The 72089-nt window shown below is 44.1% G+C and overlaps 1 protein-coding gene across 1 annotated transcript; it reads right to left on the reverse strand.

The window, feature by feature from the left end:
- Positions 1 to 584: 584 nt before the first annotated feature.
- On the reverse strand, positions 585 to 48116 carry LOC124616268 (craniofacial development protein 2-like). Its single transcript, XM_047144571.1, has 2 exons — positions 46796 to 48116; positions 585 to 640 (listed from the first exon to the last, which is right to left on the reverse strand). The coding sequence occupies exons 1-2, from the start codon at positions 48114 to 48116 to the stop codon at positions 585 to 587; spliced, it is 1377 nt and encodes a 458-aa protein (XP_047000527.1).
- Positions 48117 to 72089: the final 23973 nt, after the last annotated feature.

The following is a 72089-nucleotide window of genomic DNA, read 5'->3' on the forward strand; positions in this document are numbered from 1 at the left end:
GCTATCACCAAATGTGCACTGCTATAATTGTGGCAAAGCACTGTGTGTTTTTATGGACTGTGTTAAGACGGACTATTATGAAAACTGTATATATTCTACACTTACGTGGCTCATATAAGACGGAAATGTATGGTTGATCCTTTGATGTACAATGTGGAAGTATCGTGTTTGGAAAAAAAAAAAATGGTTCAAATGGCTCTGAGCACTATGGGACTCAACTGCTGAGGTCATTAGTCCCCTAGAACTTAGAACTAGTTAAACCTAACTAACCTAAGGACATCACAAATATCCATGCCCGAGGCAGGATTCGAACCTGCGACCGGAGCGGTCTTGCGGTTCCAGACTGCAGCGCCTTTAACCGCACGGCCACTTCGGCCGGCTGTTTGGAAAATGACCCTTATTAATTTCTCTATTTGCCATGATGCTTGCGTATATTCCATAGTCTTTTCCTTGTATCTTATAGTTTTCTCTCTACACTTACATCGCTCATATAAGACGGACATGAATGGTTGATCCGTTGATGTACAATGTGCAAGTACAATCTTTAGAAAATGACTCATTAATTTCTCCATTTGCCACGATGCTTATGTATATTCTAGAGTCTTTTCCTTGTATCTTGCAGTTTTCTCCTTGAAGATCGCTGCAACATGTGGAGAATAGACATAAAATTATACAGCTGATGGCAAAAATACGCTTTTTCCAAATTATCTGACAGCTGTTGACAATCACCTACGAAAAGCTCTAGCATGATTAGTGTTTTCCAAAATAGAACATTCAAAGTGATTAAAATCTAGTGTGCTAAAAGAGCCTTCAAAAGCTTTGTGTCTCCATTAGTTGTAGTAGCAATAAAAACGTTCCATTAAATTTTCCCAACAGTGTTGACGTCCTGATCTACTTTGCTGTTTCTGATAAGTGCTCGTTAAGTTGCGTAAGTGCGGCTGCGGATTTAGATCTTGTTTAGATAATATAAAGAAAGGGGCAAACAGTCTTACTCGGGAGACGTTGGCTGCGACGATGACGATAGCTGACTATGCGTGAGGTGAGTAGTAAGGACGTAGTCGGGGTTGAATAAGCACGCTTCAGGACTCCACCTTTGACCGTACAAGGAGAAACATCTGTGCAACGGAAATTCCGTCTGTGACAGCCGCAATGAGCGTGGAATCCTTAAGCAAAAACCTGACCCTCCCAGCTGGCTCTTCTACATGAAACGACGCAGCCACGTCTCCGATATTTACGTGATGCGGCGAACTGGCGGAACCCGCCGGGCCGTCAGTACGTGACGAGACAATGGAACGTGAGGTGGGCGGTAGCCGGCTGCCCGCCTGACGCGGCCGTGATTTATGTGTACGGCGGCGGTCCGCTACCGTGCACGCAGTCCAGCGTCAGTCAAGGTTAACGTTCGGACGGCGGCGTGGAGGGGCGTCTGCTGCAAAGTGGAATGCGAACCAAACTAGCGACAATTCGTCGCCGTTCCTGCCTCCGCCTCTGCATCCAGTAGGTACGTACTACTACATCTACTGGGTGATCAAAACGTCAGTATAAATTTGAAAACTTAATAAACCACGGAATAATGTAGATCGAGAGGTAAAAACTGACACACATGCTTGCAATGACATGGTGTTTTATTAGAACAAAAAAAAACAACGTTCACCAAATGTCCGACAGATGGCGCTGGACAGCAAAACGTCAGTGACTGCGCATGACAATCTTGTATGAAAGGAGCTGTAGTGAGAGAGAGAATCAGATGCACCAGCAATAGCAGCATGTTGACGTTACCTGAGAAGGCGCTTTTAGTGAAGCTGTATCAACAGAATGGGGAATGTGCTAGTTCAGCGTTACGATCCTATGGCCATAGGAAGGGGATTCGAACGGGTAAAGATCCGTTGACAAATGCAGCTGCGGCGAGAATGATTTCGAAGTTAGAAGCCACGGGTTGTTTAGACGATAGACCCGAGCACAAGGCGTAATACTGCTGAGACAGTTCAGGAAGAAATGGAGACCGTAGCGGGTTCGTCTATGCACGGGGAAGTCAGCGCTCATGCAGTCACAAGTCGCACCGGCATTCCATACACTAGTGTTTGGTTGGCACTTAGGCGTACCGTCCGACGCTATCCGTACAAAATCCATCGGCATCATGAACTGTTACCTGGCGATTTAGTGAAGCGGAGGGTATTTGCGGTGTGGGCGTTTCAAAAGATGTCGGAAGATGACGATTGGTTGAGTAACGTGTTGTGGACCGACGAAGCTCATTTCACGCTCGGAGGGTCTGTCAACGCCCACAACTGCAGAATTTGGGCTACCGAAAATCCTAGAACTGTCGTGGAAACTCCACTGTACGACGAGAAAGTCACGGTGTATGTTGGATTTACCACATCTACCGTTATCGGGCCTTTTTTTCTACGAGGAAATGCGTGATTCTGGTTTTGTAACTGCTACCGTGACGGGTGAGAGGTACGCGGATGTTACAGCATCGCATAATCCCCAGGCACGAAGTTTATGCAGGATGGCGCCCCACCCCATATTGCTAGACGCGTGAAAGATCTCTTGCGCGCGGCGTTTGGTGATGATCGTGTGCTTAGCCGTCACTTTCGTCATGCTTGGCCTCCCAGGTCACCAGACCTCAGTCCGTGCGATTATTGGCTTTGGGGTTACCTGAAGTCGCAAGTGTATCGTGATCGACCGACATCTCTAGGGATGATGAAAGACAACATCCGACGCCAATGCCTCACCACAACTCCGGAGATGCTTTACAGTGCTGTTCACAACATTATTCCTCGACTACAGCTATTATTGAGGAATGATGGTGGACATATAGAGCATTTCCTGTAAAGAACATCGTCTTTGCTTTGTCTTACTTTGTTATGCTAATTATTGCTACTCTGATCAAATGAAACGCCATTTGTCGGACATTTCCTGAATTTTTGTATTTTTTTGGTTGTAATAAAACCCCATGTCATTCCAAGCATGCGTGTCGATTTGTACCCCTCTAACTACATTATTCCGTGATTTATTCAGTTTTCAAATTTATACTGACGGTTTGATCACCCGGTACATCTACATAGATACTCCACAAGCCATAGCACGGCGCGTGGCGGAGAGTACTCACTACCACCATTAGTCATTTCCTTTCCTGTTCCACTCGCAAACAGAGCGAGGGGAAAACGACTGTCTGTATGCCTCCGTATGAGCCTTAATTTCTCCTATTTTAGCTTCGTGGCCCTTGCGCGCAATGTATGCTGGTGGCAGCAGAATCTTTCGGTAATCAGCTTCAAATGCCGGCTCTCTAAATTTTCTCAACAGTGTTTCTCGAAAACAACGTTGCCTTCCCTCCACGGATCCCCACTGAGTTTCCGAAGCATGTCCGTAACGCTACGTGTTGTTCGAAACTATCGGTAACAAATCAAGCAGCCCCTGTCTTACTTAACTGCTTCGATCTCTTCCTTCAATCGAACCTGGTGTGGATACCAAATACTAGAGCAGTACTCAAGAATCGGTCCCACCAGCGTCCTACACGCAGTCTCCTATGCAAGTGAACCACTCTTTCTTAAAATTCTCCAAATAAACCGAAGTCGACCATTCCCCTTCCCTACGGCAGTTATCACATGCTCGCTTCACCTCTTATCTCTTTGCAACGTTACTCCCAGATATTTAAACGACGTGACTGTGTCTTGCAGGACACTAATAATTCTGTATCCGAACATTACAGGTTCATATTCCTACTCACACATATCAAATTATGTTTTTCCACTTTTAGGGCTAGCTGACATTCATCAAACTAATTGGAAATTTTGTCTAAGTCGTCTCGTATCTTCCTACAGTCACTCAGCTTTGACACCTTACCATACACCACGGCAGCTTTGTCCGCCAAATCATTTTTGTATATAGAGAACAACAGTGGTCCTATCACGCTTCCCTGGGGCATTCCTGACGATACCCTCGTCTCTGATGAAGAATCGCCGTCGAGGACAACATAGCTTTCAGTCCGCGTACTTTTTGGTTTATGGATGTGTAGGTCACGGCATCCAGTGTTAAGGAACACAGTGAGTGTTAATTCTTTTACCATTAATTTAACCGTGTTATGATAGTTGCGATCTGTGGCTATAGACAGGCTACCTTTAAAAATAAATTACAACAACAAACCACTTCCTATGACAACAGTCGTTTCGTATTTTCACCCGTCTTCAATTAGCGTTCTGCAGTCACGCATTCATAATCATAGTACTTAGTACGACTGTTATAAATGCTACAGCTCCCGTGTGCAAAATAACAATTACTTTACTTATCATCTCTTTCGCCAATGGTCCTGCCACAAACACCGTTTTACATCAGATCACCGCAGTTCACTGCTTAGGTTAAAATCAACAGTCGAGATCAGAATCGCATTTGTTTATTGACCGGTTTCCAGCCATCCTCAGAATGTTTGGGACCCCTATGGCTGGTGCTGTTGTCTGCTCGGTTTTTCACGTGATACCACGATCCTACACTGTCCACTGCTGGCGCAGATGTGAGCGGCGGGTGTACTCTGCCGTTGTGAGGCCAGTTAAGGAGCTACTTGATCCATAAGTAGTGGATCCGGTCACGAAAACTGACCACGGCCGGGAGCGGTGAACTGACCACTTGCCCCTCCATATCCGCATCAAGTGACGGCGGTCGGTCGGAACCGTTGGGCCTTCCGATGTCTGTTCGGGCAGACATGTTACATTTTTCGACTTCGGTTTTGCATACATTAGCACATACGCACACATACACGCACTTTCATATATGTAAATAGGTTCTCGTCGAGGCCGTGAATGCACAAGGGATGTCGAACGGCCGCCGTGTCATTCTCTGCCTTGCTGCGTCATGCGGATGGGGTATGGACAGTCATGTGGTCAGCGCACGGCTCTCCCGGCCGTTTTGCCCGCTTTCCAAGGCGTGGAGCCACAACTACTCGGTCAAGTAGCTCCTCAGTGGACATCACGAGGCTGAGTGCAGCAGTGCCAGTGCTCATACAGAAGAAAAATCCCTATTTGTGCCGGGAATAGAAGCCGGAACTTCAGCATGGCAGCCATCTTCGCTGGCCGCGCTGCAGCATTCAAAATGCGGTCGGCCTAAGCATAATAATAATGAATTCAGAAATTTATGACGCCAATTGAAGATGGGTGAAAATAAAGCTAGTTGCTGTATTTTTTTCACGTTATTAACTGTTGTACTCTATGCGGAGTAATTGCTGCGATGTGAAAAGCAACAGACATCGAATCATTTACGCATAATTTGCAGCGCTCAGTCTGCGAAGGCAAGGATCTAGGTGAATCTGTAAAAGGACCTTCGCCAATATTTTTCTTTTCAGTCGTTCACCGCCCCCTTTCCCGCGGAACAACATTGTACAAATATGGGTCAGACACGATGCAACTCTCTTATTATTGTTAAACAATATCGGAATTCCTTCATAATCTTGCACGGAAAATCCAGGACTGGAAAAACTCAGGACATGGTATACAATTTGGCTCATTCATTGGTACTATATTATCCTGTCAAATTCTCGCATAACACAATTCTTAACTATTTATGGTTAAGAAAAAGATTACAAATCTGTTACAGTTTAACGTCTTGTGGGAAGTTTATATTTTTAAAAGAAGCAAACATTTTAATAACATTTTTGCTTCCAAACTTTTAAGTCTTGTTTATTGACATCTTATGTTTTTATCGTATTGGGTCCTTGAGTGGTATGATTTGTGGTTTCCTATTGTCAGTTGCAGAGTTACATGTGTCTTTAGTTATTTTAAGTTGCCGCGTAGGGGAGGAAATTTTCTGTCCTAAGCAATAATGTTGTTTTGTTAGCAATATGGTAGTATTTACAGAAAAAGACTGTTGCAGATACTGCAATACCAGAACACCCGAACATGTCGCCACGGAATTCGAAATGTATTTACCCATACTTTAGAATAAAACTGAATACTTCGTGAATATGAAACCATACGAGACGCTAAACTCTGATTTCCTGTATTTCGTGAGCAATCCTTAAAAATTACGCTATCCGAGTGCGTACAGAACCGACTCATTGATTGATATTGTTTCTTCTCAAATTACTTCCGAAGAAACATATGGACTGGAGGTGAACTCAGAGAGCATAATGAGTGGTAAGGCAACTGCTCTCGATAATGTGATATCACGGTTTCATTTCCAGTCTGCCCAAGTTTTCATTAGGCAGTCATGACATAATGATTGCATGGAGTTCAGCATATCTGAACGTAATTTCATTGGTATCACTTTTCGGCACAGAATCTTCAGTACTTCAATCCTTATTACCTTCAATCATTTCATGTTGGTGACTCCATTAAAACAGAGATATTTTTGCGAATAAAGGCCGAATGTGTTCTTAGATTCATTTGAAGCACAACACTCACGATTATTTGAAACACTATGGATAATATTCAATGTTTTGGTCACGTTCGGTAAAATGATTTTTAATTTGATCATGAAGCGTCTTTCAGCTTCTTAAGCCATCGTCGGACGCCAAATAATTATTAATATAATAAGAAATCAAATAAACAATATTTTGCTGAACATCATGTGTTTCCTGTTTAGTATTTCAGTCATGTTCAGCCGAGCACCGACGGAAATTTGAGTTAACATACTAATGGATAAGATCTAAAGAATTTGAAAAACCCAGTGCCGTTCGATACTTTGAAGCCTCCAATGCGTTGCCAGCAGGTTAATGATTATCTCACGATGCACGTGTCTGCCGAGCGAAACCGGTTACAAGGAACCGAACTATGTGCGCCTGAGGCTGTTAAATATGATTATTAAAGAAACTTGATTCAAACGGACTGCTGCTGCCAACCCAATGTTCCTACATTCCTGACTGTTTTAGAACTGTTTTTCTAGTTTATGGAAACTACTTCATAGTCTCAGTATACAGGGTAGTCCATTGATAGTGAACGGGCCAAATATCTCACGAAATAAGCGTCAAACTAAAAAACTACAAAGAACGCAACTTGACTAGCTTGAAGGGGGAAACCAGATGGCGCTATGGTTGGATCGCTAGATGGCGCTACCATAGGTCGAACGGATATCAACTGCGTTTTTTTTAATAGGAAACCCCATTTTTTATTGCATATTCGTGTAGTACGTAAAGAAATATGAATGTTTTAGTCGGACCACTTTCTTCGCTTTGTGATAGATGGCGCTGTAATAGTCGCAAACATATGGCTCACAATTTTAGACGAGCAGTTGGTAACAGGTAGGTTTTTTAAATTAAAATACAGAACGTAGGTACGTTTGAACATTTTATTTCGATTGTTCCAATGTGATACATGTACCTTACTGAACTTATCATTTCTGAGAACGCATGCTGTTACAGCGTAATTACCTGTAAATACCACATTAATGCAATAAATGCTCAAAATGATGTCCGTCAACCTCAATGCATTCGGCAATACGAGTAACGATATTCCTCTCAACAGCGAGTAGTTCGCCTTCCGTAATATTCGCACATGCATTGACAATGCGCTGACGCATGTTGTCGGGCGTTGTACGTTACCACTGTTGGTGAATGATACTTCGTCGCTAAATAGAACGCGTGCAAAATGTCTGTCATAGTACCGTAATTTCTCCAGTGCCCAGTGGCAGAACCGTACACGACGTTCAAAGTCGTCGCCATGCAATTCCTGGTGCATAGAAATACGGTACGGGTGCAATCGATGTTTCATGTAGCATTCTCAACACCGACGTTTTTGAGATTCCCGATTCTCGCGCAATGCGGATTAGCCGCGACAGCGGCTAAAACACCTACTTTGGCATCATCATTTGTTGCAGGTCATGGTTGACGTCTCACATGTGGCTGAACACTTCCTGTTCCCTTAAATAACGCACCTATCCGGAGAACGGTCCGGACACTTGGATGATGTTGTCCAGGATACCGTGCAGCATACATAGCACACCCCCGTTGGGCATTTTGATCACAATAGCCATACATCAACACGATGTCGACCTTTTCCGCAATTGGTAAACGGTCCATTTTAACGCGGGTTATGTATCACGAAGCAAATACCGTCCGCACTGGCAGAATGTTACGTGATACCACGTACTTACACGTTTGTGACTATTATAGCGCCATCTATCACAAAGCGAAAAAAAGTGGTCCAACCAAAACGTTCATATTTCTTTACGTACTACACGAATATGTAATAAAAATGGGGGTTCCTATTTATAAAAAAAAACGCAGTTGATATTCGTTTGAGCAATGGCAGCGCCATCTGGTTTACCCCTTCAACCTAGACGAGTTTCGTTCTTCGTAGTTTCTTCGTTTGATGCTTGTTTCGTGAGATATTTGGCCCGCTCACTATCAATGGACCACCCCGTATACCATACTCCAAAAAATTTCAAAATGTTGGTCGGCGGTCTGCGTCTTGTACGGAAGGTGACGTATTCTGGAAAATATTCACTGATGCGAGTGGCAGCATTTATAATAGTGCTGGACAAGGCCCGGGTAATTTACAAAACTGTTGCTGATAGGCGGTATCCTGGACTTAATGAGGCGCTATCCCGCGTCGAAGCACGCCGCAACCAAAGCGCGAAACCACGGGTGGCCCGCGGGTCAGCGTCCGTGACGGCAAATACGGAGCGACGGCCCTTTAACGGCGAATTAACAGCGCCGACGGCTAGAGGAGTGCCTGGCCGGAACGGATGGTGCAATTAGGTAGGCGAGCCGCGGCCGGAGTTCCGCGTATGTCCGGTCAGGGGTCAGCAGGGGGGGGGGGGGGCAGAGCAACGCAGGCTGACCCCGGCAAGAAGTGTGCCGACGCCGCCGCCGGCGTCTGTCACCGCGGGAAACTGGAGGCTGGAAGCGGCGCTTCCACCTGCAGCCTGACCTACTGCCGGGGCAGGACGGCGCACGCGTCGCGTTAATAGCGGGAGAGGAGAAAACGCGATTATAAACACGCGAGGCGGCGCGAGACGAGGCGAGGCGGCTTTCACTCTTCCTGCCCTCGCAGCGATTAGCTGGACTCCGTGCCATCCGGTCCATCGATGGCGAGCGACAAAGCGCTCCATTTGGGGCAGGCGGTTTCCCGTCGGTCAGTGTCGGCCGGCTCAATTACGGGATAAAGGCTTTCACTAGCGAACGACTACTGGTTCCCTTCTAAAATGGAAGCTCCCTCTGCAGTTTTAAGCACTTTTAGGTGATAGCTGCGTGAAATTACTTCAGACCATTGTGCTGCCACCGAGGCATTTCTCGCGTAGCGATCGTGAGAACAAGATCACAAAGATTTTGGCACTAACAGAGAGCCATTTTTCCCACGCTCTATACCCGAACAGAGTTGCAAAGCAATAAACTACACTGCAGCGCGGGAGAATCCGGCACTGCGCTTGGGCTCGCCTGCCAAGACAAGTTATAAGTAGGCTGTTTAGGTTTTTATGTTGGTAACGCCACGTTGCGCTCGATATTAAAATCGCTAACTGAGCTGTGTGCAGTCTGTGGCTGGTTGGACTCATTCATGGAAGTTATTCGCTAGTGTAGTGTTGGGCAGCTGGAAGTGAACAGCCCATAGCGTTGAGCGGACTATCTGGACGTGTGTCCGTCAGAATAAGGGAATTTGTTAAACTGGATCAAAAAGGTACGGCCAAACTTTCAGGAAACATTCCTGGAAACATTCCTCACCCACAAATAAAGAAAAGATGTTATGTGGACATGTGTCCGGAAACGCTTAATTTCCATGTTAAAGCTCATTTTAGTTTCGTCCACCTACGCTCAATGGAGCACGTTATCATGATTTCATACGGGATACTCTACCTGTGCTGCTAGAACATGTGCCTTTACAAGTACGACACAACATGTGGTTCATGCACGATGGAGCTCCTGCACATTTCAGTCGAAGTGTTCTTACGCTTCTCAATAACAGATTCGGTGACCGATGGATTGGTAGAGGCGGACCAATTCCATGGTCTCCACGCTCTCCTGACCTCAACCCTCTTGACTTTCATTTATGGGGGCATTTGAAAGTTCTTGTCTACGCAACCCCGGTACCAAATGTAGAGACTCTTCGTGCTCGTATTGTGGACGGCTGTGATACAATACGCCATTCTCCAGGGCTGCATCAGCGCATCAGGGATTCCATGCGACGGAGGGTGGATGCATCTATCCTCGCCAACGGAGGACACTTTGAACATTTCCTGTAACAAAGTGTGTGAAGTCACGCTGGTACTTTCTGTTGCTGTGTGTTTCCATTCCATGATTAATGTGATTTGAAGAGAAGTAATAAAATGAGCTCTAACATGGAAAGTAAGCGTTTCCGGACACAAGTCCACATAACATATTTTCTTTCTTTGTGTGTGAGGAATGTTTCCCGAAAGTTTGGCCGTACCTTTTTATGTAACACTATATATATATATATATATATATATATATATATATATATATATATATATATATAATGACTTTTGAACACTGTTAAGGTAAATACATTGTTCTTTATCAAAATCTTTCATTTGCTAACTGTATGCCTATCAGTAGTTAGTGCCTTCACTAGTTAGAATCTTTCATTTAGCTGGCAGTATTGGCGCTCGCTGTATTGCAGTAGTTCGTGTAAAGAAGATTTTTGTGAGGTAAGTGATTCATGAAGGGCATAGGTTATTCTTAGTCAGGTCCATTCTTTCGTAGGGATGATTGAAACACAGATAGCGTTGTGCTAAAATATTGTGTGTCAGTTTAATAATGATCAGAATAAGTAAAGTTTCACTTTGGAGTTTGAAAATCAAGTAACGTAGAAGTTTTACCAGCACAGTCATTGTTTACATTCAAAAGGGGGAGTTTCAAAGTGTCTTCCGCAGTTGCTAGATGTTTTACTGCCGCTACAATGGTAGAATATCAAGGGAGTTTAATCGTAATGTTTGAACGAGATAGGACACAGCGTTCCCGAGGTAGCGATGAAGTGGAGAGTTTCCTGTACGACCATTTCAAGAGTGTACCACGAATATCACGAAACCGGTAAAACATCAAATCTCCGACATTGCTGCGGCCGGAAAAAAATCCTACAGGAATGGGACCAACAACGACTAAAGAGAATCGTTCAGCGTGACAGAGGTGCAACCCTTCCGCAAATTGCTGCAAATTTCAATGCTGGTCCATCAATAAGTGTCAGCGGGCGTACCATTCAACGCAACATCATCGATATGGGTTTTCGCAGCCGAAGGCCCACTCGTGTACCCTTGAAGACTGCATGGCGCAGAGCCTTACGCCTCGTCTGGGCCTGTCAACAACGTCGGACTGTTGATGACTGGAAAATGTTGCCTGGTCGGGCGAGTCCCGTTTCAAATTGTATCGAGCGGACGGAAGTGTACGGTTATGGAGACAAACTCATAAATCAATGGACCCTGCATGTCAGCTGGCACTGGTGGAGGCTCTGTAATAGTATGAGCGTGTGCTGTTGGAGCGATATGGGACCCCTGCTACGTCTAGATACGACTGTGACAGATAACGCACATGTAAGCATAGTGTCTGATCGCCTGCATCCATTCATGTCCATTGTGGATTCCGACAGACTTGGGCAATTCCAGCAGGACAATGCGACACTCCACACGTCCAGAATTGCTACAGAGTGGCTCGAGGAACACTCGTCTGTGTTTACAGACTTCCGCTGTCCACCAAACTCCCCAGACATGAACATTACTGAGCATATCTCGAATGCCTTGCGACGTGCTGTTCAGAAGAGATCTCCACCCCTCGTACTCTTACGGATTTATGGACAGCCCTGCAGGATTCATGGGGTCAGTTCCGTACTTCAGACGTTTGCAAGTCTATCCCACGTCGTGTCGCGGCACTTCTGAATGCTCACGGGGTCCCTATACGATTTTAGGCAGGTGTGCCAGTTTTCTTGCCACTTCAGTGTTGATTATGCTGCTTCGAATCATCCTGCACTGCGCGCTGTAAACGACAACTGTTTACAACGTACCAGAGTGGTGTATTGGAACAGGACATTTGCGGTCTTTAAAACCGGGTAACAATCCGAAACTGACCTACTAAACTCGCCCGAGCTACGGTGCGTATGCGCGCGGTGACATTTGATATCTTCTCGTCCTCTTATGTCGCCAGTTTTCACCCACATTAACAAGTGAGGGTAAAGAGAGGGAACTATTTTTAACATGTTATATAAAAACTAATTACCTTTCCAATTTGATCTAATCGTAACCGTTACAAGCACGATCGTCTCTTGGTAAGCACCCAATACGAAACAGTCTCGTTGCTCATCGAACGTTTTCAAACTGCATTAAATTGTCGGGTATAACTCACACAAAAGTCTGTCTTACGATTTGTACGTGCACGACCAAGTCGGTGAGGTAAGAGGGTGAGACGATATTCCAAAATCTCGCAAGGCGCTTAAGCAGTATTGTTTAGATGGCTTTTGTCGGCCAATCTGACGTCTTTTCACGGTTTGATCGACTACAAATGTCCTATATCAAACTGTTCGTCTCAGCTTACACCACTGTGGTGCGTTGTAAAACAGTTATCGTTTACAAGCGGTTTGGTCGAAAAGCTGTAACATCTAGGATGAAAATTCCTGCATCCGGCCGGAGTGGCCGAGCGGTTCTAGGCGCTACAGCCTGGAACCGCGCGACCGCTACGGTCGCAGGTTCGAATCCTGCCTCGGACATTGACGTGTGTGATGTCCGTAGGTTAATTAGGTTGAAGTAGTTCTAAGTTCTAGGGGACTGATGACCTCAGAAGTCAAGTCCCATAGTGGTTGGTTGGTTGTTTTGGGGAAGGAGACCAGACAGCGAGGTCATCGGTCTCATCGAATTAGGGGAGGACGGGGAAGGAAGTCGGCCGTGCCCTTTGAAAGGAACCATCCCGGCATTTGCCTGGAGCGATTTAGGGATATCACGGAAAACCTAAATCAGGATGGCCGGACGCGGGATTGAACCGTCGTCCTCCCGAATGCGAGTCCAGTGTCTAACCACTGCGCCACCTCGCTCGGTCAAGTCCCATAGTGCTCAGAGCCATTTGAACCATTTTGAAAATTCCTGCTGATTAAATCTGTGTGCCGGGCTAGGACTCGAGTATGCGATATCCGCCTTTCGCGGGCAAGTGCTCTATCAACTGAGATACCCAAGCAGTTCAGTGATGTTTAGAAGGTAGGAGATGAGGTACTGGCGGAAGTAAAGCTGTGAGGACCGGTCATGACCCGTGCTTGGGTAGCTCACTTAGTACGCTGACACGGTAGCTCAGCGAGTTCGGTCGGAGGGTTATATGCTCTCTGTAGTAAAAAAAAAAGAAAACTGTGTGAATGGGTCAGCGATGAAGTTAAACGGGTGTTACAGGACGTCTACCCCGAACAAATGCAACGAACAACAACGAACAAAATTAGATTCAAAGAAAAGTTCGTAAAGAACTTGCCCACGAAAAGCAAAGTCTGCAGGTTCCAGCAGTTTTAATCTCCCAGGAAGTTTCATATCAGCGCACACTCCGCTACGAAGTGAAAATTCATTTTGTAAGTAATCTATGCTGGCGTAATGGATGAATAATGATTCTGGCGTTCTTCATGAACTTACCACAGTGGAGAGTTCAGTTCCTGTTTTGCTAGTCATCAGTTCTCTAACGGATTTGATACAGGCCGTCACAACTCCCCCCCCCCTCCCCCCCCCCCCTTTGTCTGCGTCCCAGACGCACTGGAGCTATGGTCTGTGGTACGATTTTGTGTTCGTGGATGCAAATTTTTACGTCAACGTCATCTTTCGAACTGCTATGATGCCATTCATGAACAGCTTCACAAGTTTTCCAACAGGATAACTGTCTACCAGATACCGCTGCCCTGACCGAACATGCTCTTCGGAGTGTTGACATGTTACCATGGACTGCTTGAGCTCCACATCTGGGACATATGGGCTATCATAAGATGACAGCTCCAGCGTCATCCACAGACAGTATTAACTGTCCTTGTACTAAACCGACCACGCGCAACAAGTACGGAACTCCATCCCCCAAAGTGACATCCGGCACCAGTACAACACAATGCATGCACGTTTGCATTTTTGCGTTCAACATTCTGGCTGCCAGATTGGTTATTAATGTCGACTACCATCATTTCACATTTGCATTGGCTTATCTCACGCTTGCATTAACCTGTGCTCTTGGAATGTTAATCACTTAAACATTTTACCTAGACAAATGTATTCCCAAAATCTCATTACTCGGCTTTAATTATTTTTTTGGTGTTGCGAACTTTTCCGTCAGTGCGTATGACTGGTTCTAGTAATATTTGACTAGAACACAGTACTGAACGGCAATTTTACCCTTGCGAAAGTAACTCTGGGTGTGCCTCAAGGAAACGTAACAAGGCTTCAAATGATGTTGATATTTCTGTTGCTGTTGTTACTGTTTTTGTAGTCGTCGCCGTCGTATTTAGCTGTAAGACTGGTTCCATTCAGCTCCGAATGACTACTGCAACCTATTTCCATTTCACCCTGTTTACTGCATTCATGCCTAAGTCTCCCTCTACAATTTTTACTCCTATCATTTTCATCTGTAACCAAAATGACTGTTCGTCGATGTCTCAGAATGTGTTATCAACCGATTCCTTCTTTTAGTCAATCTGTGCCTTAAATTTCACCTTTTTCTGGTTCTATTCCCCATTACTTAACAAAAGCTAGGGACAAGGTCCGCTATAAATTTTAGCTTAATGTGGACACACATAATTCTGCCTTTTTTGGGATTATTGACCTCATTGGACGTTTCTTACAGAGCTACAAATGACAGAAATTCTCTCGTTATATCTACATCTTGATTAAAATGTCGATGCTTTCCGCCGCTTTTCCAAGGTCTAAAGACCACAGTGTCTACAGGATGGTGTCGGGTCCAGTTTTCTGTTGAGGTGGCGGCAAACGAATCAAAATTCACTGTTAGTGCTGAGGATTATAGAGGTACTGATTGAATCAGCACTGTAAGACTTCATTCACTTTGCTATTCTTTATTCATTTCCCTGCTCTTTCGTGAATTCTATATCAACAGCCAACAGCTACTTGTTCAGCTTCTTACGCATGTGCCATCATTATTGGGATCGACAGCTTCCTCAGTTCTGGTGGTCTCCCCCATCTTTCAGCTGAGTATCTCGAAATGGAATTCAATTTTCGCCACAAAAGCAGTGGCCGGAGAAAATCTGGTGGCACGGAATCTGGCGTTGCGGGCCGTGCGCAGTGCTGGCAGTAAATTCTCGACGGTAAACCAGTAGTAGGTGACAGCCACCGGAGTGGACACGTAAATTACCCACTTTTACGGCAGGTGATTCGAAAACTGGTCTGGAAACGTCGGCCATTTCAGAATCAGGTACAACACGAGGCGGAGGCTACCGTAAGTGGACCAACAGATCACTGACCTCAACCGTTCGGTACTTCACTTAGAAATTGACAGATTTACACTGAACGACTTGCATTAGTGTCAGGAACACACAGTGCTCGATTTTAAGATTTTAACTGCCGAATTCATAGGAGATGCTGATTGATAGTTTTTTTTTTCTTCAGAAACTGACATTCTGTTTCAAGTAACACAGTACACCTAGACAGACAGATTTTGTTTCCACATTTCCTAAATCTGCCAATGAGTATTTTTTCGACGACCATTACAGAGAGTGACTATACTCTTTGTACCTAGGTAGACTTTCTGACTTCTAAATTCAAACAGTTTCTCTATTTTTTCAGCTAGTTCAATCAGTTGGCGCACTGGGTTCTTCTGCAAATGCTGTACATTTTCGGGAAACAGAGTAACATACTCGTACTTACAGATGACAACATGCTATGTTATCATGCTTGTAAGGGGGTACATAACACAGCACAGCTTTATTTTCAACGTCCTGTATCGGCCACCTGCTTAGCTGGGTGGTAACGTGTTTACCTCCCATGCGTTGGGCCCGGGTTCGATTATCGGACGAGTTGGAGATTTCCTCCACTCGTGGACTGGCTGTTGTGTTGTCTTCATCATCATTTCATCCTCAGAAATAAGACTTGGCGGCCGAACCCGAAGGGGACCTCCCGGGCAACAATGCCATACGATCATTTCATTTCATTTTAGCGCCCTCTATCGCCTATTGGGAAACCATGCAATTCAGTGGGGAGTAACCAGACACCCTGGGAAATCCGAAATAGATCGTAGATCGCACTAAAAACTTCATTGAGAAAGACTGGTTTGTCGATGTATTGTTAGAACAATATATCACTCTGGTGATCGTGATGAGTCTGTGATAAACTGTAGGTCTCCCAATAGCCTGCTGGGTTATTCAAGTTCAAGATTGGAGGAAGGTGAGACCAGGCTACATTCAGTAGGACGAAACGTGTCAGTAAAGCACTGCTTTCGAACAGATATTCGGGTTGAGAACACCTTCACTTTCACTTCTGTGTAACACTGCTGTCTTGCCTCCTAAATGTACGGAAGGTGACCTATATAATTCACCGTTAAGTCAAGAGTCAGTACCGCTTGTGAATGCAACGCACCTGGAAAAAAAATGTGTGTGTGTGTGTGTGTTTTTTTAAAAAAAAATTGTATTTGGTTTTAACATATTTTTGTATTAATGCTAATTGTTTACAGTCTCATCGGCTTTGGTGTCATCTACGTGAAACATTTCTGGACGAGTTTCACCGAGACCTCCATTACGGCGTCAGCGTCGAGCGAGATGGGAAAACCGTGACAAATCTAACGAGAACAGCCGGAACGAACGTCGAACTCACGTCTTCTCGAGTCCGTGTTCTGCATGTTAGCAGCAAGTTCGCCACACGGCTCTGATTTATTAAAAGCGATAAGTATTCCACGTTTTTTGTTACAGAAAGGGTGTAAGGGTCTGCAGAAATATAGCTAGACAAGAATGTCAAGATCTTCAATTGCTCGTGCACAATGTCTAGAGTGTCACGGATATTGTATGGCTTCGTTATCTACTAATTTGACCAAACGAAAGAAAAAGAGAAAAGTAGATTTCTACTAATGTTTTTTGCGGAACATGTGCACTACTGTTGGGATTTCAAGCAAATAGCAATGCGATAATTAATACCAGTTCTAGATGATTCCAAAGAACGAAAGAAAGAGGATTTTGAGGTAAGGGTCCTGGTCAACGACAAAGTCATTAGAAAAGGAGTACGAACTCGGGGTATGGTTCCTTTGAAGGGGCACGGCCGATTTCCTTCCCAATCCTTCCCTAACCCGAGCTTGCACTCCGTCTCTAACCTAATTACGAACTCGGATTGGGGAAGGATCGGTAAGAAGCTGGTCGTGGTCTTTCATAAGAACCATCATGACATTAGCGTTAAGCGATTTAGCGAACATCCAGAAAACCTAAATCTGTATATTGTTGAACACTGTTGTTATTGCTCTTACGTTTGTCAGATAGTTTGTTTATTATTTACTGCGGTTTCAGTTTCGAGTATTACGTTTCATCTCCAGGTAGAAGTCTGAAATACAAACATTCACACGGGCATGCATAACACCAGTCCAGCCAGTAAGTGAGTGTGACTTGTGTCCAAGTCCATAAATAAACCCATTTCTGACGTTCGTCTACCATATACTTGGATATTTGTCGTACTCGCTTGGTGATTGAACTATCGCCTATATTTGCGATGGCGCAGATATTTGTATTTGACACCTATCCCTGAAGATGAGTATTAATAATCGCGCTTGAAGGAGTTAAATCTGGATCATCGGGTATGGATATGAGGCGTTGTCCTCACGAAAACGACAACCGTGTCTTACCGCTGCAACACTTCACTCGGTCATGAAGCTTGCAGTGCTGAGAGACCACATGAAGTTTGTTAGTACGATACACTATGCGATACTCAAACATCCACAGAACTACCACTAATATTAGTTCTACTACCATTATATGCTATTTTGTTTGAGTTTTAATAGGACTATTTTAACATGGAAAACGGGAAGCTAGAATATCTGTTTTAAATGAATAGTAATTAGATATTTAAATAATAGGAGATTAATAAAATCAGTATGTTTTTCCACAATGCTATATCAGAATTATCAGAAATGAGCAGGCATTGCATGGACTGTTCTTAGGAATGAACACGATTTTCACTTGAAATTTTTGAGAGCAGCTTTCAAAATCTATTTAGGATACAACATTACAGTTGCGAAATACAACTACAGTTTCTCAATACAGGGTTACAATTACTGAAATATACGCAGTAAAATCGCCATAACTTCGAACGGTTTGCGTTAGGACTTTCAAATTGCACGGTTGGCCGCGGGGCACGATGGGAATTTGTATGGTGTGGTTTAGTGAAGAAGCCCACTTTCGTTTGGATGGGTTCTTCAGTAAGCAAAATTGGCGCATTTCGGGGACTGAGAATCCGCGTTTCGCCATAGAGAAGTATCTTAACCCTCAACGGGTGACTGTGTGGTGTGCAATATCCAGTCACGGAATGATCGGTGCGATATTCCTTGGTGGCACAGTCTCAATCGAACGGTATGTAAAGGTTTTGGGAGATGTTTTCATCCTCATTATCCAAAGTGGCCTGATTTCGACAAGATGTGGTTCACGCAAGACGGAGCTCGATCACATGGGAGCAGGAGAATTATGTCTTAAAGAAGCGCTTTGGGAACCGCATTCTGGTTCTGGGCCATCCAGAGGCTACTGGCGTGGGCGTCGATTGGTCGCCATGTTCTCCAGATCTGAACACATGCGATTCCTTTTTGTGTAGCTATATTAAAGGCGAGGTGTACAGCAATAACCCCAAAACTACTGCTGAGCTGAAAACAGCCAGTCAGAAGGTCGTCTACAACATCGATGTTCCGACACTTCAGCAGGTCATGCAGAATTTCGCTACTGGTCTGTGCCACATCACCGCCAATGATGGCAGGCATATCGAACATTTGATATCCTGAATCCGAATACCTGCATGACGTTTAGATGTTGAATAAAGTTTGTACACGCTGTAGTTTGTAACTAATTTACGTTGTGTTTTCATATAGTTCAATAATTCAGTTTTACATTACCGGTTTCGATTAGCATATTAATTATCTTCAGGTGGACAGTTACGTAATCCAAGCGTGGTATTAATCTTGACATAGGGCTTATGATCCCACTCAGTGAGACTAGTTTCTTTATCTAAAATGATAGTAAACTAAACTCCGTACGAACAGGCCTTGGAAGGCCCAACGGTACCGACCGGCCGCCGTGTCATCCCCAACCCACAGACGTCACTGGATGCGGATATGGATGGGCATGTTGGCAGCATACCGCTCTCCCGGCGGTATGTGAGTTTACGAGACCGGAGCCACTACTTCTCAACCAAGTAGCTCCTCAGTTTGCCTCACAAGGGCTGAGTGCACCCCGCTTGCCGACAGCGCTCGGCAGACCGGATGGCCATCCATCCCAATTGTTAGCTCAGCCCGACAGCATTTAACTTCGGTGATCTGAGGGGAACTGGTGTTACGATTGCGGCGTTGGCTAAAACGGTAGTAGATGGTAAATAAATCATATCAAGAGATTTTAACTGTTTTTAAATATCTTAACATTTGGCACTGTGGAGCTTTCCACTGTTAATAAGTGGACAATACAGTTAAATCACGATACGGCTCTTAGCTATCGAGAATCAAGACCCGTCGACGATAGGGTCACTAGGCACACAGGGAAAGTTCCGGTATCGGAAGATTTCGGAGGGAAAAAGATCGTGTCAATTTCTGAGGAACTATCCCTGTATTTGCTTTGAGTGATGTACCGAAAACACGGAAATCCTAAATCTGGATCACCGCAAGTGGATCTGATCTGCCATACTCTTAGTATTCTAGAATATGAAGTCAGTGTCTTAACCGCTAGTCAGTTACATGTTCCATAGAACATTTGAATGATTCTTTTATCATAAAAACGATGTGGAACGAGTCAGTCTTCAGGAATACAGGATACATATGGTACGATGCGAGTCGGTAACCGTTAGGTTCCGAAGAGCTAAAGTTACGACATCGCTGTTAATCATAAGTGGGTGAAAGGTGGCCAGAAGATTGGTCGCCGTAGGAATATGGGCAATCAAGCAGAAGATTAGATAACACAAATACACGTTAAATAAATGAATTGTACTCAACTTGTGTGAGAAAAACTATTACACCTTTGACAATTTGTGGCAGACGCGGCTAGCCGTAAGCGCAGGGATGCATCTAAGTACGCTGAATGTTTTTCGGTAGAGCTAACTGTCAAGAATTGGGTGTAACGTTCGTCACCAAATAACGACGTGGAAGTCATCTTATACTAGAAGACTGGATCCCAGGTCCCCGCCGTTAGCAACACCGTCCTGGCGGTCTTCACTGGTAGGCGGCCTGAACGTTCTTCACTTGTGGCGATGATCAAAGGGCGGTTCACGACGAGCGCAGGTACCTACGAGGTGCCACCTCCGGCAGTATCGATGGGCTACAATACTGGATAATGAGTGGTGTCAACATTAATGAAGACTCTTTACTCCTACTGATACCACTACATGTAAAAACTAGTTTCTTTTCCAAGCTACCAATTTTTAAATGGAATAGGACTTGTCCGGGAGAACTGAACTGACCAGTGTGACCGAGTGGTTCTAGGCGCTACAGTTTGGAACCGCGCGACCGCTACGGTCGCAGGTTCGAATCCTGCCTCGGGCATGGGTGTGTGTCGTGTCCTTAGGTTAGTTAGGTTTAGGTAGCTCTAAGTTCTAGGGGACTGATGACCTCAGAAGTTGAGTCCCATAGTGCTCAGAGCCATATTTTTGGAGAACTGATTTTAGGTTGGATTTAAACTTTCCTTGCTAATTTACGCGTCTCTACATTTATGGTTTTGGGTAAATGATGACAAATTTGTACTGCTGCACGCTGAAGTCCTTTCTGTGTAACTGACACCTTTAATAACGGATAACACAGGTCATTCTCTAGGTGTTGTTGGTGTGGATATCACTACTCCTTTCAAATCGTGATGGATTATTTAGACGTATTTCATTAGCGAATATATGCATCGTGATGGCACAGTTAAAGTGTCCAACTTCTTGGAGACGTACCTAGGTGCATACACTACAGCTGTGCCTTCTTGCTTCTTAGTTCCCCTGACTGCGAACTCGCAACGCGCTCAGCAGGACACACATACCTCGTGAATCACTCCCCAGATGAAGATATGTCTCACAAGTACGTACCAACACTATTGTTGACAAGACTAAAAGGTAATCTGCATGCACGCTGCATCCAGAGAGAAGAACTGTAAGTTGTAATACTGTCCAGGAGAACAGCGGAATGGTCTTCATTGTGATGCGATTCGAACTGGTTCCCTAATCCTGCCACGAAGCGACGATCATAGCATCATCAGAGAAAAATTTATGACCAAGGCTATCATCTGGAAACGGCGGGTGCTACTGCCGAAGCAATTTTCTAGTGCGCAACAGCTACAGGTCGTAAGATGCGAAAGATACGTCCACCACACTATCCACAACCGTCACTGCGTCCGTAGCTGCTAAGTTATTCCTCTGTGGGGCTTCGGCGCAGTAGCTCAGGATTTGTTTGAAAGCGAAATGGTCTTGCGGCGTGTCGCTGGTGTTCAGCGGCGACTTTGGGCCATTACTCTGTGTGTTTACGGTGAGCGCGGTTGCCGGCCGAACGCGGCAGCCGTGCGACGTGAGCGAAGGGCCACGTGCTCTGATAGGCGGCCGCTTCCACACCTACCGCACAGATGACAGCGTTGCACGTTCTTCCCGAGGTTTGTCGTGGAGGAAGCGAAAGGCTTCGTGCTGCTGCTGCTGCTGCTATTACGTGTTTCCACGTCTAAGTGCCATTTCCTCACTTGGGGAATGATTTACGAGGCGCTTTCAATAAGTAAAGCAAGACATTTTTTCTCAGCCAAATTCGGTTGAAAAAATGCTGTATTTGTTGTGGGTTATCGTGGAACGAGATGGCTGTTATAAGAGTCGAGGGGCATGAAAGGGAAGCAGTGATTGGGAGGGGAGTGTGACAGGGTTGTAGCCTATCCCAGATGTTATTCAATCTGAATATTGAGCAAGCAGTAAAGGAAACAAAAGAAACATTTGGAGTTGGAATTAAAATCCATGGAGAAGAAATTAAAACTTTGAGGTTCGCCGATGACATTGTAATTCTGTCAGAGAGAGCAATGGACATGGAATAGCAGCTGAACGGAATGGGCAGTGTCTTGAAAGGAAGATATAAGATGAACATCAACAAAAGCAAACCGAAGTTAATGGAATGTAGTCGAATTAAATCGGGTGATGCTGCGGGAATTAGATTATGAAATGAGATGCTTAAAGTAGTATGTGAGTTTTGCTATTTGGGGAGGAAAATTGCCGGGAAGAGGGGTCGAGTGGTTCTAGGCGCTGCAGTCTGGAACTTTCCGACCGCTACGGTCGCAGGTTCGAATCCTGCCTCGGGCATGGATGTGTGTGATGTCCTTAGGTTAGTTAGGTTTAAGTATTTCTAAGTTCTAGGGGACTGATGACCTCAGAAGTTAAGTTCCATAGTACTCAGAGCCATTTGAACCATTTTTTGGAGGAAAATAACTGATGATGGTCGAAGTAGAGAGGATATAAAATGTAGAGTGGCAATAGCAAGGAAAGCGTTTCTGAAGAAGAGAAATTTGTTAACATCGAGTATAGATTTCAGTGTCAGGAAGTCGTTTCTGAAAGTGTTTGTTTGGAAGTGAAACGTGCACGATAAATAGTTGGGACAAGAAGAAAATAGAATCTTTCGAAATGCGGTGCTACAGAAGAATGCTGAAGATTAGGGGGGTAGATCACATAACTAGTGAGGAGGTATTGAGTGGAATTGGAGAGAAGATAAATTTGGGGCGCAAGTAGAAGAAGGGATCGGTTGATAGGGCATATTTTGAGGCATCAAGGCATCACCAATTTAGTATTGGAGGGCAGCGTGGAGGGTAAAAATCGTAGTGGGAGACCAAGAGATGAATACACTAAATAGATTCAGAAGGATGTAGGTTGCAGTACGTACTGGGAGATGAAGAAGCTTGCACAAGATAGAGTAGCATGGAGAGCTGCATCAAACCAGTCTCTGGACTGAAAACCACAACAACAATCGTGGAATTCTCCCACTTGAGCCCCTATCGTGTCAAGAGGGTCCTATAGGTGCCGCCACTATACGTAACCTTCAAAATGGCTTCTACAAGGAGGTGCGTTCAAAACAGAAAGCTGCCATTTACCTCCTTTTGGTCGAAAACCAGAGAGCATCGCAGATATTCATAGGGCTTGCAGAATGTCTACGGAGACGGGACAGTGAACTAAGGCACGGTGAGTCATTGGGGGAGGCGTGTGCCATCATCGCAACGAGGTCGCGCAAACCTGTCCCATCTCCCGCGTGCCGGCCGGCCGCATACGGCTGTGACTCCTGCAACATTGGAACGTGCGGACACTCTCATTCGAGGTGATCAACGGGTCACTATCAAACACCTCGCTGTACGACGGGGGATCTCTATTGGTAGTGCTGACACACTCGTCCACCAGCTGGCGTTCTCAAAGGTGTGTCCCCGATGGGTTCCTCGCCGCCTAGCAGAAGAGCATAGAGCAACGAAGCATGCACTCCGCCGGAAGCACTTCGTGGATAATGGAGAAGATATTGACGCAGCAAGACGTTGACTCCGATGTCGACCATAGAGTGGTACCATGCGATCATACAGGCCCTCCCAGTAAGGTGGCGTAAAGCCATCGCACTGAACGGAGATTATGCTGAAAAATAGCGTATTGTAGGGAATAGAGTGGGGAACAATATGGAGTATTGGATTCCCGAATAAAATGAACTTTCATTCAGAAAAAAAGTGTATCGCATTAGTTTTTGAACGCCAATCGTAAATGTAATTACTTTCTCTATATACGTTTACTAATTATTTCACGTCATGACTAGTGAGTATCGACCTCCAAGCCAGGGGACGAAGATCTAAACCCCTCTAGTGCACGACAATAGAAATGTTGTTTAAGCTGCGATCAGTAACAGTTAGACTGAGACTGCAGTCGCTGGCTGTCGTTAGATACGCGTAGACACTATCATGTATTCCACAGTATTCGTGGTTAGTGCTAGTTACCGCTATTCACAGGGTCATTTTGGAAGCAAAAAAGGGCAAAAGCTTAACGACGCGGCCGGAGCGGAAGCAAAAGAACATTTTTGTGTATCGTGATTACATATTCTGATTGAAGGTATAACATCCACGATATATATATATATATATATATATATATATATATATATATATATATATATATATATATATATTATCACGAGTGGAATATGAAAGTGTGGATAATATTCATTCAATTATGTAATTATTTCTTAAAAAGATGATAATTATGTAAAACAGAGACAATATTTGTCTCACATTCTTTGTTAATCTGTGTCATTCTTTTCTTTTGTTTTGTACCCTTTCGTCGTCTTCTTCTGATGTACATCGCCGACGCAAGACGAGAATCGATTTGAGGTCTGTTAAATGAAAAATATTTAATGTAAAATTATTGTACTTTTATGTTCATTTGCTGGTAAAAACAAATAGAGCCAAATACGTTAAAACTTTTTATGATTAATTATTGAAAATTCACTTCCTGTTTTAATTATAATTTTGTATTAATTGTTTTATCATAGCTGCAAGAAGTGCAGCCATTGTTAGTTACGATTATATAGCAACTTCGTCTGTACTTCTAGTTGAAAATAGCATTGGTTTGTGTTAAACTAATTTTCAAAACAATTTAATAATTTTTTTTATTGGTGGCATCAATTTAAATGATTTAAATGATTTATTGGGAAAAGGAAAACCTTAATTATAAAAGAAATCCTCTATCTTTTGTTGGCCGCCATCAAACTTTTATCACAGCGGCAAATTTAAATTATTTGAAACTGCAAACTTTCAATATTCCGATGTGTAAGAAATAAATGTGCACCAGTGGTACTGAACTCTATTTATAAAAGAAAAAAATAATCGAATCAGACTGAATTTTCTAGCAACAGTGCTGATGGTATTTATTGTTGAACAAGATTTCATTGCTGATGTATGTGGCCAAAATTAAATTACGCACGAATCACGGAGAAAAATATTTCTGGTGGCATACTTCAGTGTTGTGTGCGGATGGTATTCTGTGGTTCCCTTTCATGATCAATTTGCTAAGAATAATTAAATCCATCGAAGACAAAAAAAAATTATAAAAGCTCTGGTGTACGAACTGTAATTTTAGTGATATGAACACAGCTTACAGTCAACATTATTACACTACGTCAGGAGGAATTCTTGTGGAATTTGAACAAAATAATTATCCGGGAGAAGCTGTAATTTGAATAATGCATTCTACATGTGTATAATATTGTCAGTAATGTTGTCAGTATCATTTACAAAATCAAATCAATGCAACGGATAAAAAAAAACAGAGTGAATTCAAACCGTAGAATACCATAGAGTATCGTATCATTCATATTCATTGCACTTGTCGATGTTGATGATACACAAAAACCGCATTAGTTTTTGAACGCCAATCGTAATTGTAATTACTTTCTCTGTATGTATTTACTTATTATTTCACGTAATGACTAGTGAGTATCGACCTCCAAGCCAGGGGACGAAGATCTAAACCCCTCTAGTGCACGACAATAGAAATGTTGTTTAAGCTGCGATCAGTAACAGACTGAGACTGTAGTCGCTGGCTGTCGTTAGATACGCGTAGACACTATCATGTATTCCACAGTATTCGTGGATAGTGCTAGTTACCGCTATTCAGAGGGTCATTTTGGAAGCACAAAAGGGTAAAAGCTTAACGACGCAGCCGAAGCGGAAGGAAAAAAACATTTTTGTTTGTCGTGATTACATAGGACTATAAAGATTTCGATTGAAGGCTCGAGCAGGCGGGAGTGGCCGAGCGGTTCTGGGCGCTTCAGACTGGAATCACGCGACCGCTACGGTCGCAGGTTCGAATCCTGCTTCGGGCATGGATGTGTGTGATGTCCTTAGGTTGGTTAGGTTCAAGTACTTGTAAGTTCTAAGGGGTCCGCTTCTCGTGGTCTCGCGGTAGCGTTCTCGCTTGCCGAGCACGGGGTACCGGGTTCGATTCCCGGCGGGATCAGGGATTTTTCCTGCCTTGAGCTGACTGGATGTTGTTGTGTCGTCTTCATCATCATCATTCATTCCCATCACGTCGGAGGAAGGCAATGGCAAACCACCTCCACTAGGACCTTGCCTAGTAAAGCGGTGCGGGTCTCCCGCATCGTTTCCCTACGCTTTGTAAAGACGCATGGGACTTCATTTCAAGTTCTAGGGGACTGATGACCTCAGATGTTAAGTCCCATAGTGCTCAGAGCCATTTGAACCATTTGATTTTGAAGGTTCGGACGTATCACATACACGGTGTCATCAAAAGTATCCGGACACCCCGAAAAAACATACCTTTTTCATATTATGTGCATTGTGCTACCACCTCCTGCGAGGTACTCTATATCAGCGACCCCAGTAGTCACTAGACATCACGAGAGAGCAGAATGGGGCGCTCCGCGAAACTCAAGAACTTCGAACGTGGTCAGGTGACTGGGTGTCGCTTGTGTCATACGACTATAGGCGAGATTTCCACACTCCTAACCATTCCTAGGACCACCGTTTCCGATGTGATAGTGGACTGGAAACGTAAAGGGACACGGACCGCACAAAAGCGTACAGGCCGACCTCGTCTGTTGACTAACAGAAACCGCCGACAGTTGAAGAGGGTCGTAATGCGTAATAGGCAGACATCTATTCAGACCATCACACAGGAATTCTAAACTGCATCAGGATACACTGCAAGTTGTATGGCAGTTAGGCGGGAGGTGAGAAAACTTGGATTTCATGGTCGAGCGGCTGCTCATAAGCCACACGTCACGCCGCTAAATGCCAAACGACAGTCTCGCTTGGTGTAAGGAGCGTAAACATTCGACGATTGAACAGTGGAAAAACGTTGTGTGGAGTGATGAATCACGGTACACAATGCGACGATCCGATGGCGGGGTGTGGGATTGGCGAATGCCCGGTGAACGTCATCTGCCAGCGTGTGTAGTGCCAACAGAAAAATTCGGAGACGGTGGTGTTATAGTATGGTCCTGATTTTCATGGAGGCGCCTTGCACCTTTTTTTGCGTGGCACTATCACAGCACGGGCCTACGTAGATGTCTTAAACACTTTCTTGCTTACCACTGGTAAAGATCAATTCGGGAAGGCGATTGCATCTTTCAACACGATCGAGCACCTATTCATAATGCACGGCCTGTGGCGGAGTGGTTGCACGACAATAACATCCCCGTAATGGACTGGCATGCACAGAGTCCTGACCTGAATCCTATAGAACACCTTTGCGATGTTTTGGAACGCAACTTCGTACCAGGCTTCACCGACCGACATCCACACCTCTCCTCAGTGCTGCCATTCCCCAAGAAACCTTCCAGCAGCTGATTGATCGTATGTCTGCGAGAGTGGAAGCTCTCATTAAGGCTGAGGGCGGGCCAAAACCATATTGAAATCCAGCATTACCGGTGGAGGGTGCCACGGACTTGTACAGGGCTATTACAAATGATTGAAGCGATTTCACAGTTCTACAATAACTTTATTATTTGAGATATTTTCACAATGCTTCGCACACACATACAAAAACTCAAAAAGTTTTTTTAGGCATTCACAAATGTTCGATATGTGGACCTTTAGTGATTCAGCAGACATCAAGCCGATAATCAAGTTCCTCCCACACTCGGCGCAGCATGTCCCCATCAATGAGTTCGAATGCATCGTTGATGCGAGCTCGCAGTTCTGGCACGTTTCTTGGTAGAGGAGGTTTAAACACTGAATCTTTCACACAACCCGACAGAAAGAAATCGCATGGGGTTAAGTCGGGAGAGCCATGACATGAATTGCTGATCATGATCTCCACCACGACCGATCCATCGGTTTTCCAATCTCCTGTTTAAGAAATGCCGAACATCATGATGGCAGTGCGGTGGAGCACCATCCTGTTGAAAGATGAAGTCGGCGCTGTCGGTCTCCAGTTGTGGCATGAGTCAATTTTCCAGCATGTCCAGATACACGTGTCCTGTAACGTTTTTTTCGCAGAAGAAAAAGGGGCCGTAAACTTTAAACCGTGAGATTGCACAAAACATGTTAACTTTTGGTGAATGGCGAATTTGCTGCACGAATGCGTGAGGATTCTCTACCGCCCAGATTCGGACATTGTGTCTGTTCACTTCACCATTAAGAAAAAATGTTTCTTCATCACTGAAAACAAATTTCGCACTGAACGCATCCTCTTCCATGAGCTGTTGCAACCGCGCCGAAAATTCAAAGCGTTTGACTTTGTCATCGAGTGTCAGGGCTTGTAGCAATTGTAAACGGTAAGGCTTCTGCTTTAGCCTTTTCCGTAAGATTTTCCAAACCGTCGGCTGTGGTACGTTTAGCTCCCTGCTTGCTTTATTCGTCGACTTCCGCGGGCTACGCGTGAAACTTGCCCGCAAGCGTTCAACCGTTTCTTCGCTCACTGCAGGCTGACCCGTTGATTTCCCTTTACAGAGGCATACCATCGCCGAATGGAGTTAGCAGTTGGTGGATCTTTGTTGAACTTCGTCCTGAAGTGTCGTTGCACTGTTATGACTGACTGATGTGAGTGCATTTCAAGCACGACATACGCTTTCTCGGCTCCTGTCGCCATTTTGTCTCACTGCGCTCTCGAGCGCTCTGTCGGCAGAAACCTGAAGTGCGCCTTCAGCCGAACAAAACTTTATGAGTTTTTCTACGTATCTGTAGTGTGTCGTGACCATATGTCAATGAATGGAACTACAGTGAATTTATGAAATCGCTTCAATCATTTGTAATAGCCCTGTAAGTCATTTTCAGCCAGGTATCCGGATACTTTTGATCACATAGTGTAGTAGACTGCCCCATGTGCTAAGCTTATAGTAAGCTATTTGGGGACAATCCATAATAACTCCTTTTACGTCAGTTGTGATTCAAGATTATCAAACAAAACTGTTATAAACCACATTCCTGTTAGGTCAGCGCGACAAAGAGAATAAGTCTTATTGATGAAAAGACAATAAGAGGTTATGGTCAGTAGAAATAATAGCAAACAATAATAAGGCTCAATTACTTATTTTCAGCGTGCCTTCTTCCAGCTTCGACGCAAGGTCGGCATGGTTATTTATGGATTTAACACGGATAATTTATTAAGTGGTAGCCTTCCTGTCACCAATTCTCTTGACATCTATTGACCTTACGATGAACAAGTTTTATCTACATTCGTAGGCCCCATTGTATGAACATTTACAAAAAAGTTATGACTGAAGACCACAACAACAACAACAATCTATGATATTCATTTCCATATGGGCCCAAAGCACAATTTTGTTACCTGTGATACTCAGCTGTTGTTTAGGCTTGCCAACGTAATTTAGTGATCTAGTGTCTACATCTTGTACATTGTAGCAGTAGCAGCAGTAGTAGTAGTAGTAGTAGTAGTCTGTAACCGGAAATATATTGGCAGTTTCATCTGGACTCAAGCCACAGAATGTGCTTCCTGAAAATGATGATAATGCGGACCATGAAGTGGTGGAATGGTCAAAAATCTGTAAGAGGTGGATTTAGTGTCTGTTCTTTGTGTTCTGATTCTACTTTCACATTAATTTCAAACTGCACAGCAGTCAAAAGACATTATTGTCACTACGATAAGATGGTGGTCCTGACAAGTAGCTACTGCTACAGATTGGCATGTAATAACTAGCTACTGGTGGAAAGCAGGAGGTTGTAAACGAGTTCGCAGCATCTGAGAGCACTGAGCAAATTGCTGGCCAGTTTACTTATTCGGCGCACAGCACCACACACGCACACGCACCCACACACCCACCCACTCACACACACACACACACACACACACACACACACACACACACACACGCACACACTGGCTGGTCTTACGTGCTCAGAATGGGGGGACGCTTCTTCCGTTCGGAGCAGCTACGTTCTACGTTCAACTAACCGTCTCTGAGTGAATTGCACAACCAAGGCCTATCATTCTAGAAGGGTGCGAGATTCACGGGTCAAAGCTTTCTGCGAAAGAGACTGAAGACGGTAATTTGAATCGAATTACCTCAGAGAAACACATTAACTGGCTTCTCGGGCTTGAGTTCTATGTATTTCAAAGATACATCAGTAAACCAGTAGTCGGTCTACAGTGATGCTTGATACTATGAGATGAATGTCAAGCTTCATGAGCAATGATCAGTACTAACAGTCACAATAAACATTTGTAGCTTTCGACGACATAAAATGTTCTGTAGCGTTTTATTTAGAAATCAAAGTTTACATTCAAGACAGTGTACTGAGCTCCCAGTGACTATTTCGAGATATGTAGGACGGCGTGGACATGTATTTAAACTGTTACTATAGTAATGTGACGATTTCACCGCTCTGTCTCTGAATAAATCCTGCTTTTGTTCCGTCCGAGTATAATATTTCGGATGTAAGACCTAGTGAAAAGCATTGCATTTGTGATTCTTCTCGTGTCGTCACACAGCTTTTGTCGTCATTAAAGTACTACAAATAAGCGGGCTGCAGTAGCAACTATATACTTTATACGTTGTCACCTCTGCTTGAGTGTTAGGGAATGTTCAACGTACTTCGAGGATATTAAGAATTATTACACTGAGCGTTGCTGCTGATGATCATATTGTAAACCTTCCTGCTTTATGACTGGGTTGCTGCTGTTCTTATCTGTTTATGACATAGATCAACACACAGGTGTAACGGATAAGCACTATAATACACTCCTGGAAATTGAAATAAGAACACCGTGAATTCATTGTCCCAGGAAGGGGAAACTTTATTGACACATTCCTGGGGTCAGATACATCACATGATCACACTGACAGAACCACAGGCACATAGACACAGGCAACAGAGCATGCACAATGTCGGCACTAGTACAGTGTATATCCACCTTTCGCAGCAATGCAGGCTGCTATTCTCCCATGGAGACGATCGTAGAGATGCTGGATGTAGTCCTGTGGAACGGCTTGCCATGCCATTTCCACCTGGCGCCTCAGTTGGACCAGCGTTCGTGCTGGACGTGCAGACCGCGTGAGACGACGCTTCATCTAGTCCCAAACATGCTCAATGGGGGACAGATCCGGAGATCTTGCTGGCCAGGGTAGTTGACTTACACCTTCTAGAGCACGTTGGGTGGCACGGGATACATGCGAACGTGCATTGTCCTGTTGGAACAGCAAGTTCCCTTGCCGGTCTAGGAATGGTAGAACGATGGGTTCGATGACGGTTTGGATGTACCGTGCACTATTCAGTGTCCCCTCGACGATCACCAGTGGTGTACGGTCAGTGTAGGAGATCGCTCCCCACACCATGATGCCGGGTGTTGGCCCTGTGTGCCTCGGTCGTATGCAGTCCTGATTGTGGCGCTCACCTGCACGGCGCCAAACACGCATACGACCATCATTGGCACCAAGGCAGAAGCGACTCTCATCGCTGAAGACGACACGTCTCCATTCGTCCCTCCATTCACGCCTGTCGCGACACCACTGGAGGCGGGCTGCACGATGTTGGGGCGTGAGCGGAAGACGGCCTAACGGTGTGCGGGACCGTAGCCCAGCTTCATGGAGAATGTTGCGAATGGTCCTCGCCGAGACCCCAGGAGCAACAGTGTCCCTAATTTGCTGGGAAGTGGCGGTGCGGTCCCCTACGGCACTGCGTAGGATCCTACGGTCTTGGCGTGCATCCGTGCGTCGCTGCGGTCCGGTCCCAGGTCGACGGGCACGTGCACCTTCCGCCGACCACTGGCGACAACACCGATGTACTGTGGAGACCTCACGCCCCACGTGTTGAGCAATTCGGCGGTACGTCCACCCGGGCTCCCGCATCCCCACTATACGCCCTCGCTCAAAGTCCGTCAACTGCACATACGGTTCACGTCCACGCTGTCGCGGCATGCTACCAGTGTTAAAGACTGCGATGGAGCTCCGTATGCCACGGCAAACTGGCTGACACTGACGGCGGCGGTGCACAAATGCTGCGCAGCTAGCGCCATTCGACGGCCAACACCGTGGTTCCTGGTGTGTCCGCTGTGCCGTGCGTGTGATCATTGCTTGTACAGCCCTCTCGCAGTGTCCTGAGCAAGTATGGTGGGTCTGACACACCGGTGCCAATGTGTTCTTTTTTCCATTTCCAGGAGTGTATATACGTAACAAATAACCTTCGCTGAGTATATCTTGAATCTCGTAGAACACGTAAGTCATGAAATGGAACAGTCGTACTCTAACTGAAGTCGAGTAATACGCAAACATATTAGACGCATGTCTTCTACACCAGAACTGAAATGTAAATGGTGCTCCGTAGTGTTATTGGCGTTCAGTTATTCGTGCTTCCGTAACCATAGTTTGCATTGGCCTCAAATTGTAATGGATGTACTGTGATCAACATCACTAATATCTAAGTGACAGTGTATCCCAAATGATTAATGACTTCTCTAATTCACATAAACTGCCGTATACGTCCTTTGGTTCCGCATTGCTATGTAAACAACTGACGGGACCATTCCGATTCTACATCACAGCTAGAGCTATTTGCTTGACTGTTGTTTCTCATACGTGAACTACAAATTATTCTCTTTATCTGTTGAGCGGAAGCAAAGAAGTGATAAGTTTACAGCAGGCAACATTACCAGTGAGGAGCCGGCAAGACACACAAGTAAAGGAGTAATGTTTGTGGTGTTATCGGCTAGGAGAGCTAGAAGGCTTTTGCAGCTGTCTAATGCTGAAGTACTTTCTCCTTCCACGAACAATGCTCCCTTTCCACATTGTGTATTAGGGTTGTGCTGTAACTCTATCTGTTTAGTGTAGGTGACTGTATGCATACTGAGGTGTCATGTTGGTGCTGTATGATGATGAGAGAAGGCAGAGTCCGGAACACACTGGTGCCACTTAGCATACTTTCCCTGAGCCAGAAAAGCCTGGACTCTTTAAACAATCGAAGTCCCATGTATAAAACAGCTTCAGATTACTGATTATTGAGTTAATGTGTTAAGTGTTTGACGTTAGACATGTAAACGAGAAAAAGTTTAGTAAGTTCTGATATTAATTTTAAAGTTTGTTAGAAGTCGCTAAGTGTTCTCATTAACGAACAGTAGATGAGCATAACTTGAGCTCCGTTTTAAGGGAAAATTTGTTTTTCACGCATCGCAATGTTTCTGACGTCATATCTCCTAAACTATGTGTCGTATAATGATATAATTTACAGTGACATATGCCTGTAAAAATTTTTGCGAATAGAGTTAGAAGAAAAGAAGTAATAAATTAAAAGTCAGATCTGGTATGGAAGTTTTCTGCATAAACAGCGACAATGTAGTAAATAGTAATCTTTTTCCTTTCATCACTTTGTGAGGGAATCAGAGAGAAAAAGCTTCGTGAAGGTTTGAAATTATATTTAAAGTTTGTTGTAAGTCACTAAGTGTTCTCATTCTGAACCGCTGGATGAATATAGCGTGGGTATTTACACGCGCTGAGTTACGCTGCCTGAAGTGATATTACAGTTTCTACAGGTAATACTTGTCATACTGTGTTAAACCTTTAACGTTAGATTATACCTCTAACCAGTAAACTCGGTCAGGAGCTGTACGAAATACTGAAAACAAAAGTCATTAGATTGGCAACTTGCAACTGACACTATGTTCCATCACCTCGATTAGCCGTTTACAAATATAGGTGTCACTAAAGGATTTACGGAATTAAATGTTCCTATACGACCGATCGATCATCAACAGTGTCACATGCCCTTGCTTCATCAGGAATTACGGGTAGGGTCGGAATTTAATCTAGGACATAGGCTCAGAAGCCTTATGAGCATCACCTCTCCCCTCCCCCTTCTACTATACATACTTCTGTATATCAAGCGATAAAACATAGTCTTCACTTAATTATATCTCTACGATACAAGATGAAGTAGAACGTAATGGTTAGCATTAGGTCTTCCCGTCGTTTGAATCTGAACTTAATGAAATTCCTAAATGCACTCAAATGCGTATGTGTTTATGTAGATATAAAGAAATAACCATCGTTACACAAATATCGCTCAAAAGTTAAATATACTGTTAGCGTTAAATCAAAGGCATATTGCCAAACTTTGGATAAACTGTGAATCCATTATGCTAAAGAAGATTGTCCATCGTCGAGAAACATACCTATCACAGATGATGATTTAGTAATAAAATGAGACTGTAAGATATTATAAGTAAATGCGATTTCCTCATTGAACAGTATATACAACCGTAGAACGCTGAAGGGGGAAAAATGTTACATTGATACTAAACTATTGCAAAGTTTACTACTCCACATTTTATTCAAAGGAAGTATTAATTTATAGGTTATGTATTAATTACAAGTATTAGATCTTCAGTGGTATGATACATACAAAATTAAATACAGAATGTCCTGTTTTACACCCTGCTGGAACGTTAAACTTTAGTAGGGTTTAGTACCTACGATTAAACTGATTTCCGTTACAAACACATGCAACTAGAATATAGCAATATTTGTCATGGATGCTTTATCTATGATGACAGTGGATGTGAAACTAAACTTCCAATCTGAGAGGCGGTGGTCAATATATGAGACAATTCACTATTACCCTTCTGTGGGAGAGATCTTCAGGTAGAAATTAGCGAAATCTTTGCAGATGTTTTCCGACGATGGGGACGAAACGTCGATGAATAGTTTTAATATAAGCACGTATGTTTTAACTGAAGTAAACACTGGTCATGAAATTCTGTATTGTATTTATGGTTATAAGATGTGCTTGAAACCATGAACTACACTGTTACTTCAGTCTAAAATCTAATGGACGTATGTTTAATGAAGAAATCCCATTTACTTTTAATAACTTACAGTCACATTTTATTCCTAAATCATCACCTGAAGCTCAGAAGTGAAACGCATTGCTACAAAGATAGAGCGAATATTTACTTGAAAAATTTAGACAAACTCTTTTCTTTCTCACTGTCACAACTTTATTGATGGGACTTCCTCTGTTCTTTTGGCACTTGGAGCATCCCCGTAAAAACGCTCTCAGGTTGATATCAGAACAAATTATGGCGTTTTGTCACTTAACTGAGTTGCGTTCTGGATGAGCCACATAAAAGTATTTAGTGCGCTGCTAAGCCGATTAACTCAAAAGTGTTTCTATTCCGATCTCTGAATTAGAGTGAAAGATTACTGGACTAATACAGCAGTCTTTCAATTACTACTGTACGAAATCTCCAGGCGATTTACAGGTACACACTTAACTGAGTTGACAAAAGTCATAGGATACCTCGTAATATCGTTCGGACTTCCATTTGCCCGACGTGGTACGGACTCAACAAGTCATTGGAAGTTCCCTGCAGTAATATTGAGCCATACTGCCTCTATAGCCGTCCATAACTGTGAAACTGCTGTCGGTGTACGATTTTGTGGAACAACTGACCTCTAGATTGTGTCCCATAAAAGTTCAATTGGATTCATTGCGGGCGATGTGGGTGGCCAAATCATTTACTCGAATTGTGCAGAATATTTTTCAAACCACTCGCTAACTATTGTGGCCCAGTGGTATGGCGCATTGCTATCCATAAAACATCCATTGTTGTTTGGGAATATGAAGTTAATGAATGGTGGCATGTGGTCTCAGTTGCTTCAGTTGGACCAGAGGACCAAGTCCATTCTTCTTGAACACAGCCGGCAGGTGTGGCCGAATAGTTCTAGGCGCTTTAGTGCAGAACCGCGCTGCTGCTACGGTCGGAGGTTCGAATCCTGCCTCGGATATGGATGTGTGTGGTGTCCTTCGGTTAGTTAGGCTTAAGTAGTTCAAGTCTAGGGGACTGATGACCTCAGATGTTAAGTCCCATAGTGCTCAGAGCCATTTGAACCATTTTGAACTTAAACGCAGCCTACATCATTATGGAACCACCGCCAGCTTGCACAGTGACTTGTTGACAACTTGGGTCCACGGATTCGTGGGGTTTTGCGCTACAGTCGATCCTCTTATCAACTGAAATCGGGACTCATCTCACCAGATCACAGTTTTCCAGTCGTCTAGGGTCCATCCGATATGGCCACGCGCCCAGGAAAAGCGCTGCAGGTGATATCGTATTGATAGCAAGGACCCTTGAGTTGGTCAACTGCTGCCATAGCCCATTAAAGCCAAATTTCGCCTCACTATTATAACAGATACGTTAGTCGTACGTCCCGCATTGGTTTCTGCGGTTATTTCACTCAGTGCTGCTTGCCTGTTAGCACTGACAACTCTACGGAAACGCCGCTGTTCTTAGTCCTTAAGTGCATTGTCCATGGTGAGACAATGTGGATCTCGGAATCTTGAATTCCCTAATGATTTCCAAAATGGCGTGTGCTTGAGTCTAGTTGTAACTACCATGCCTCATTCAAATTCTGTTAATTCCCGACCTGCGGCCGAAATCACGTCGGAACTCTTTTCACATGTAACCTGAATACCGATGAAACTCCACCAGTTCACAACTATTTTATACCTTGTGTGCACGTCCTTGCCGCCATCTGTATATGTACATCGTTATCCTGTGGCTTTTGTCACCTCAGTATATTAGCGTTAGGTACCGGTTATTCCACAAAGTTACCAAGCTGATTAATTACTTTTACTGCGTGGCTGATCAGAAGGTCGTTGGAGAAAATTCAGGAGTTACTTAGTGCATTGAAGGAAATGTCTTCCTTGGTCATTCCCAGTAACCTATCGATTGATTCCCGTACACTGAATGGAGGTTAGATCCGATGGCGCAATAAAAAACATAAGCAGATTTCTAGGCATTTTTACATCTGCACCACAACATAACGGCATGTCTAGTGCCATTTAGTCTAAAAACTTAAAATAAACTAGCCCACACGACAACAGAAATGGTGTGATTGTCAGAGCAACTTCACACCAAAGCAGCCGACTTCCGTTGTAGGTACCGATGCGTTCAGTTTCTGCTAGTCATCATCCCCGTCTTTTGTTCTCTGCTTCGTCATGCTACAAAATTAAGAGACGTTAACCTAAGTCCCCGCAGAGTGCGATTTGTCGTACGCAACAACGCAGTATGAGAAGAGGAAATGCCAAGTAGTATTACTCCGATGATTAGTTTCGTTACAATGTCATCTTAATTTTCTATTCAAGATTCGGTGCTACGGTTACATAATGAGTCCACCCTTCGGATTATCGCTCTTTACGTCGCTATTTATTACTTGTTAATTAGATATGTTATCGGTTTAATTGTAATTATTAATACAGAATAATTGATGTTTATTCATGGGTCACTATAGCCACACGAAATTATGTTAAACGTTTCTTTTACCAAGAAAGTTAAGAAAAGTTCTCTCGAATTCCTGTTGGTTAAATTTAAGTAACTGGTATTTAAGGATGACGAAAGGAGAATTTTGATTCCATAACTGTGTGTGTCGTACCAAAATCACGGTTAGAGCAATTAGGACTTTTACAGTAGCTATAGACAGACATTTTTTTGTAGCTAAATATGTGGATAGGGCAGAATACAAAATGATTATTATTGGTAGGAAGCACCGTTCGTGATGCACTGTATTCTACAAGAACATGAATAAAGATTAGAGTTCTCTGCAAAGTAGTACCATGTACTGTTCAATAACAATGCCATGAGGCGCAGAGCTCAGAGAATATCATATGTCGTGTATGAACATGCAACCTATACAGCTAGAGTGAATGGTAAAGATAAAATATGATGTAACTTACATTAAACTGTTTGCTATTAAGAAAACGTGACTTCTTACACTGTAGACAACAAGGATCACCACCAACCTTTAACAAGGAAGTAACAGAGGAGTCATTGAATTTATCTGGAAGAGAATGTTTTCCTTCACACGTGAATATTATTCCGGAAAGTTATGTCTGAAGGAGGACGGAATGAAGATAGTCACCCAACCTACAATTGACATGTGTGGCGAAAAGGCACATAAACACGTCTGAAATACCTCCAAAGCTTTTGGACAGGGTCCGTCTTCAGATAATTCTGATAAAACACAAACACTATGTGAGGCTCCATTGTCCCAGTTGATTACAAACACATTGAGCCTCTACTGCAGCCTAATTGGCCAAAATAGACAGCTGGGGCATATTAGCATATGTCTGTCTGTCTGTCTGCCTGTCTCTCTCTGTGTGTGTGTGTGTGTGTGTTTGTAGGCAGCTGGGACAAATTAATTCTGTGTTTTGTGTCAGTGTGTGAAGAAAACCCAACAATGTTTGCAATCTTGTTTATTTGCCAGACCATCACTCAGCGCCTTAACCAAACTGTGAGTGTTGACTTTGCTCTCTATGTTATGTTAGACTTCACTAGATATTTACGAACTTCCAGCATAATAGAGTAGCTTGGATCAGAAACTTCTGGTAATCAATAGAACAAAAAACCAATGGGAGTTGCAAATTGTTACTTTTTATTCATGTTCATTGCTCATTTTTGACATCTTCGGAACTGTCGTTTTCGACTTTGTTATGATGATTTGAAAATGGGTCTCGGACCGAAACGAGTCATCGAATGAATAAAAAATAAAAATTCGCAACTTGGACTGGTTTCCTGTTCTACTGATTCACTAGATATGTTTTTATAACTTTTATTGCCATTATGAAAGTATCTGTAAGATGGCTTCCGTGTCAAAGCGTTCTCCGTATCGTTTACTCACCATTAGAAGTGAAGGGAAATTTTCCAATCTGGCTGTATGATAGAGCAACTGCCGACGACTTCAGAACAAAAACAAATTCTTATAATGGCTCTGAGCACTATGGGACTTAACATCTATGGTCATCAGTCCCCTCAAATTCTTATACGAAGCATCGCTACGCGAGGCACAATGTGCACTCACAGATCACCCAAATCCTGTTGATTCCGCCGTGGAGCTTTAAGAGTTCTTAGATTGTGATCTGCCATACACCGATAAGCCAAAACATAGTACCAATGCCCCGCTGGCCGTGGTGGCCGAGCGGTTCTAGGCGCTTCAGTTTGGAACCGCGCGACCGCTACGGTCGCAGGTTCGAATCCTGCCCCGGCATGGATGTGTGTGATGTCCTTAGGTTAGTTAGGTTTAAGTAGTTCTAAGTTCTAGGGGACTGATGACCTCAGATGTTAAGTCCCATAGTGCTCAGAGCCATTTGAATCATTTTAGCAATGTCCACCGCGAGGTTGGATGCCTCCTGGTGACGTTGCGGGCACGTGACGCGTTATGAAAAATATGAAACCGGAGCACAGACGGAGGGGGGATCACCCTGGCAGAGATATGGGCTGCAGATGGTAAACTCCACTGAGCGACTTTGCCAAAGGATAGGTTATTGTTAAGCAACGCCTGTAAACGAGTATCTAGAAAGAAGCTTATCGAATGTGTACTTGCTATTGTCGTGAATATCTACAGAAAGACTATGACAATGAAACTACCACTAAGCGCTAAATGGTTGGACGTCCACAACTCCTCGCAGAACCTAGGGTTCGGACGCTTGTCTGCTTTGTAAAGTAGGATAGATGGTGATCTGAGGCATCTCTGCCGAAAGAGCACAATGCTGGTGCACTGACAAGTTTTTCGGAGCGCACTGGTCATCGAACGTACATTGTTAAACATGGGGCTCCGCAGCAGGCTGCCTCTACGACAACGTCAACTGAGATTGCACGGGGCCATAGGAATTCGACCGGCGATCAATGGAACATATTTGTTCTTCGGCTGAATCACATTTTTGCTACACTACGTCAATGGTCGTCTCCACAAACGAAGTCATCGAGATGAACGACGGCTCGAAACGCGCAGCGTGCCACGGACGCCGGCTGGACGGAGCAGTGGTGCGCCATGGGAGACACTCTCCGCGCTTGCACGGGATCTGTGGCAGTAATCGGAGACACGCTGACACCGGCGGAGGTTCGAGTTCTCCCTCGGGCATGGGTGTGTGTGTTTGTCCTTAGGATAATTTAGGTTAAGTAGTGTGTAAGCTTAGGGACTGATAACCTTAGCAGTTAAGTCCAATAAGATTTCACTCACATTTGAACATTAGAACACGCTGACAGCTGAGGACCATCTGCAGCCCTTCATGCTTGATGTCTTCTCCTTCATGCGTGATGTCGTCTTTCAGTCGTACAATTGTCCATGTCTCAGAGCCAGAAACGTGCTACACTGGGTTGAGGAGCATTTTAGTGAACTCACTTTGACGTCTCTGCGACCAAATTCGCTTCAAGTAAATCCTCTGGAACCCATCTGAGTCGCTACTGGGCGCCATCACCGTTTACACATATCAGCGGCTCGTTATTTATGCGAATTACATGACCTGTGTGTAGACATATAATGCCACATACCTCGACAAACCTACCAGAAAACTGTCGTATCCTTGATACGCAGATTCAGTTACGTATTTCATTGCAGAGATGGACAAAAAGTTATTAAGCAGGTGGTCAGAATGTTTTGGCTAATGGGTGTGTAAGACTTTTAGCAGCCATCATAAGCAGCATGAACTTGAAGTCATTGACATACTCTAAAATCCATTTGAAAATGATTATATTCTTATGACATCAACGGTTGTCCTGCTACAAAAGCAATTTCCGCAGGGAGAGACATCGATCGTGAAGGAACTCAAATAAAGTGATACCGAAGTAGTGCATAGCATCTGCATTAAACTTACGTAAGTGAAGCGAATGAAAGCCACGAGGATGAAATCACGAAAATGCTGTGGCATCATATATTCCTATACATATCATTATTTAATAATGATTTTTCCCCTCTCTATAACTTCTTAAACCAGAGCTTTTCCCACGCCGAGTGTTCAAAAATTACCGCCACGAGAACGAATTTGATGGGGTCCGTGGTTTAAGACTGCCATGTATGTACAACGAGAGGAATGTGACCAACAACAAAACTATCAGTCCTTCTCAGAAGCCTACTGGTATAGATTACTTGGTTAATGTGACTGCTTGCGAAAAGCAGGAGATCCATACTCGAATGGTAATATGTCAAGAGTTTTCACATGCCAGGACAGATTCAATAAACAATATTAACGATGCCGATGTCACGGAAAGGGCAAGGGACTGTTTTCCGTAATTTAATAAGTACCACTGAACTCTTCGAATAGGTAACCTGGAAGAAGGTGTCGCCTGGAAGAACTGCCGACATTACGCCAAAGGAAGCGTGATTCATCCAAAAGCTCAACTAGTTTCTTTTCTTTGATTATCGAATTGCTCTATATCCGTGCCCACTGTTACTGTCTTCGTCGTCATTGGTTGAATAATTTAAGTCGCAGAGATCATTTCAGGTGGATCCCGGATGTAACCGGAAATATTCCTGTGCCTACCAATTTAAATTATATATTACAGCACTGAGGATGGTCACTAAGTGACCGAAAATCGATTTTTCCGGTTAATAAAACAAAAAAATACGACCAATGCTGTCTCTCCTTCTAAGTATATCCATTATCTGGTCGTGGTGCACAGGACACTCCATGGAGTCGCCAATCAATAATATTCCTGTCTTCTCACGCATCAAACTTAGTTATCAGTTGCGCTAGATAATATTGCATCCACATTCATGAACGAGACATTCTTGAACTCTAACGGCTTACAATGTACTACAGCGCTTCCAGTCTCATTATAAGACATTTGAAACAAATCATTGGCTGCCCAAAACGAAAATTTGATGGACGTCGCCTTTGGCACGACAGTCGTTCGCAGCTACCGTGACATAACTTTCATGTCTTGTAGTTAACGACATTTGCTAATGTATAATAATATGCGAATTAGACGTTCAATTAGCTAGAGTTGCCTTTTAACAGAGGATGAGAATAGGACAACTAACTAGGGCATATAATCGACATTCCGACTCTAGTTTGGCGTCTTTTCCACTTCTTTGGACATGACAGGCGTTTTGACTCTTTATCCATTCCCGAATGAATCCGTAGAACAAATTTTCACTTCTGAACATTAAAGTTAACGAGTTATTTAGCGACTTATTGAGCAATGGATAACGTCTCAAGTCTACACTACTGGCCATTAAAATTGCTACACCACGAAGATGACGTGCTACAGACGCGATATTTAACCGACAGGAAGAAGATGCTGTGATATGCAAATGATTAGCTTTTCAGAGTATTCACACAAGGTTGGCGCCCGTAGCGACACTTACAACGTGCTTGACGAAACTTTTCCAACCGATTTCTCATACACAAACAGCACTTGACCTGGTGAAACGTTGTTGTGATGCTTGGTGTAAGGAGGAGAAAGCGTACCATCACGTTTCCGAATTTGATAAAGGTCGGATTGTAGCCTATCGCGATTGCGGTTTATCGTATCGCGACATTGCTGCTCGCGTTGGTCGAGATCCAATGACTGTTAGCAGAATTTGGAATCGGTGAATTCACGAGGGTAATACGGAACAGTGTGCTGGATCCCAACGTCCTCGTATCACTAGCAGTCGAGACGACAGGCATCTTATCCGCATGGCTGTAACGGATCGTGCAGCTACGTCTCGATCCCTGATTCAACAGATGGGGACGTTTGCAAGACAACAACCATCTGCACGAACTGTTAGACGACTTTTGCAGCAGCATAGACTATCAGTTCGGAGACCATGGCTGCAGTTACCCTTGACGCTGCATCACAGGCAGGAGCGCCTGCGATGGTGTACTCAATGACGAACCTGGGTCCACGAATGGCAAAACTTTATTTTTTTGGATGAATCCAGGTTCTGTTTACAGCATCATGATGGTCGCATCCGCGTTTGGCGATATCGCGATGAACGCACATTGCAAGCGTGTATTCGTCATCGCCATACATGCGTATCAGCCGGCTTGATGGTATGGGGTGCCATTGGTTACACGTCTCGGTCACGTCTTGTTCGCACTGAAGGCACTTTGAACAGAGGACGTTACATTTCAGATGTGTTACGAACCGTGGGTCTACCCTTCATTCGATCTCTGCGAAACCCAACATTTCAGCAGGATAATGCACGACCGCATGTTGCTGGTCCTGTACGGGCCTTTCTGGATACAGAAAATGTTCGACTGCTGCCCTGGGCCGGCACACTCTCCAGATCTCTCAAGAGTTGAAAGCGTCTGGACAATGGTGGTCGAGCAACTGGCTCGTCACAATGCGTCAGTCACTACTCTTGATGAACTGTGGTATCGTGTTGAAGCTGCATGGGTAGATGTACTTGTACACGCCATCCAAGCTCTGTTTGACTCAATGCCCAGGCGTAACAAGGCCGTCATTACTGCCAGAGGTGGTTGTTCTGGGTACTGATTTCTCAGGATCTGTGCACCCAAATTGCGTGAAAATGTAATCACATGTCAGTTCTAGTATAATATATTTGTCCAATGAATACCCGTGTATCATCTTCATTTCTTCTTGGTGTAGCAATTTTAATGGACAGTAGTGTAGCTATGAGCCGAGCCGCAGCCCGCAGTTCCAAAGCTACCACATCATCATCAAAGATAGCCAACACGGTCCAGCAAGGCGGAATCTCCTGCTCCGTTAACACATAAGCTCGAGGAATTCCTACCGAGATGGCCCTACGGTGACAATTTCGCCACTTACCTCACTCCCGTGTAAATAACAGTCAGACCGGCTAGATGACGGTGGCCGGCGACGCCTGCGGCCGGTCCGCGGCCGTGGATGATAACTTCATAGGCGAAGCAGCCGGTTCCGTAATCGGCTGCGTCCACTCGGCAGACTGCGAGTGTACAGTTAGGCTGCAGTCACTAGCAAGAGGGTCATCCGACACCCACTGACACGACACGCAAGCGCATTACGCATCTCACTGCGAGGTGGCCTCCCGTATAACTGAATCTCGCTTTCACGAGCGGTGCTTCCATCAGACGAATGCGAGCGTGAATTAACACGCGGCCGCCCGGAGTGGCCGAGCGCTTCTAGGCGATACAGTCTGGAACTGCGCGACCGCTACGGTCGCAGGTTCGAATCCTGCATCGGGCATGGATGTGTGTGATGTCCTTAGGTTAGTTAGGTTTAAGTAGTTCTAATCTGTGTGGGACTGATGACCTCTGAAGATAAGTCCCACCCTGCTCAGAGCCGTTAACATACGGATTGAAATCACAAAATGGTACGTCGGTAGTAATACTGTACTTCACGCTGTTTGCTGTTTTCTCTCGAACTCAATGATTAGGTATTTCAGCATTCCGGAAGATTTAGGTTCAGAAAAAATGCATAGAACAACCACGAACTTAAGATTTCGTGTCAGACTAAAACCAGGTAAGGGACTTCTTGCCTTACGGGCATCACTCTTGCCGACTGCGCCTGAGTGCCGCCTGGATGGCTCATTCGGTTAGTGGACTACCCGCGAAAGGAACGGTACCAGTCCAGACTCCCGGTATGGAAACAGAGCTGCAATCTTCCAGAAAGTTCCAAAACAGGGTACAGCGAAGAGTAATTTAATCCATTCAGCCAGTGATTAACGCAAAGTTTGGTAGAAGTTTTTTTGACAGTCTTTCTACACGTTTTTGAGGATGTTGAATCGAATTTTCAGTCCCACAAAAACTTCTGCCCGGAAACGGGTCAGAAAAGGGAAAATAACACGAGAAACGGGTGGCCTTTTTTTGCATTTTTTCCTTATAACTCGGAAAAGACGTAATTTTCGGGAAAACTGAGTGTTTGTGAAAATAAAGACGATAAAAGTTTTGACGAAATTGGTCCGAGTGACATATTTCGTCAGAATAATCGTGCAGCATGTACGGTTTGCTGAATTTAGCGTACGTCCTGGCTTCACCACCAAAACCGAACTCCTCATTCCTCAGTATGCCACGTTGTTCTTCCAAAAGGCAAAATGTTCGCATTAATAGCTCATGGAATTGAAACGTATTTAAATAATTTATGTAAATGACGTTATAATTATGCTTTATTTGGTATTTGGTAATCGTCGTCGTCGGCTGATACTCGTATCCGAGTTTTCATTTCTCTCCTGAGATTTCCTTTGTCACGGTTCAGGCGTGGAAGTGTCGTTGATGGCTTAGCAATCCAATCCTAGCGTGGAACAGGCGGCCACAGACATTACAGCTGATGGAAGGTGGAGGACGTGGCTGAGCCTGGAGGAGTTTACGTCTCTGGCGTTTGTCATTCTCCATTCTTCGACGTTCCAGCTCAAAGTTTTGAAGAGCATTTGAGGTAACTGAGCGCCAGCGACTTCGGTCTTCTGCTATTGTGGACCAGTTACTCGGATCGATGTTCAAGTTTTTCAGATTTTTCTTGTACTGATCCTTATAACGTTTGAGAGGGGCACCTCGTGGCCTTTTACCTGTGCTCACTTCGCTGTACAGCATTTGGCGTGGAAGTCTGTCATTTTTCATCCGCTGGACATGTCCGACCCATCTGAGTTGATGCCCAATGATAAGAGCTTCCATGCTATGCATTTTTGCTCTCTCTAGAACAGCCGTGTTGGATATGAAGTCATCCCATTTTAGGTTCATGATATATCTTAGCTTCTGTTGGTTGAAGCGTTCTAGTTTCTTCAGATCGCAGCGATACAACGTCCAGGTTTCGCAACCATATAGCAGGGTGGAAATGACTACAGCTTTGTACACCATCAGTTTGGTGTACAGTGTTAGGTCTTTATTCAGGAAGACACGCTTTGTAAGACGACCAAATGCTACATGTGCAGCACGTATTCTATTCTCCACTTCTTTTCCAGATGAGCAGTTGGATGACAGTATGCTTCCCAGGTAGAGGAAATGATCCACTTGTTCCAGGAGTGTATCATAGATGGATATGCTGAAGTCAGGAACGGAGGAGCCAGGAGTTGGCTGCGCCATCACCTTTGTCTTTGAAATATTGATGGAGAGACCAAATCGTTCGTACGCCCTGCTGAAGGAATCAACTGACAGCTGCAACTCTGCAGGTGAATGAGCTGGAGAGGCATTGTCATCAGCATACTGCAGCTCTGTCACACGAGTGGTACTGGTGAACCTTTTTGAATGGAGTCTGGACTGGTTGAATAATCCTCCATCAAACCTGTACTTTAGTTCTATTCCTGCATTGTTTACGGTTGTCTCGTAAAGCATAGCTGCCAGATACAATGCAAATAATGTAGGTGCAAGAACGCATCCTTGTTTAAGCCCACTTGTTATTGGGAATTCACCAGTCGTTTCATTCTGGCAGAGGACCTGTCCAGTCATATCAACGTGGAGAGCTTCAGTCAGGTCAACAAAATGTTCAGGGCAGCCGAAGCGTTTTAAGACCATCCACATGGCTTCTCTGGGAACTGTATCAAAGGCCTTTTCTAGATCGTAGAAAACAAGTAGTAAAGGCTTTTGCTGTTCTCTGCACTTCTCCTGTAGTTGTCGTGCACAGAAGATCATGTCAATTGTCCCTCTTGAAGGTCGAAACCCGTATTGAGACTCAGGTAGTATAGTCTCTGAAAGTGTCTGGAGGCGATTTAAAAGGATTCTTGCAAAAATTTTTCCAGTGACAGAGAGTAGAGATATTCTCCGGTAGTTACCACAGACGCTTTTGTCGCCCTTTTTGAAGATGGTGACAATTGTGGAGTTCTTCAAGTCAGCTGGTACCTTGCGGGTTTCCCACATTAATATAATAAGTGAGAAGAGTCTAGTTTTTAGAGGCAAGCCGCCACCCTCAATAAGCTCCATCGGGATGCTGTCAGGTCCAGGAGCCTTCCCAGGTTTCACACTCTTGAGTGCCTTGCAAAATTCTTGAAAAGTTGGAGGATCAGCCAGACAGGGTTTTGGAGGGTGCTGTGGGACATTTTTGAGAAAATCTCCAGCGGCAGTAGAAGGGCTGTTTAACAGTGAGCTGAAGTGCTCTTTCCAACGATTTAAGATGTCCTGACTTTCAGTAAGAATGGTGGAGTTGTCAGCAGCTTTAAGTGCTCCTGATGATGAGCGGATAGGTCCATACAGCTCTTTAATACCAGCATAAAAGCCACGCAGGTTCCTTGCATCAGAAAGATTTTGGAGTTCTGTGGCTTTCTGTTGCCACCATTTGTTCTTGATTACTCGTATTTCACTTTGACATTTCTGCTTGAGTTCTAGAAAGTGTGCTTTCTTTTCTGCGCAGGATGGATCTTGAGCAAGGGATAGGTAAGCATCCCGCTTTGCATTGATGATGGCTTGGATTTCTCCGTGGTTGTCATCAAACCAGTCACTTCTTTTCCGTGCACTACAACCAACAACATTCTCAGCAGTTTCTTTGATGATGTTCTTTAATGTGGTCCATTCTTGTTCGACGTCATCTGTGGTTGCTGGAGCTTTGTTAAGTTGTTCGGACAGTATGTCTTGGAAGTGTGAGCGAACATTTTTGTTGTTCAGGTTGCTTATGTTGAATTTTCTGCGTGGTGGGTTTGAAAAGTGGGATCGTGGCTTGCGATACTTTGGTACTCTCAAACGGCTGACTAAAAGTCTATGGTCCGTCCAGCACTCATCGATGTTTAGTGCTGCTTTTGTGATGAGAATGTCTTTCTTGTCACGCTGTCGCGTAATAACGTAGTCTATAAGATGCCAATGTTTGGAGCGTGGGTGCATCCATGTGGTCTTATAGCGGTTAAGCAAACGGAATTGGGTATTGGAGATGAAAAGCTCGTGCTCAGCACACAGACCAAGAAGTAGCAACCCATTTGCATTGCAGTTGCCCACCCCTTGTTTCCCCATGACATCTCTCCAAAAACGGTTGTCCCTTCCCACTCTGGCATTGAAATCACCAAGTAAAATTAATTTATCTTGAATGGGTATTTTAGAGAGAGTACTGTTCAGTTGGTGGTAGAACTGATTCTTTGTGTCTTCATCACTGTCTAAAGTAGGAGCATATGCAGAGACGAAGGTGATGAATCTGTCTGAACCAATGGGTACTCTAAGAGTCATCAGTCTTTCATTAATTGAGACAGGTGTAAGTCGAAGATCTTTCACTATTTTCGTTTTTACGGCAAATCCTGCACCATGGATGCGTGGTTCTCCTGCATCCTTTCCCTTCCAGAAGATGGTGTACCCTGAACGTACCTCACTAATGTGTCCCTCACCTGAGAGTCTTGTCACACTCAAGGCAGCAATGTCTATATCTAGACGGGCTAGTTCTTGGGTGATAAGAGCAGTTCTTCTCTCTGGTCTGTAATTGTTCACGTCCAGGAGGGTCCTGACATTCCATGTCCCTATTGTCATAATCATTTCATTCTTCTTTTGTTTACGTCCGCAGTATAAGGAGTGACCTACTGGGTGCGGATTCCCAGCCCGGTTCAAGTGTGACTTCCGATGTTTAGCCCACATTTTCTAAGGCCTTCCCCATTCAGGGTGGGCAGCGGTCATCCTAAATAGGCCTGCCCAGTCGCAGGTGCAGGACCGGATTCCCGAGTAGTAATAATTCTCATAATATTATATTGTTAATACAATGATAACAATACATGCGTATGTTGCAGCAAAGTGAGATAAAAGATAACTAATTTCAGTTCACATCAGATAGTAGGTTAATAACCCGCCAGGGTGGCCGAGAGCGCTAACGGGCTGCTTCCTGGACTCGGGTAGGGGGGCCGGCCCCGGATCGAATCCGCCCGGCGGACTGACGACGGGAGCCTGTGTGCCGGCCAGCCTGGATGAGGTTTTTAGGCAGTTTTTCACATCCCGCTACGTGAATACCGGGCTGGTCCCCCGTTCCGCCTCAATTCACAGCTCGCAGACATCTGAACACATTCATACTATTTCATGGATTCCACAAGACGCAGACAGTTGGGATACACTAATTCCGTCCTGGGGGTACAGGGTGGCGGCAGGAAGGGCATCCGGCCACCCCTTAACATTAACACGCCAAATCCGGTTAACGATGGCCGACCCTGCGTAACTACAGGACAAGGCGCAAAGCGATAGATAGATAGAACAGAATCAGATAGTGGGTTAATAATTATTTACCTATTATAGTTATATAAATTAGAGCTGAAACTGAAGTACAGTGTTTGTTAATAATGAGGTCATGAGATTACCAGAATAGAAATTATAACAAAAATGTGAAATATGGCTGCCTTTCTTCTGTAGGAGTCTTCGTTTCAGAGTCATGTTCCTGCTCTGCTTCCAACGCGACTTCTTCTAGGCGCTAAGTATACAAGTGACTGACATCCTCGCAGACTGTATCGCTGTTGGTGCAGAGCTTCGAGCAATGGAGGTCTGTTTCTCGGCAGCTACAGGAGTATCCACGACCCATGGCTTTGTATCTGCATGCGATATAGCCTGACTGCTGAAGTCTAGTGTTTGGAACCAGGCGATTCCTGGATCTCGTACAAACCCATTCATCGGGATTTTTGTTTTATCAGTTGTTCTAAATGCCGACTTGATGTAGCTGCTGTATCTGAGGTGATTAGGAGGCTCTCCTCGTATACCACTACATTTAACTTCAAAGGAATCGATTACCACACTTCTCTGCGACCTTCTTGTCCAGGTTTGGATCGTTAAATACACTATAAGACAAAAAAAAAAAGATGACGCACCACCAAGGAATTGTCCGAATGGGACGGAAGTCGGTAGATGCGATGTACTTGTAAGACAAGGAAATGAATTTCAGAAAAATTGAATGATTTATTCAAGAGAGAGAGCTTGATAAGTTAAGCAAGTCAATGACACGTTAGTCCACCTCTGCTCCTTATGCAAGCAGTTATTCAGTCTGGGATGTTGAATGTCCTGAGGGATATCGAGCCAAATTCTGTCCAGTTAGCACGTCAGATCGCGAAAATACCGAGCTCCCTGCAGGGATCTACCGATAAGCTCCAAACGTTCTCAGCAGGGGAGACATTCGGCGACCTTGTTGACCAAGGGAGGGTTTGGCATGCACGATGACAAGCAGTAAAAACTCTCGCCGTGTACGCGCGGGAATTATCTTGTTGAAATGTAAGCTCGGGATGGCTTGTCATCTAGGGCAACAAAACGGAGCGTAGAATATTGTTGATGTACCGCTGTGCTGTAAGGGTATGACGAATGATAACTGAAGGCGTCCTGCTATGAAAAGAAATTGCACCCCAGACCATCACTCCAGGTTGTCGGACCATATGGCGGGCGACAGTCGGACTGGTAACGGACCGCTATCCGGAGCGAGTCCAGACATGTCCTCGCTGGCCATCGGGGCTCATTTCGAGGTGGGACTTATCAATAAAGACAATTCTAGTCCAGTAAATGAGATTCCAGGACATTCTGTCGCTGTACAAGGACCATGGCGCCGTTTGACCTCTTCCGTTGCGTCCTGTCCTGAGCTGAGAGACTGCACTGACGTCACAACAGGCCACCTGCTGCGTCAGTGCCGTCCCACTCGGCTCATCTCAAACCTGCCACTACAGTTTTGACCGCATCAGCTACTCGTTTGTGTTCCGTACAATAATCCGACAAACTGATTCGGTACGCCTTAGATAAGTTCGTACCGACTAAGGTCCAAAGCGAGGGGAAAGATCCACCGTGGTATAACAATCATGTACGAAAGGTACTACGGAAACAAAGAAAGCTTCATCATAGGTTTAAGAGTAGTCGAATCATAGCTGATAAGGAAAAGCTGAACGAAGCGAAAAAGAGCGTAAAGAGAGCAATGAGAGAAGCATTCAACGAATTCGAACATAAAACATTGGCAAACAATCTAAACAAGAACCCTAAAAAGTTTTGGTCATATGTAAAATCGGTAAGCGGATCTAAATCCACTATTCAGTCACTCGTTGACCACGATGGCACCGAAACAGAGGACGACCGAAGAAAGGCAGAAATACTGAATTCAGTGTTCCGAAACTGTTTCACTGCGGAAAATCGTAACACGGTCCCTGACTTCAGCCGTCGCACGGACGCCAAAATGGAAAATATTGAAATAAACGATATCGGAATTGAAAAACAACTGCTATCACTCAGTAGCGGAAAAGCATCCGGACCAGACGAGATACCCTTAAGATTCTACAGTGATTATGCTAAAGAACTTGCCCCCTTTCTATCAGCAATTTATCGTAGATCGCTGGAAGAACGTAAAGTACCTAGCGACTGGAAGAAAGCGCAGGTCGTTCCCATTTTCAAGAAGGGTCATAAATCAGATGCGAATAATTATAGGCCTATTTCGCTTACGTCAATCTGTTGTAGAATAATGGAACATGTTTTGTGTTCTCGTATTATGACGTTCTTAGATAATACAAATCTCCTTCATCATAACCAACATGGATTCCGCAAACAGAGATCATGTGAAACTCAGCTCGCCCTATTTGCCCAAGAAATTCACAGTGCCGTAGACACTGGCGAGCAGATTGATGCCGTATTCCTGGACTTCAGGAAGGCATTTGATACGGTTCTGCACTTACGTTTAGTGAAAAAAATACGAGCTTATGGAATATCGGACCAGGTTTGTGATTGGATTCAGGATTTCCTAGAAGAAAGAACACAACATGTCATTCTTAACGGTTCAAAATCTGCAGATGTAGAGGTAATTTCGGGAGTACCGCAGGGAAGCGTGATAGGACCTTTATTGTTTACAATATACATAAATGACTTAGTTGACAACATCGGTAGCTCCGTGAGGCTATTTGCAGATGACACGGTTGTCTACAAGAAAGTAGCAACATCAGAAGACTCGTACGTACTCCAGGAGGACCTGCAGAGGATTAATGCATGGTGCGACAGCTGGCAGCTTTCCCTAAACGTAGATAAATGTAATATAATGCGCATACATAGGGGCAGAAATCCATTCCAGTACGATTATGCCATAGGTGGTAAATCATTGGAAGCGGTAACGACCGTAAAATACTTAGGAGTTACTATCCGGAGCGATCTGAAGTGGAATGATCACATAAAACAAATAGTGGGAAAAGCAGGCGCCAGGTTGAGATTCATAGGAAGAATTCTAAGAAAATGTGACTCATCGACGAAAGAAGTAGCTTACAAAACGCTTGTTCGTCCGATTCTTGAGTATTGCTCATCAGTATGGGACCCTTACCAGGTTGGATTAATTGAAGAGATAGACATGATCCAGCGAAAAGCAGCGCGATTCGTCATGGGGACATTTAGTCAGCGCGAGAGCGTTACGGAGATGCTGAACAAGCTCCAGTGGCGGACACTTCAAGAAAGGCGTTACGCAATACGGAGAGGTTTATTATCGAAATTACGAGAGAGCACATTCCGGGAAGAGATGGGCAACATATTACTACCGCCCACATATATCTCGCGTAATGATCACAACGAAAAGATCCGAGAAATTAGAGCAAATACGGAGACTTACAAGCAGTCGTTCTTCCCACGCACAATTCGTGAATGGAACAGGGAAGGGGGGATCAGATAGTGGTACAATAAGTACCCTCCGCCACACACCGTAAGGTGGCTCGCGGAGTATAGATGTAGATGTAGATGTAGATATCCCCACGATCGTTGACTACGTCATCACCCTCTTCTAACTCCCAATTCACCAGAACTCAAGCGTTTACGCACTTTTCTGACATTTCTTTAATTATGTAATATAAGCTTCATTGAATACTACAGTGCGCAGAGGCTCTTATAGTAGTACACGAGGTTTTACTAGATAATGATTTTAAATATGTAACATAGTTCTAATGCTGCACATATTTAACCGTTTCTCTGTATTATCACAGGACTATGTACAGTAATACATTTACGATGGTTCTTTTATTGTTAAGAGGTGTGTCACGTTCTTAGAAGAATAGTGAAAATATGATAAAAGTTCACTGTATGACAGCAGACGGCGGTAATATGTCCCTCATCAGCGCAGTAAACTCTCTAATAATTTAATGAGCCGAGCTGTCTAAGGCGCTGCAGTTATGGACTGTGCGGCTGGTCCCGGCGGAGGTTCGAGTCCTCCCTCGGGCATGAGCGTGTGTGTTTGTCCTTAGGATAATTTAGGTTAAGTAGTGTGTAAACTTAAGGACTGGTGACCTTAGCAATTAAGTCCCATAAGATTTCACACACATTTAAACATTTTTTGAACAATAATTTAATGAAGGCTTTCACTACCGAATGTTTCAGCTGCCGAGAATTCTTCCGGGTTGTATGGCCGTGGTCCATGGAACTCTTCTACCCCTGACGTTTCGTCCAAAGCTACGTTGGACATCTTCGAAGGTGCTCCTGGTTGTGCTCAGCCTTGCCGACTGTAATCATGGTATACATGTTGGAGAAAGGAAAGCGTGAAATGGAACATCAGTGGCGTCGCGTTTCGCCTCAGAAAAGTGCTGGACTTGTCTGCCAGCTGAATATCGTCATAGGACAGTGTGCGGGCGGCGAAGTACCAACGCCCGTCATAGCATGCACTTCCACGGGTTCGGTGCGGAGATGGGCTGATGTCGTGTATGGACCTAAGGGTTGTGCAGTTTGGATTTGGGTCCTCTAACCTGTTGTCCAGAATTACTGTAAACTTCGGCGACCGTCTCGTGTTTCCAGACGATAATGCATGAAACGTGCCCAGATGGCGAAGCTTTTCAGTTACGCAATGATAATGAAGCAACGACATTAGTGGAACTGCCTTCGGCTGCAATATTAATAATTTTCAACGTCGTTTAAAACTTTCTCGCATAGCTTTTTTTTCCGAAGAAATGAAAAGTCTTACAACTATTTTACCGTTCTCTGACCTTCCGGCAGTAGAAGGACGCATCTACGCGTTCTAGCGGTAGGCAACACATTATTATTGTATGTGTGCATGCGCATGTGTGTGTGTGTGTGTAGCACATATCGTCTTTCAGATTAAAAAGGTCACTGTATGAAAGTTTTATTTATCAATTACAAATAGGAACGCGTCCTAAATAAAATTCTGTAGTCCTAAAGATTAAGCACGACCAAAGAGCAGAGCCCGACCACGTGTTTCCTGCCAAGAAGGAAGCGAAAACAACGAGCAAGAGGTAAAACTTTAAAATTAGTTGCCGTACGCTGTGGCGGAGTGGTTCTAGGCGCTTTGGTCTGCAACCGCGCTGCTGCTACGGTCGCAGATACGAATCCTTCCCCGGGCACAGATGTGTGTGATGTCCTTAGGTTAGTTAGGTTTAAATAGTTCTAAGTCTAGGTGACTGATGATCTCAGATGTTAAGTCCCATAGTGCTTAGAGCCATTTGAATCATTTTTAAAATTAATGCAGAACAGAAATCCAGAGTCTTGAACAACAAGGAATGAAGAGCGCCACATCTCACCCGTCTCGTGGACACCATCCTCCAGCAGATAGGAAGCAACCAAGTCGAGTGGTCTGCACTGTCAGCTGATGTGAACCACTTTTACCGATGGTGAAACCACCTCAAACGTCCGGAGTGTCGTAACAGAAACCTTCCCCAAACAGCGAGCGGATCACCTCAGTAGGGCCACCGTCGATGAGCCGCAGCGCCTCGGTCTCGACTACCTAGTGCAAAGCACGGCAAGGAGGATCCAGGCACTTTGAGTGGCACAAGGAGGAAGCAAAATGATATTAAAGTTTATCTGCCGTTTCTTTTTGAGTTTTCTGAAGCTTATTCATTCATTCCTGCTCTCCTTCAACCTTAGACTTGAAGGCGCAGGTGGTACACAGGCAGTGCGAGACGTGTTTCGAACAGCTTAGTTTCTGACTGCATGATATAGGTGTTCCGATTTCATTTCGCAGGACTTACTTGCTTATTAATATATCCTCTGTGTGTGTTTCTACAGCTTGCGGCGTGGAAAGGAACAATATGACTAACACCATCTGAACGAAAAATTGAGCCTTTCGGAGATCATCGGAAGTACATTTTGCACACTTTCACACAAAGCACGTGCCGTGGTAGTAACAAGATCCTTCGGGTCAGAACCATAATGATAGTTCTCTACGTTAAGCAAAAACTTCCTCCAACGACGATGATCATGTGAAGAATTCCGCATCGAGCTGGTTACACATCAGAAAAAAATTATTTATGCTTGAGTAAGTGTAAAGAATCCAATTAAGCTAGAATTTTCCAAATTTTGATACTTACTACTTACAACGTTGAGTTTTATCAGTCTTGGTGTAACGAACGACGCGAAACGGGAACCACTTGATACGTTCTTTGCAATGAGGCATTTCCTTGACACGTAATTTGTACCAAATTAATTCACTTATGGAGAAAATAAGAAGGAAAAATTAGCAAAAATGCTTGTTCTGAAAAATTGACCTCGGGAAACGAACGACGTACGGCTTTTTCGGGCTGACTTGTTAATTTAAAATGAGAATTCCTTCACGCAGCCTTTCCATCCACATTATCGTCGCGGGAGAGAAGTTATGAGACAGTCGGCCGCACATTTAGAGGACTGACGGTCCATCCCAACCGGTTCTGCGGATACCGTCAATGGCGACGGCTCATGATGAAGCAATCCATCGTCTGCAAACGAGGCCGTATCCACAACATGGCGGGACATACTCTGCGACTCTCTTCTGCGAACCTTCCTCCGTGCCGGAAGACATTTTATTTTTTATTGTATACCCAGGCCGTCGTCTGTCAACGGAGACGGCTATGAGTAAGGCACAGACTAATGTGCGGTTTGTGCCAGCAGATTTGCTTGCTCCAGGGTCAACGAACCAAAAAGAAAAAAGTACAAAAAAATCCTGTTTCTGTTTTAGCTCAGACCACCAGAAGATGCTTATCGTCCCTGAAGCATCGTGGTGATCGTTGTTTCTCAGTAAAGTGACGTCGCTGACCCCAGGATGTGCTACACACTTTCACACTGAAATTATACCATACACGTCGCTCTTCTAGTTATTCTGCAGAACCGTGCGAGGCCTGGAGTACGTGGACCAACCGAAATAATGTTTATATTGCAGAGAGATGCGTCTAAGACGACGTTTAAAGACGAAATCGCCGGCCACTGTGGCCGAGCGGTTCTAGGCGCTTCAGCCCGGAACCGCGGTGCTGCTGCAGTCGCAGGTTCGAATCCTGTCTCGGGCATGGATGAGTGTGATGTCCTTAGGTTGGTTAGGTTTAAGTAGTTCTAAGTCTAGAGGACTGGAAATGGAAATGAGCGTTTGGCGTCAGTGGCCGGGAGGCCCCTCGCGGGGCAGGTCCGGCCGCCATATCGCAGGTCTTATTACATTCGGCGCCACATTGGGCGACCTGCACGCCGGATGGGGATGAAATGATGATGAACACAACACAACACCCAGTCCCTGAGCGGAGAAAATCTCCGACCCAGCCGGGAATCGAACCCGGGCCCAGAGGACGGCAATCCGTCACGCTGACCACTCAGCTACTGGGGCGGACTCTAGAGGACTGATGACCTCCGATGTTAAGTCCCATAGTGCTTAGAGCCATTTGAAAGACGAAATCTGAAGAAAGAAACTCATTACATGTCCTTTTACTACGTTACATGACTCGATATCATGTGGCAAGTGTTTTGGCCTTTCACGTCAATTGGATTCCTAAAAGAACTTTAACGGCTAAATCCCATATTCTTAAATTCAACAAATGTTTCTTCTTCACTGGATTCAGAACTGTCTTTTTGATTGTAACAGTTGTTGTTGTTGTGGTCTTCAGTCCTGAGACTGGTTTGATGCAGCTCTCCATGCTACTCTATCCTGTGCAAGCTTTTTCATCTCCCAGTACCTACTGCAACCTACATCCTTCTGAATCTGCTTAGTGTATTCATCTCGTGGTCTCCCTCTACGATTTTTACCCTCCACGCTGCCCTCCAATACTAAATTGGTGATCCCTTGATGCCTCAGAACATGCCCTACCAACCGATCCCTTCTTCTGGTCAAGTTGTGCCACAAACTTCTCTTCTCCCCAATCCTATTCAATACTTCCTCATTAGTTACATGATCTACCCATCTAATCTTCAGCATTCTTCTGTAGCACCACATTTCGAAAGCTTCTATTCTCTTCTTGTCTAAACTATTTATCGTCCATGTTTCACTTCCATACATGGATACACTCCATACGAATACTTTCAGAAATGACTTCCTGACACTTAAATCAATACTGGATGTTAACAAATTTCTCTTCTTCAGAAACGCTTTCCTTGCCATTGCCAGTCTACATTTTATATCCTCTCTACTTCGACCATCATTAGTTATTTTGCTCCCCAAATAGCAAAACTCCTTTACTACTTTAAGTGCCTCATTTCCTAATCTAATTCCCTCAGCATCACCCGACTTAATTAGACTACATTCCATTATCCTTGTTTTGCTTTTGTTGATGTTCATCTTATATCCTCCTTTCAAGACACTGTCCATTCCATTCAACTGCTCTTCCAAGTCCTTTGCTGTCTCTGACAGAATTACAATGTCATCGGCGAACCTCAAAGTTTTTATTTCTTCTCCATGAATTTTAATACCTACTCCGAATTTTTCTTTTGTTTCCTTTACTGCTTGCTCAATATACAGATTGAACAACATCGGGGAGAGGCTACAACCCTGTCTTACTCCCTTCCCAACCACTGCTTCCCTTTCATGTCCCTCGACTCTTATAACTGCCATCTGGTTTCTGTACAAATTGTAAATAGCCTTTCGCTCCCTGTATTTTACCCCTGCCACCTTTAGAATTTGAAAGAGAGTATTCCAGTCAACATTGTCAAAAGCTTTCTCTAAGTCTACAAATGCTAGAAACGTAGGTTTGCCTTTCCTTAATCTTTCTTCTAAGATAAGTCGTAAGGTCAGTATTGCCTCACGTGTTCCAGTGTTTCTACGGAATCCAAACTGATCTTCCCCGAGGTTGGCTTCTACTAGTTTTTCCATTCGTCTGTAAAGAATTCGTGTTAGTATTTTGCAGCTGTGACTTATTAAGCTGATAGTTCGGTAATTTTCACATCTGTCAACACCTGCTTTCTTTGGGATTGGAATTATTATATTCTTCTTGAAGTCTGAGGGTATTTCGCCTGTTTCATACATCTTGCTCACCAGATGGTAGAGTTTTGTCAGGACTGACTCTCCCAAGGCCGTCAGTAGTTCCAATGGAATATTGTCTACTCCGGGGGCCTTGTTTCGACTCAGGTCTTTCAGTGCTCTGTCAAACTCTTCACGCAGTATCGTATCTCCCATTTCATCTTCATCTACATCCTCTTCCATTTCCATAATATTGTCCTCAAGTACATCGCCCTTGTATAGACCCTCTATATACTCCTTCCACCTTTCTGCTTTCCCTTCTTTGCTTAGCACTGGGTTTCCATCTGAGCTCTTGATATTCATACAAGTCGTTCTCTTATCTCCAAAGGTCTCTTTAATTTTCCTGTAGGCGGTATCTATCTTACCCCTAGTGAAATAGGCCTCTACATCCTTACATTTGTCCTCTAGCCATCCCTGCTTAGCCATTTTGCACTTCCTGTCGATCTCATTTTTGAGACGTTTGTATTCCTTTTTGCCTGTTTCACTTACTGAATTTTTATATTTTCTCCTTTCATCAATTAAATTCAATATTTCTTCTGTTACCCAAGGATTTCTACTAGCCCTCGTCTTTTTACCTACTTGATCCTCTGCTGCCTTCACTACTTCATCCCTCAAAGCTACCCATTCTTCTTCTACTGTATTTATTTCCCCCATTCCTGTCAATTGCTCCCTTATGCTCTCCCTGAATCTCTGTACAACCTCTGGTTCTTTTAGTTTATCCAGGTCCCATCTCCTTAAATTCCCACCTTTTTGCAGTTTCTTCAGTTTTAATCTACAGGTCATAACCAATAGATTGTGGTCAGAGTCCACATCTGCCCCTGGAAATGTCTTACAATTTAAAACCTGGTTCCTAAATCTCTGTCTTACCATTATATAATCTATCTGATACCTTTTAGTATCTCCAGGGTTCTTCCATGTATACAACCTTCTTTCATGATTCTTAAACCAAGTGTTAGTTATGATTATGTTGTGCTCTGTGCAAAATTCTACCAGGCGGCTTCCTCTTTCATTTCTGTCCCCCAATCCATATTCACCTACTATGTTTCCTTCTCTCCCTTTTCCTACACTCGAATTCCAGTCACCCAGTAATTGTAACAGTAGGGTAGTAAATAGCTAGAATCACGTGTATGTATATACAAGGTTTTTCAGGGGAAACAGTAAATATTTTTGGAGGCGGGTGTAGAATAATTCCAGGAAAACATTTCATATAATTTCAGTTCAGTTTTTGTTACAGGGCCTGAGATCTTGCAGAAATAAGTTTTCATTTCCGATGTTAATACTCCAGTTGCTATGGGTTTATCTATCGGTAGTCATTTTTGATGTGAAGTTGTGAAATTGTGTTTCGGTTTACATGAATGAATATTCCAGCTGTGACTCTGATTTGTTGACAGTTCTGTTCTATCGTTTAAGCGTATCGAACATACGAGGGTTGTCCAGAAACTAAGTTCCGATCGGTCGCGAAATGGAAACCACAGTGACAACCAGAAATGTTTTATTTGCAAAAGTTAGGTACACCCTCCACCTGCTTCTCCACATAGTCGCCGCTCCAACTTCGAGCGTTATCGTAGTGTTGTATCAACTTTCCAGTATCCTCTTCATAGAAAGCAGCCGCCTGTGCTTTCGGCCACTTATCTGCGCTGGTCTGCAGCTCGTTGTCTGTGGAAAAATTTTGTCTTCATAGCCAGCGGTTCTTGTGAGCAGAGATGAGACTCAGGGGGAGCCAATTACGGACTGTAGTGCGGGTGATGTAACGCTTCTCATCGGAAACGCTTCAGGAGCGTCTTCATTGCCCCTGCAGTGTGCGGCCGAGAATTGGCATGAAGGAGGAACTGCTCTACAGTTGTGTTATGTGGGCTGCATGACACAGGCGAAATCTCTAACCAGGCTCTCATACTTGGCGGGAGACACTATTCCCTACGCATCTTTACGTGCTCACTGTTCACTCAAAACTATAAAGAGCGACGTGACACGATCGACGGGCATACTAGAGACACTGCCCAACACATCTGTGGAAAGCTTTGGCGGATTTTTCCAGTGGTTTCTATTTCGCGACCGATCGGAACTTACTTTCTGGTCAACCCTCATATTTACAAATGCTGAGTAAGCCCATATGATGTTTGTGTACGGGTTTTGTAGAGGAAACGCTGTTGCTGCTTTTAGAGAACACGGTAGATGATTTCCTAACAGCAGAGTACCAGATTCAATAGTATTTACTCGTGTTTTATCTAAGCTGCAAGGGAACATTTATCTGTGAATGAATGGTACGTTAAGATAGGAAACCAATTGACTAGATCTGTTGTGTTACCGCATCGTGTTACGAGGCACTGTTATCTAGACTTTCTTGACAGCGAGCTGCCAGCTTTGTTACAAGAGTTTCCTTTTGTTTGAAGAACAAGTATATTCAACCAGCGTGTCGGCGCCCTGCACGTACTGATCGTCAGGTGACACATCATATAAACCTGGTAATCTCCGGACGACTGATCGGCAGCAATGGCAACGTTTCTTGGCCACCAAGATCCATGGACCTTAGCGCTTTAGACTTGCTTGTAGAGCTGGTTGAAAGGCAACGTCTATTTAAAAGAAAGTGAAAAGAAGAGGTGAACTGATCACTCCTATTCTGAAATGTGCTGCAGCGTAAAAGAATGGCAAGACGACCTCAGAAGAGCTACACATGATGTTGTCAAGAGAATTCGAAAGTGCATTGTATTCGGAGGTGCAAATTCATTAAAGTCAACTTAGAAGTTTTGTACCTTTGTTTCAAACCTTTTGTATTGGCCTGCTTTAGATTCTAAAAGTTGTATCTCTGAAATTAGTAAAAGATGGACAAGTTAAATGGAATGTCTTTTATTCGAATTAGTCTACTTACTACCTCCTCAAAAATTTTCTATTTCTTCTGAAACGCCTGATACGATAAATGTAAGATCTTTTATAAAAGATAATGTCGAATAACTCCTGGCCTTGGACATCGTAAATGTGTCAAGTTGGAGGACAAGGAAATAGACTAGAGTTCATTTTGTAAATCTCAATAAATAATGTTTTAACGACAAGTCACCTCTTTCACACTAGCATTTTATTCTCTCTTGGTACATGTACCAGGGGCTTTCAGTAAGTATTGAAACACAAGTTTTTCTCAGCAAACTTGGGTTGAAAAAATGCGGAATTTGTCGTGGGACATCGTGGCATATTCAGCTTCAGCTCCTAGAGTTTCTGGAGTTCCGATAGGTGACGGCGCTGTACATGACCTTCAAAATGGCGTCTGTAACGGAGATGCGTTGCAGGCTGAGATGTCATTGAGAATTTTTGACGAAAAATCAGAGCATCGTACATATTCATAGGCGCTTGCAGAATGTCTACGGAGACCTGGCAGTGAACAAAAGCACGAAGAGTCGTTGAGCGATGAATCTGTCATCATCGTATCAAGGTCGCGCAAACTTGTCCGATCTGCTGCGCGCAGGCCGACCGCACACAGCTGTGACTCCTGAAGTGTTGGAACTTGCGGACACTCTCATTCAAGGTGATCGACGGACCACAATCAAACATCTCGCTGCGCGACCGGACGTCTCTGTTGGTAGTGCTGACACACTCGTCCACCATTTGCGATTGTACTGTATTGTATGGTACTGAACTGGGGACGTAGAAACGACGGAGAGGCTTCGTCCCCGCCATAGCCTCAGTTGTACACAACACTACAACAGGCTACAGCAGTCCACTCACCCCTCCGCCGCCCCACACCGAACCCAGGGTTATTGTGCGGTTCGGTCCCCAGTGGACCCCCCCAGGGAAAGTCTCACACCAAACAAGTGTAACCCAAATGTGTGCGTGGTAGAGTAATAATGGTGTACGCGTACGTGGAGATAGTGTTTGCGCAGCAATCGCCGACATGGTGTAACTGAGGCGGAATAAGGGGAACCAGCCCGCATTCGCTGAGGCAGATGGAAAACCGCCTAAAAACATCCACAGATTGGCCGGCACAGCAGACCTCCACATTAATCAGCTGGGCGGATTCGTGCCGGGGACCGGCACGTCTTCCCGCCCAGTAAGCCATTGCGTTAGACCGCACGGCTAACAGGGCGGGACCATTTGCGATACTCAAAGGTGTCTGCCCTTTGGGTTCCTCACTACCTATAAGAAGACCATAAGGAGCACCTGTGCTGAACTGCTTGCGCGTTATGAGGCTGATCGTACCAGTTTTATGCTGAAGATCGTCACAGCCGTTGAACCATGGGTTCATCATTTAGAACCGAAAAGAAAACTGCAATCTATCGAGTGGCGCCATACCACCTATCATCTGAAGAAACAGTTCAAAGCTGCATCCTCAGCCAGTTAAGTAATGGCGACTGTCTTCTGGGACTCTGAAGAGGTTATTCTGACTGATGTCGTCCCTTGTGGTGTAACGATAAACTCGGAAGTCTACTGTGCTACCCTCAGGAAACTAAGAACGAATTCAGTGAGTTCGTCGCCACAAAAATGCAAACAAACTTCCTCTTGTCCATGGCAGCGCAAGGCCTCTCACAAGAATGCGCACCCAAGAGGAGATCACAAAATGTAATTGGACTTCTTTTCTCTTCCACCCTGCAGCCCGGATTTCGCACTTTCCGACGTTCATCCGTTTTGCCCAATGAAGGATGCACTTCGTTGGAAGCAGTAGATGGATTACGGGGAGGTTATTGATGCAACAAGACGTTGGCTTAACGCCGACCAGTAGGGTGGTACTATGCGAGTATACAAGGCCTTCCAGTAATGTGACATAACGCCATCGCGTTGAAAGGAGATTATGTTGAAAAATAGGTAGCCAAGAGCGTGGGAAATGGTATGGTGTATTGGAGTTCAGAATAAAAACCAACACGCCTTCCGAAAAAAGTGTTACATTACTTTTTGACAGCCCCTGGTTTATATTGTGTCTTCTCTATACCTTACATATATTTTTTCTGAGGATTTCCAACATCTTGCACCATTTTACGCTGTTGGAGACTTTTTCTATGTGTGAAAATATTTTAATTTTTCTTATGACTTGCCTCCGTTATGATGTACAACATCGCTCCATTCTTCTGAGCAGCTAGGATGCATGCGCTTTTAAGTTGTAATATGAGCAGCCCTGGTGTTTATCTATCTGTGATATCTTCGGGTTTGTGTTGATGATACTCGTTGCAATGTTCAGAGGTATATCTTGAGTCTCATTGATTCTACACATTAAATAATCGTGTGATTACCCCTCCCGCCAGTGATTTACTAAATACTGGAGGGATGTTGTCAATGCCTTCTGCTTTGTTTGATAGGAAGTCTTTAAAAGCTCTTTAGAGAAAAAGTGATAACAGGTCGAGGAATGCTCGAGCTGTTTTTCGTTGAAGTTGCAGTAGCGTACGTACCGATACTCAGTCTCCAAAGAGCAGCTGATCGTTCTGCAATATTATGCAGCAAGTTTGTGCTTCACAACCACCACTCAGGCAGCATTACTCGCTCTCCTCGTAGCTAACGCGTGCTTACGAATCTAAGATACAACGGTTCAAATGGCTCTGAGCACTATGGGACTCAACCTCTTAGGTCATAAGTCCCCTAGAACGTAGAACTACTTAAGCCTAACTAACCTAAGGACATCACACACACCCATGCCCGAGGCAGGATTCGAACCTGTGACCGTAGCAGTCCCGCGGTTCCGGACTGCAGCGCCAGAACCGCTAGACCACCGCGGCCGGCTCTAAGATACAGCCGCGGTGTTTTTCCACCAGCATAGTGGGGAGGGATGTAAGTACTTGAATTAACAGTACCGGTTACAAGCACCATTCCAATAAAGCAGTACATTTTTCAGCCTATACTGGGAACGTATACGACGTCATTCACGTTTAGACGGTCGATATATCACGTCTGTACGGCACCACAATCTGTGTACGGAAAAAGCAAATACCACCCAGGAAGATGTCACTCGCTCCTCCATTTTCATCACTATCTGAAATGGCACTGTATTAACATCCTTATTTCTGTTCATGTTTTTCTAGACATTAACGAAAGCTACGTCCATTCAGCCATGCATCCCGTTTGCTGCACTGTATCTTATAAGACGCACACGTGTATCATGCTCAGTTACCGCGATCGGTTTTAAATTCTCTTATAAACTTCGCATTCGTCTTACTCTGCAGCAGATACGTGTTTATCCCCGCTCGTTGCTGCCTTCTTTTTTGTAGTGCACAGCTTTGACTGGTTTGATGTCGTTCCCATCTGCTGTTCTCTTCTTAATAGCACTCGTTTCTGATTACCTCCCCATATTCATGCAACAGGCATTTATCTCCACTTCTCAACAAGCGGGTTTTCTTTTTGTCTCTGTTTTCTCTATACACGTTAAAGAAATTTCATCGCAGCCGATTGCTCTGTCGATACTAGTCTATTTTTAAAAGATGTCAGATCAAAAGCGTATACAGAAATTATAGAAATACTATAACTTTTTCTCTAAGATGGAAGTCAGCACCGCTCTGGCCCCGGTTTCGCACTGATAGCACTAAGCATGTAGGATCGAATGACTTGTCTGACATAGCGGTAATTTGCGGGACACTATGTGATTAAAATTTAGAGAGGAACGTTAAGCAACTAAACATCAACTCCAAGTTCTAGATTCAAGCAGCACTCATCTGGAAAGTTCTCTGAAGGCACGAGATAACCGACAAACATCATCGTAGTTCAGCCAGTTTGCACTAAACATTTATATGTTAGATGCAAAAACATTCCTTGAGATTCAGTCTATCTATAAGTCAAAACCGTAGCAAAATCCCTAAAGTAGTTCCTGAGATTATCGTTCACTAACTTAAAGTTTGTGGTTGTGTGTGGATTCACTAAAGTTTGCACAAAAAACGTAGAACATTTAAGTCAACATTTCAGTTTATCTTTCTGTGCTCTCCAAAAATTACGAGAAACGAGAAACATCATTTATATCGCACACACTTTAGTTTCGTAATGAATACAAATTCAGTCTTGTAAATGTGGCCATTACTTGCCGAAACTGTAACAGCGGTACAATAAAACAACTTTTTTTACAAGTTACTCTCTACTTCATTAATTTTAGTTCAACAGCTGACGATTTTTCCGACATCCATCACGTTAACATCAAATATTGTAACAGATATCATCTACGTACAAATGCGTATGATGAGAATTCTCTAGCCGGACGGAGTGGCCGAGCGGTTCTAGGCGCTATACTCTGGAACCGCGCGACCGCTACGGTCGCAGGTTCGAATCCTGCCTCGGGCATGGATGTCTGTGATGTCCTTAGGTTAGTTAGGTTTAAGTAGTTCTAAGTTCTACGGGACTGATGACCTGAGAAGTTAAGTCCCATAGTGCTCAGAGCCATTTGAACCATTTGAGAATTCTCTTTGCAGTGTTTCTGGTTCATTTTCGTAGTACACTGCAAGGGATGAAAAGGGTGATGAAAAAAAGACTGAACAAGGCAAGGAGATATGGAATGAGGTCAACTTTTCCGCCCAACTTCGAAACAGCCTACAGTCATACTTTTTGCGTCTGCTCCGTTCTAAAATCTTCACAAACATGTCTGTTGTGCGGGTGACAGGTAATTACAGCTTCTCTGGTCTCGGTTGCTGAGTTACTAAATTACAGTTCAGCGAGCGACAGGGGGAGGTTATATTTACCTAGTCAGCATACCGCTGCGGACGAAATGGAATTAATTATACCCGACTATCAAGAGCATTCGCTGTGGCAGCAAAAGCTACCTGTGTGATCTGTGACGCTATTTTGCTGTGATCAACTAGATCTGAGGGACTCATTCCCCAGTTTCAGAACTTTATAGAAGCTTTTGTAAGCAGTATTTCAAATGGCCGCTAACGCTTGAATGGCTACTGTAATACACCGTAATTTGCGGTAATCTCGTTCTCTGAAGGCTAAAACCTACAGGTAATCGTACTAGGAAAATCCGAAGAAGAAGCTTGCCGCGAGGAATTGAAACCGGGTGAGTTCATTTGGAAAATACAGAAGGTGTATCGACGTATGATAAAAAAATTCGCTCTCACAAAAGCGGTGGCTGAAATACGTTGCAATAGAAAGATACGCACCTGAAGATAATGGAAACATTAATACACCGATAAAAAACCTACAGTATTATAGTCTGACGGTACTATCAAAAGCAATGTGAACGCCACTGTAATGTGTTTGTGGTACATATAGCGCATCGCTGTGCCTGTGTGCTGTAGTATTAGGACTTGATGAGTGTAAGTGTCATACATAATGTGATCACAAGGAAATTTCAGCAGATGTTAAAGAATTTGAACAAATATTTAACATACGTTCTGAATTGTTAAATTAATTTAGTTTATATTTTTCACGCTTCAAAATAGTCACCCGACCGCCAAATTCCTGTTCTTTGTGGTTCTCGTAAGTCATTTCCGGAGACTGCATGATGGTTCACTGCCCCATATATGGATAGCTCGAGCTTGTGTTAAATTTATACTGGCATTTTAGTCATGATGAGCCGATAACGCTTCATCTACTTTTGTTCTATTTTCTTAAATTTCGTTTCTCTTCCTTTATTGTTTGTTATCTACGAATGACGCAAAAACGGTAAGTACAGAGGAAACTACGCACATTACCAACAGTTTATTTCTTAAAATGTTTGTTACGCAAAAAGCAGAAGCAGTAGGATTTCTACTATCCCTCGTATTTTACCTACTTGATCGTCTGCTGCCTTCACTCTTTCATCCCTCAAAGCTACCAATTCTTCATCTACTTTATTTCTTTCCCCCATTCTCGTCAGAGGCGTCCATACATGTATCTTGCAGTTAAGACTCACACACTGCGTACGAACATTTTATTTTTTTACATCAACCTGTTTTGTGCTGAGAACGAATCCCGAACATATCTAAGATAGTTTGGAGCCTGTAATATATTTTCTTACGAAATATATATTTCAGACTTGTACGTAAAGGCTTGCCTCCATAGCGGTGTGGTGAGGGCATGTAACTGACATAAGGAGGATCCGTGTTCAGTTCGCCCCACTACCAGGAGTTTCTCTCTAGTGGGAGTGCTGGAACATGGTGCACTCAGCTCTGCGACATCAACTGTGCAACTACTTGAGCGATAAGTACCGGCTCCACAATCGTGAAAGCCGACAATGGCCAGGAAAGCGGTATGCTGACCCCGTCCTTCGTACCGCATCTCAGGTGTGGCATGGAACGACAGGGCGGCCTCTCGGAATCGCGTGGTCCTCTGGGCCTAATTACGGTGATCAGTTTTAGATGTACACAGGCTAGGGGAAAAAAAAGTGAAGCATTCAGAAGATGTCGTCGGACGTCAATGTAACTTCGTAAAAATGTAACACTGCTGTTCTCTGTGACCTATGGAGAGCATTACTGTCATTCGTGTTTAGTGTTGATACCAAATCTGGAAGGGTGTGTACGGTGAGGAACAGCGTGAGATTTTGGGTGATAACTAAGGAGGACACAGAAATTGCGTGTACTAGTTTGAGACAGCGTTATCAGCACATGACAGACATTGAAAGGGATATCTTTGTGTGTCCCGTTCGCAAGCTGGCCGCATAGCGCAATGACAGGATTTGTGGGGCAATCTGATGTGATAGTGACTCAACTTGAGAGCATACAAACTCGTTACCAAGGTTTTGGTTGACAAGGGAGGATAAAGGTATAGTGCACCAAGCACATCATAAAGCCCTCACATCTTCACCTAACGTCGGAGAAAAAGTAATGGACTTCTTGAGGGATGCCTCACCGTTGATCGGAGCGTAGCAGCAGCTGCTCGACTGAATTACAGTCCCACGGGAAGGCTGCCGTTAACAACATAACGGGAACACCTACATTTGAGGTGGTGTCATGGCCGGGAAGCATGGACTACTGATAAGTGGCGTCGCATCGTGTTCGGCAGTGTCCCATTCTTGCAATGTTTTGAAGAGACACAGCGGTGTTATGTTTGGCGTCACGACGTGTCGAGGCTTCGTGTATGACTTCAGGTCACAGCTGATAGTGACTGAGGGAAATCTGACTGACATCGCGCGCCCTTACGTGTTACCTCTCTTGTAACTGTAACATTGTGCAATTTTTCAGCAGGACAATGCTCGTACACACACGGCAAGTGTCCTTATGTACTGTATACGTGATTCTGAAGTTCTCCCGTGGCCGGGAATACAGGGTGGGTCAGATTCAATTGGACAGTTTCTGATTGTACGTTATTTTTATTCTTAAATGCTGGTAAGAGTTAACAAATTGGATAATGCACACATGCTAGTAATTGTTATACACAGTCGCCGATATTCAAGGTAGTGGTCGACTGGGGTGCCCTCTCCCTCAACAACACAGGCTTGCAGACGCACAGAAACTTATTCACACGCCTTCCTGCTAATGTCCACTGGGACACTTGAACTCTTGGACAATCGCCTCACGCATGTGCTGTTCACTGGTAATGGTATTAGCGTATACCGCCCAAACTGTGTTCCGCGGAACACAAGTCTTCCACGAAAAACCATTAATAAAATGGCGTTTTCAGCTTTCGACATTTTTCAGGATACTAATTATTTTTGAAAATTTTTGTTACTATGTCTGTGTTACTAATTATGATTTAAAATTGAGGTAATAACTGAATGAAATAAGTTTCTCTCATTCTTAAAATTTTGTTAACCTTCAACCTAAAGCGGAGAGGGCAAAATTTGGTGACCGCGATCATATTGTAAATATTCTGGTTCATGTTCACGGCAGCTTGAACGAGGAAGTCCAAGCTATGGTACGAAAAGCACCCCAAAACATCACAGAATCATCTCCGGCTTGCACTATATCTCTATACATCGCTGGTTAAACGCCTCATTTCCCTGTCGACGTACTCAACGCTTTGCTGAATTTGGAAAAAGGCAGAAATGCGACGCACAGGTACACAGTACAGTACAGTGAGCTACTCTCAGTTTCTGCGTTGTCTGGCCCACTGAAGACATATAGTATCATGTGCTGCTGTGACCGATGGCCTTTTGCGAGGTATCCGGAGCAAATATCTATTAGTTGCAGCTCCCTTAGCAATATTTTCTCGTAAACCGGTTTATATGGTCCTGCGTTTCCTGAAAGCAGCTATCTTGCCGGCTTTGTATCCGTTTGTTGTTGACAGGTGATAATTGTCTCCAGCCCCTTTAGGTGCGAATCTTGTGGCATTCTTTTTCTTATGCCGTGTTATAAAGCTGCGAATGAACTGGCATCTCCTAATGACGATATCACACTAAAGACAATTCCCAAGCAAGTTTAATCTTTTCTGAAGTTCAGAGTGTGTATCTCTATTTCACTGAAACTAGCCGCCCGCTCACGAAAGTGCACCGAGCAGTATTAATATGTCGAGCATATGAAATTTCTAACTTCTGAAAACAATGAAACAGTATTATCTCAATCAACAAAATATTACCTTCAAACCATAATCTTCCAAATGATGGAATGGTTACATCCTTACCTGCTTTACGATAAACACGTTTATATTCCATGTCGTTTAATTCACATAGCAGATATATCAAAATCTGTAATTAGTTCAGTTAGTAAGTATATGAGGTATGTATCAAGTGCATACCACAGAGTTGAAGGAGTAAGGCTCCACACCTTTTACATGAAGGGTAAAGAATTATAACGATTCGTTACAGGTAGAAACAGCACAATGGATTTTTCACAGTATCGATAAGAGTAAAAAAAAAAATATTGTCTAGAGAAGAAGAGTAAATCTCGTTGTTCTAAGTGGATGTGCCTTACAATTTGAAATTGTTTTGGTCGATATTGATGGTATCACAAAACTAGTTAACTCGTGTAGCTCAGTTTTCATCACGTACTGCTGTTATGCGGAGGACCCAGGTTCGATTCGCAGTGTTACCAGGGGTTTTTCTTTCATGGGAGGACTTCAAAAGCGTGCAATCTGCCTGGTGATGTCGGTTGAGGAGGTGTTTAAGCAGCGACTCCAAGGCCTAGAAAACTGACAGCGGTCGGGAGAGCGATGTGTTGATCCTAGGCTCCTCCATTCAGCATCCGAATGATGCTACTGAGGGGATGATGCAGTGGTCGGTCGTTCCCAGCCCTGGGCCAGAATGCAGAGCTTTGCTTTCTTTTTGCGTTTCCTCAACTTCCTTACTGGAATTTTTTTCATATTGGAGTGTTTTTTTTTCCTTCTGAGAGGCAACAAAAAATCTCTCTCTCTCTCTCTCTCTCTCTCTCTCTCACACACACACACACACACACACACACACACAAAATATCCCCTACTTAACAGATAGCTTACTTTGGTAAACTGCTAAAATATCTGAAACTGCTTTCGAGTAATACTACGAAAGAGGAAATTATATTATTTGAAATGTTAAAAAAGTTGAAATTGTTATTTTGCAGGATCTTTGCTTTCCTAGACAACTAAGTGAAAAGAATAGTCTATTATTTAAATGAAATCTTCTTTTATAGTGCATGTTATGATAACTGATTTCTGAGTACATTATTTTCTATTATTTATCTGAGTTCTGTTCAAGCCAAAGTTGCTGAATAGCATCCGCTCTGTGTGGTTGCGTTAAGACAGCGTTGAAATACGTTTCCCGGGTTCGATTCCCGGCGGGGTCAGGGATTTTCTCTGCCTCGTGATGGCTGGGTGTTGTGTGCTGTCCTTAGGTTAGTTAGGTTTAAGTGGTTCTAAGTTCTAGGGGACTGATGACCGTAGATGTTAAGTCCCATAGTGCTCAGAGCCATTTGAACCATTTTTTTTTAAATACGTAAAGAGATTCATCCGTTGTAGACTACGGTATTCGTAAGCTAATAATGAGCAAGGCAGGTTCCCATTTTCAGATACTGAAATAGCCGGTGAATCGTCCGCACTTCCACACCAGCAGCGATTAATAAATTACTGATACCAAAACAATTTATTAAAATGACAGCAATTCAAAAAGTGACTCAGAGTGCTCAAAACAGCTTGAATTGAAAATAGGAATTCTTTTTATTCTGGTATTACTGAAATAAAACAGCTGACACTTACGGAACACAATTGCACGTATCAAGTGGAAGCGCCACAGAGAGAGAAATAGAGAGAGCGAGAGAGATAGAGAGATAGAGAGAGAGAGAGAGAGAGAGAGAGAAGATGTCTTACAGAATCATGAGTTCGTTATTTTTTAACAATCTCGGTGCGATTACGAATGTCACTTTTCTTGGGTCAGGTATCTAGGTACTTTGCCAATATCCCAAACATTTTACACCTTTTATTTGACATACGTAGTCATAAAAACGACTTAAAATACCAAACTGGCTTAGAGAAGCAAAAGGAGCGCCAGAACACACACGCACTCACACACACCTATGCACGCAAGCACGGATACGCGCTAGCGCTTGCGCGTCCAACCTGCGCCCGCAGGTGTGTGCGCACTTGACTGCATTGTATGCAGTGTTTACCAAATCTGATTCCAAAAGCGAAGTACTGCATCGTCACACCAAAAGGTGACTAGCGCTTCAATTAAAAATGAAAATGATGTATGTTCTTAACTCTTGTTAGCACCGCACTATGATGATAGAATTCAATGGTCATGTCGATCAGACGCTGTGGTACATGTCTAGCAGAACCTTATCCATTCGGATAACCAAAGATATCCAGATTTTCACTCTGCAGCGGAGTGTGCGCTGATATGAAACTTCCTGGCAGATTAAAACTGTGTGCCCGACCGAGACTCGAACTCGGGACCTTTGCCTTTCGCGGGCAAGTGCTCTACCATCTGAGCTAGCGAAGCACGACTCACGCGCGGTACTCACAGCTTTACTTCTGCCAGTATCTCGGCTCCTACCTTCCAAACTTTACAGAAGCTCTCCTGCGAACCCTGCAGAACTAGGACTCCTGAAAGAAAGGATACTGCGGAGACATGGCTTAGCCACAGCCTGGGGGATGTTTCCAGAATGAGATTTTCACTCTGCAGCGGAGTGTGCGCTGATATGGAAACATCCCCCAGGCTGTGGCTAAGCCATGTCTCCGCAGTATCCTTTCTTTCAGGAGTGCTAGTTCTGCAGGGTTCGCAGGAGAGCTTCTGTAAAGTTTGGAAGGTAGGAGCCGAGATACTGGCAGAAGTAAAGCTGTGAGTACCGGGCGTGAGTCGTGCTTCGGTAGCTCAAATCAGTTCGGCGCTAGCGGCCGTGCGAAGCGGAGGTCCGATACTTCCGCCTGTGCGGCGCGTGCGAGTGTTTGTTTACTTGTGGACTTAGTCTGCGCGCGAGCTAGTAACAACGATCATGGCGAACAAGTACAGGAAAACTACATTACGGTTCAATTTCTGCAAAGACTACGAACGACCAAAGGCTTTAGCAGTGGAACGATTCATTCGAGAGGACGTCAAGATACCGCCAAACGATATTGTTGGAATT

The sequence above is a fragment of the Schistocerca americana genome, chromosome 5 (genome assembly GCF_021461395.2).
Source record: "Schistocerca americana isolate TAMUIC-IGC-003095 chromosome 5, iqSchAmer2.1, whole genome shotgun sequence".
Classification (NCBI taxonomy): domain Eukaryota; kingdom Metazoa; phylum Arthropoda; class Insecta; order Orthoptera; family Acrididae; genus Schistocerca; species Schistocerca americana.

Coding starts and splice junctions, on each gene's coding strand:
- LOC124616268 (XM_047144571.1), bottom strand. CDS start 48,116: ATGACAATAGGGACATGGAATGTCAGGACCCTCCTGGACGTGAACAAT. Junction 641..46,795: donor CTCCACCATTCTTACTGAAA/GTCAGGACATCT, acceptor CACATGTTGCAG/CGATCTTCAAGGAGAAAACT.